This window comes from Anolis sagrei, chromosome 3 (genome assembly GCF_037176765.1).
Source record: "Anolis sagrei isolate rAnoSag1 chromosome 3, rAnoSag1.mat, whole genome shotgun sequence".
Taxonomy (NCBI): Eukaryota; Metazoa; Chordata; class Lepidosauria; order Squamata; family Dactyloidae; genus Anolis; species Anolis sagrei.
The window spans coordinates 274,689,810-274,747,725 of NC_090023.1; the positions used below are offsets into that span (position 1 = coordinate 274,689,810).

General features: G+C 46.3%; 1 protein-coding gene across 2 annotated transcripts; it reads left to right on the top strand.

The window, feature by feature from the left end:
• The first annotated feature begins 369 nt into the window (after positions 1-369).
• SEMA7A (semaphorin 7A (JohnMiltonHagen blood group)) lies at positions 370-42,767 on the top strand. Of its 2 annotated transcripts, XR_010909535.1 has the most exons (15): positions 370-532; positions 24,820-24,953; positions 25,885-25,926; positions 28,073-28,168; positions 29,770-29,854; positions 30,224-30,334; positions 30,904-31,049; positions 31,840-32,018; positions 32,844-32,952; positions 34,416-34,599; positions 36,123-36,238; positions 36,405-36,571; positions 39,307-39,380; positions 40,022-42,261; positions 42,392-42,767. XR_010909535.1 is itself a non-coding variant. In XM_067466198.1 (14 exons), the coding sequence occupies exons 1-14, from the start codon at positions 397-399 to the stop codon at positions 40,393-40,395; spliced, it is 1,953 nt and encodes a 650-aa protein (XP_067322299.1). In that variant the 5' UTR covers positions 370-396; the 3' UTR covers positions 40,396-42,342. The 2 variants fall into 2 exon arrangements, 1 of the variants encoding a protein (XP_067322299.1); XM_067466198.1 differs by lacking the exon at positions 42,392-42,767 and having other exon boundaries at positions 40,022-42,342.
• Positions 42,768-57,916: the final 15,149 nt, after the last annotated feature.

Sequence of the window (57,916 nt, forward strand, 5' to 3'; positions counted from 1 at the left end):
ACGACCAGAGAAACTCTGACCTCCACCAATGATGGCCCTGGGCCAAACTGGGCACACACAGAGCCCCCATGACTAACTCAACCTACGGGAGGGTTTTCAGGGGACTGACTCACCATAGTGGGAGTTGTAGTTTACCCTGCAGCCAGGGTGCATATTGAACCCCATCGATGTTGCATCTAGGGCAAACTTGCCCAACATAACAAACGTTAACTACTGATGGAGCTTCCTCACTCACCTGGTGATGCGGAGGTGGCTGCTGCTGCTGCTGCCGCCGCTGAGGGCGCCTGTTTCCGGGCCACGCCCCTCGCTCCCCATTGGCCGGCGCCGCCCCTATTTCTTCTCCTGCGAGCATGAAGCAGCGGCGGCGGCGTGAGTTTGGCCGAGGCGAGATTGGCCATGGCTGGCGCGTGGACGCGGAGGTCTGGCGGGCTGCTGGGCTGCTGCTGCTTCTTGGCGGGGCTGTGCCTGCCTTCCCTGCCGGCAGCCTCCTCCTCCTCTTCGGCGAGCCCCAGGATCCTCACTCCCCCGAGAGGTAAGGCCGGACCCAGGAGCCCGACCAAGGGTGTCTTCCTTCCTTCCTTCCCCGCCCGCCTGCCTGATGGGGTAGCCCTGTGGCCGGGGGGGGGGGGGGGGGCTCACCACAGCCACATAGATCTCTCCCTCCCTCTCCGTCTCTGCACGCAAAAAGAAGTTGGGTCTGAGCTGGGGGCTAAGCAGGGCCAGCCCCGGTTGGCCCTTGGGTGGGAGACGGAATCCCAAGTCAGGCAGTGGACGGTCTCCCGGGGGGCTAGCCCTTGTCCCTTGGCCCTTGTGGGCTCGCTGGGGATACTCCCAGTTCCCTTGCCCGAGCCTTCAGTGGCGTTGACCGTGCCTGGGCTTCTAATGGACAAGAGCGGGTTCCTGTCCTCTCTTGAAGGCGGTGGTTCTCAGCCTTCCTCGTGCCGCGATCCCTATATACCGCTCCTTATGTAGGGGCATACTTACCTCTCCCAACGCATCTCCTCCCATGAACCGACTGGGACACTCAGATCGTCTGGGGAGGCCCCGCTCTCTGTCCCGCCTGCATCACAGGCACGCTTGGCGGGGACGAGAGACAGGGCCTTCTCGGTGGTGGCCCCTCGGCTGTGGAACACCTTTGGACACTAAGATCGTCTGGGGAGGCCCCGCTCTCGGTCCCACCTGCATCACAGGCACGCTTGGCGGGGACGAGAGACAGGGCCTTCTCAGTGGTGGCCCCTCGGCTGTGGAACGCCCTGCCTGCAGGTATCAGACAGGCACCTTCGTTGCTGGTGTTTCGGAGAAAGGTCAAGACCTGGCTGTTCGAACAAGCATTTGATTAAACAGTGTAATTGAACATAGGAATACGGAATAATGAATGACGAGACTGGACTCTGATTTTAGTGCTGAGGCGCTCATGATTGTTATTCGGATGTTAATGATTTATGTTACAATTGCTTTTAATTGCCGTATACTTGTTTTGTGATATATTTGTGCTGATGTTGTTCACCGCTCTGAGTCGCCTGAGGGCTGAGAAAAGCGGTATAGAAATAAAGTAAATAAATAAAATAAATAATGATGATGTGGTGACCCCCAACCGTAACATTATTTTTGTTACTACTTTCATAACTGTAAATTTTCTACTGTTAAAAATCATAATGTAAATATCTGAGATGCAGGATGTATTTTAATTCACTGGACCAAATTTGGCACAAATACCCAATATGCCCACATTTGAATACTGGTGAGGTCTTTTTTGTGGGGGGGGGGGGGGGGGATTGAGTTTGTGTTTGGGAGTGGTAGCTGCTGGGATGTATAGCTCACCTACAATCAAAGAGCATTTTGAACTCCACCAGTGATGGAATTGAACCAAACTTGGCCCACAGAAAATACTGGAAGTGCTTGGTGGGCACTGACCTTGAGTTTGGGAGTTGTAGCTCACCTACATCCAGAGAGTCAAGCTAGGATGGATCTGGACCAAACTTGGCACAACGACTCAATATGCCCAAATGTGGACACTGGTGGAGTTTGGGGGAAATGGACCTTGGGAGTTGTAGTTGCTGGGATTTATAGTTCACCTACAATCAAAGAGCATTCTGAACCCCACCAACTATAGAATTGGGCCAAACCTCCCACACAGAACCCCATAACCAACAGAAAATACTGTGTTTTTCTGATGGTCTTTGGTGACCCCTTTGATACCCCCTCGTGACCCCCCTAGAGGTCCTGACCCTCAGGTTGAGAAACGCTGCTTTAAGGCGTCCTGGTTTGGTATTTTATGATTGGGTCTCTCGGTACCTATTGGTTCTGGAAGTACAACACCTGCGGTCTAAGCATTCAGTCAAACTGATTGATTTAATAGTATTACATAGTAGTAGTAGTACTTTGGAGTAGTAGCAGGAGGTGTGGTTGTTTGTCTGTTAAAAAATTGCAATACTACCGTTTGGTTTCCTCCTGATACAATAAATAAATAAAATATTGGAGTAGGAGTAGGAGTAGTATGGAGTAGAAGTAGGTAGATAATGTTGTATAGAGAGGAGATTCCACCTGAACATGAGGAAGAACTTCCTGACTGTGAGAGCCGTTCAGCAGTGGAACTCTCTGCCCCGGAGGGAGTGTGGTGGAGGCTCCTTCTTTGGAAGCTTTGAAACAGAGGCTGGATGGCCATCTGTCAGGGGTGATTTGAATGCAATATTCCTGCTTCTTGGCAGAATGGGGTTGGACTGGATGATGGCCCAGGAGGTCTCTTCCCACTCTAGGATTCTATGATTCTATGATTCTATGTAGTACGTAGTAGTTAATATTAAGAGTACATTCTGAGTCCCTCCATGGAGGTCAAGAAGGGTGGGGTAGAAGTGTTTTAAATAAATAAATAAATAAATAGCACATAGTAGTTAATATTAATAGTACATAATAGCATGATGTAGTAGTACTTAGTAGTATGTAGTAGCTATACTAGTACTGCTTAGTAGTATGTAGTAGCAGTAGTACTACATATATTGCTAGGAGGAGCAGTAGTGCGTAGTGGTGGTAGGGCGTAGTAGTATGTAGTGGTAAATATTAATATTACATAATAGTACATGCTAGTTAATAATAGTAGCACACAATAGTTACTAATAATACATTGAAAATAAATAAATAAATAAGTGCCCCCCCCCCCCCCTTGAATGGCCATGACTCCTTTTCCCCTCCTCCACTTAAGCTTAAACGGCGGGGGTGCGGGGGTGGAAGGAAAGGGCCCGAGGTTGTTAGGAATTGTGGGAGTTGAAGTCCACAACACCTGGAGGGAGGGAGGGAGGGAGGGAGGGCCAAGCTTTGCCCAGGTCTGATATAAATACACCCACAATTAGGGAGATGTATTCCTTCCACACCTTTCCACACCTTGGGCTGCACCCAACTCTTAAGCAGTTTAACGTTGTTGCACTTCAACTCCCATCGACCTGACAATGGTGTAGGCAATTTGTGAAGCTGTGAGCAGGTTGCTTTCCTGCTTGGCTCACCTGGGATGGCCATCTCAACGCTTTGCCAAATCCAGCGTCTTCGCTCACCCCAAATAGTAGGGTTGGTGCTCTGGAGGCAGGTTGGACTCTTTTTCCGTCCACAGAGACGCCTTATGTAGGTGTGTGGCTTTTACGCAGTGGTAATTGCATAGTGAGGCCAGACCCAAATTGAAGGGAGGATCAGTTTGAGATTGGCAGGGCGGCACTTTGTATTTCTTTTGCTGCGTTCTTGAGATCCAGTGGCCAGATTCTGGTTCCTTAAGTGGGGGCGGGGGGGGGGGGGGCATCTGCACTGGAGAACAGGCAGGGGCAAACTCTCTCACTTGGGGGAGAGACGGAAGGAAGGGTGGGAGGGAAGGATGGAAGGAGAAAGAGGGCAAGGAAAGGAGGGAAGAAATAGGGAAGGAATGAAGGATGAAAGATGGAAGGAGAAAGAGATGGAAGGAGGGAAGAGATGGAAGGAGGGAGGAGAGAGGAAGGAAGGAAGGAAGGAAGGAAGGAAGGAAGGAAGGAAGGAGGAGAGGGTGGGAGGGAGGGAGGAAGGAAAGAAGGAGGGATGGAAGGAGAAAGAGGGCAAGGAAAGGAGGGAAGAAATAGGGAAGGAATGAAGGGTGAAAGATGAAAGAGGAAGGGATGGAAGGAGAAAGAGATGGAAGGAGGGAGGAGAGAGGAAGGAAGGAAGGAAGGAAGGAAGGAAGGAAGGAAGAGAGGGTGGGAGGGAGGGAGGAAGGAAAGAAGGAGGGATGGAAGGAGAAAGAGGGCAAGGAAAGGAGGGAAGAAATAGGGAAGGAATGAAGGGTGAAAGATGAAAGAGGAAGGGATGGAAGGAGAAAGAGATGGAAGGAGGGAGGAGAGAGGAAGGAAGGAAGGAAGGAAGGAAGGAAGGAAGGAAGGAAGGAAGGAAGAGAGGGTGGGAGGGAGGAAGGAAAGAAGGAAGGATGGAAGGAGAAAGAGGGCAAGGAAAGGAGGGAAGAAATAGGGAAGGAATGAAGGGTGAAAGATGAAAGAGGAAGGGATGGAAGGAGAAAGAGATGGAAGGAGGGAGGAGAGAGGAAGGAAGGAAGGAAGGATGGAAGGAGAAAGAGGGCAAGGAAAGGAGGGAAGAAATAGGGAAGGAATGAAGGGTGAAAGATGAAAGAGGAAGGGATGGAAGGAGAAAGAGATGGAAGGAGGGAGGAGAGAGGAAGGAAGGAAGGAAGGAAGGAAGGAAGGAAGGAAGGAAGGAAGGAAGGAGGAGAGGGTGGGAGGGAGGAAGGAAAGAAGGAAGGATGGAAGGAGAAAGAGGGCAAGGAAAGGAGGGAAGAAATAGGGAAGGAATGAAGGATGAAAGATGAAAGAGGAAGGGATGGAAGGAGAAAGAGATGGAAGGAGGGAGGAGAGAGGAAGGAAGGAAGGAAGGAAGGAAGGAAGGAAGGAAGGAAGGAAGGAAGGAAGGAAGGAAGGAGGAGAGGGTGAGAGGGAGGAAGGAAAGAAGGAAGGATGGAAGGAGGGAGAGGGAAGGAGGGAGAAAAGAAGGAAATTTATTGTTGTTATTTACCGTATTTACACCCTGTGTTTCTCACCCCGGAAGGGACTCAAGGCGGCCTTACAACAAGCAGCAATTTGTTGCCGTACATCCATGTCTCAAATACACAATAACAATTAAAACATGAATGATTGAAACCTCAATTCAAATCACACCATCCAAAACGTAATCCAGAGCCGTTCCATTTGTCAACCACAATGACGAAAGGGAGGGAAGGAAGGGTGAAAGGGTGAAGTATGGAAGGAGGAAGGAAAAAGAGAAGAAAGGAAGAGAAGGATGGAAGGATAAAGGAAAAAGAGAAGGAAGGGAAGACAAAAGGGAAGAAAAGGAAAGAGGGAGAGAGAGATGAAAGAGGGAAGGACAAAAGGGTGGAAGGGGATGGAGCCAAGGAGGAAAGAGGGAAGGAAAAAGAGGACGAGGGAAGGAGAAGGAAAGAGGAAGAGAGGAAGGATAGGATGGTGTGAGAGAGGAGGGACTCAGAAAAAAGCCCAAGGGGCCACATCTGGGTTTTCCTATACCTGCCGTAGGATTAATCTAGTTTGGCACTACTTTGCCATGACTCAGTGGTATGGCATCCTGGGAGTTATAGTTCGGAGATGCATGTAACCCTCTTTGGTAGAGAAGGCCCAAGACCTTGTAAAACTACAACTCCCATTTGCAGTTCACTGCTCACTGGAGCCCCGGTGGCGCAATGGGTTCAACCCCTGTGCCAGCAGGACTGAAGACCGACAGGTCGCAGGTTTGAATCCGGGGAGAGGCGGATGAGCTCCCTCTATCAGCTCCAGCTCCTCATGCGAAGGGGACATGAGAGAAGCCTCCCACAAGGATGATAAAAAAACATCAATTCATCTGGGCATCCCCTGGGCAACGTCTTTGCAGACAGCCAATTCTCTCACACCGGAAGGGACTTGCAGTTTATCAAGTTGCTCCTGACACGACCAAAAAAAAAGTTCACTCAGTTCTTGTGGGTTTTTTCGGGCTATATGGCCATGTTCTAGAGGCATTTCTCCTGACGTTTCGCCTGCATCTATGGCAGGCATCCTCAGAGGGTGAGGTCTGGAGCTGGGAAAAAAAGGGGGTTTATATATCTGTGGAAAGACCAGTTCACTCTTTCTCGCTATCAAAATCCATTCTTACCCGAAATGTTTTTGTTTTCCCACTAAGTTTAGATATTTTGGTGTGTATGGGGAAAGAGCCTTGATCCGGTTGCCAGATGGAATCCCAGAGCCATCCGTTCAGGATCAGCCGGGATCAGCAGTCGTAAATCCACATCTAGTGCCTGCCTTTCCTCTAATAGACGGATCTGGCACAAATAAAAAGGTTCTGGCCCTACTTTCCCAATTAAACTAGCCGTCAGCCTTCATTTCATCCAAGAAGCAACTGGAAGATCCAGTGGCAGGCCTTCTGAATAACAAGCCGACCGGCTAGAAAGGCTGTCACCAAACAGGACTTGGCATCACGTTTTCATATTGCAAAATCGGATCCTGAGATTGGCATCTAAATTATAGCTGGGATGCCACGTTTCAAGTAGGATCATTCCTTTGACGAACCCTTCCAGTATTTTCTGTTGGTCGTGGGAGTTCTGTGTGCCAAGTTTGGTTCGGTTCCATCATTGATGAAGTTCAGGATGCTCTTTGATTGTAGGTGAACTATAAATCCCAGCAACTACAACTCCCAAATGACGAAATCAATCCTCCCCTCAACCCCACCAGTATTCAAATTTGGGCATATCGGTTATTTGTGCCAAATTTGGTCCAGTGAATGAAAATACACCCTGCATATCCAAAATGGCAGTTGTGAAGCAGCAACGAAAATAATGTGATGGTTGGGGGTCACCACCCCATGAGGAACTGCATTAAGGGGTCACCGCATTAGGACGGTTGAGAGTCCCTGCCTTCGACCCACCTGCAGAAGGGTTTTGGTGCCCTTTCAGAGCCCTCAACGACACCTCCTGAGAAGAATCCCAAGGCCCTCAGCGCACTACGTAAGCCAAACTTCTGTAGAATTACGTGGCCGTTTCAGAGGTGTGGACTGCAGCTCCTGGGAAGGACAACGCCCTCACCACACTATGCATCCCGCCCTTCTGTAGAATGAAGCCGTGGCTTTTGGGGTGCTAGGAAATGACCTGAATTGTGGATGACGGACACTTATCTGATCTAAAACCTTTCTGTGGCTTGGCCAGTTTCCTGCGCCACCGAGAGGTGATTACTCAGTTTGGTGCTCTGTAGTTTTTAAGAAAAGAGAAGTGTAGAGGCCGAAGGACTTCTGTGTAGGATGGAGGTGAAAGGTCTGAAACTCGGAGCTTCATTCCTTATTTGTCTTGAACGGCATCGCTTTCATCTTCCCGAACTGGGTTCCCGCTTTTGCTTTCCGTTCCCTCTGCGCCTTCCTTTGAAAGCAAGGTGGGCGGGAGGAGGATCTGTAGGAGTTGGGTTTAAGGAGGTTGCTTTGGCCAAAGCGGATTGTCCTCTCCTTCTGGATTCTTAGAGTTCTTGAGTGATGAGAAAACGGGGTAATGGGGTGATAATGGGGACACTCCTTAAGCGAGAAGCCCATTTGCTCCTTGGGAACCAGGCAGATCAGGATTCTCTCCCTCAGCCTTGGATGAGCTTAGATTCACCTACACAGCTGAATGAACACAGCTTGACACCACTTGAGTTGCTATGGCTCAATGCTATGGCATTATAGGTTGTAGTTTACTAAAGTCTATAGTAATGTTCCTCAACCTTCCTAATGCCGCGACCCCTTAGTACAGGTCCTCATGTTGTGGTGACCCCCAACCATAAAATTATTTTCTTTGCTACTTCAGAACTGTAATTTTGCTGCTGTTATGGATTGTAATGTAAATATCTGATATGCAGGATGTATTTTCATTCACTGGACCACATTTGGCACAAATACCCAATACGCCCAAATTTGAATACTAGGGGGATTGATTTAGTCATTTGGGAGTTGTAGTTGCTGGGATTTATAGTTCACCTACAATCAAAGAGCAGTCTGAACTCCACCAACAAGGGAATTGAACCAAACTTGGCACACACAACTCCCATGACACCAAAAAATACTGAAAGGGTTTGGAGGGCATTGACCTTGAGTTTTGGAGTTGTAGTTCACGGACATCCATAGAGCACTGTGGACTCAAACAATTATAGATCTGGACTAAACTTGGCATGAATACTCAATGTGCCCAAGTGTGAGCAATGGTGGAGTTTGGGGGAAATAGACCTTGACATTTGGGAGTTGTCTTTTCTGGGATTTATAGCTCACCTGCAATCAAAGAGCACTCTGAACCCCACTAAGGATAGAATTGGGCCAAACTTCCCACACAGAACCTTCAGCCTTCTCTGGCAAAGGGGTTCCAAAGACCATTAAAATATATGGTTTCTGATGGTCTTTGGTGACCCCTCTGAAACCCCCCTCTTGACCCCCCCCCCCAGGAGTCCAGACCCCCAGGCTGAGAAATGCTGGTCTCTAGCCTTCTCTGCCAGACAGTGTAAGCTATTTGACTTTGCTAACTTTGGAGCTCACCAAGGGAAGAGGAGTCCTAGCACAGGTCTAAATGCAGAAGTTCAGCCGACCGTCGCATGCCCCGTCTGCACAGTTGCTCATTGTGTTCTAGTTCCAGATCGGCCAAAGAGGAAGTCATGCCAGAAATGCTCAATTGCCAGGTATTCATTTGCATAAAATTCTATTTTGGCCAACAGTTCTTCAAAGGAGGTCATAATGCCTCCTGTTTCAACACGATGGAGTCTCAGAAGGCAAGTCTCTCAATACAAACTGATACGGAACATGAGCAGGAACACGCTGTTGTGGGCTTCACAGATGTATCTGGCTGGACATTCCAGTGGACAGGATACCATATTGGCAGATTTCAGTTCCATAGATATGCTTATAGGGATCTAGACCAGTGTTTCTCAACCTGGGGGTTGGGAGCCCAGCCCGGGGGGGGGGGGGTCTCCAAAGACCACCAGAAAACATATTTCTGATAGTCATAGGAAGGTTGAGAAACACTGGCTTATAGAAAAGTGGTGACTATTTCTGACATCACATGGTTATGTATATAGAGCCTGAAGACATAGCAAACCAAATCATATCCCTCACATCTCCGATCTTAGGCAACAAATGTACTTGCTTTAGGGTACAAACCATGAAAAGTGAGGCATTCATGTAAATGCGTAACCATTTTTTGCAGAAATACCCCTGAGACCATCCAGCCTTTCTTCTCCAAGACGGACGTCATGCTTTGACGTTTTCCCAGAATTTGGACAGATTTTCCCCATTTAGTAGTAGAGAAAGCCACCTCCCCAGTGAGGCTGGATCCACTTCCCTATATCCCAGGATCTGTTGCCTGATTATCTGCCTTGAACTGGATTATCTAACACTGCCAGATAATCTGGGATAAGGAGATAATCTGGGATCAGATCCTGGGATACAGGGCATTGTAGATCGAGTCTGTCTAGCTGTTGCCATGAGTCAAAAAGGGATTGAAGGCAGGCAAGGAAGTGAGCAAACCCAGCCTTTTAATTCTCCGTGGGAGTTCTGAAAGTGTGGTTTGGAACGGCCACGATTTGCAACTACCCTGGAAGTCTTAAGAAACATTACAAGTTTGGGTTTTGCAAGAGGAAAACGGCAAATACTCTACCACAGGGAAGAGATGGAGAGATGTGATCATCTGCAAATTTCCAAAACAGAACTTCTTTTGCTTGAGCCAGAAAGAGACGTTGGATTGCATAAACATCCCTCCACTTTCACAGCTTGGACTTTGATTATTCAGGGATGGGATTTGAAATGTCTCCCTAAATCCTCCAGTTCGTGTCTGTGGTCCCCTTCTTCCAGTCATCTTGGAGAACCTAGAGGTTTCTGGAGAGGACACACACGATTTCCAACTGCACTTTTGAAAGGTGTTTAGATGCTTAGGATTGCCGAGCCAGAAGAGAAGGGTTTTGGCCCCGCTTCTAATCTTGAAGCATCTGCAAATCCTCAGAAGTGAGACAATACCATCTCCCAAGCAGTGTGCTGCAAGCCTTGCGAGTTGAGCTGTTGTTAAGCCCGCTGTCTGATAAATTCTCCAAGGCTTGCGTCACCTGGAGGAACAAAGAGTGGATCGTGCTGGTGGGATTAAGAGCTCTCCAAGGGTTTCTGTGCCAGAATTAAATAGCTCAGTGGTTCTCAACCTTCCTCATGCCGTGACCCCTAAATACAGTTCCTCCTGTTGTGGTGACCCCCAAACATAACATTATTTTTGTTGCTACTTCATAACTGTAATTTTGCTACTGTTATGAATCGTAATGCAAATATCTGATAGGCAGGATCTGATAGGCAGGATACTCAATATGGGCACAAATACTCAATATGCCCACATTTGTATATTGGTGGGGGTGGGGGAGATTGATTTTGTCATTTGGGAGTTCTAGTTGCTGGAATTTATAGTTCACCTACAATCAAAGAGCTTTCGGAACCCCACCAGCAATGGAATTGAACCAAACTTGGCACATTGAAGTCCCACGACCAACAGAAAATACTGGAAGGGTTTGGTGGGCATTGACCTTTGAATGATGCACACAGTCAGCAAAATATGCATAATTCCAAGTGAAGGTCTCTTTTGCATTATATGATTGCAACATCTGGAGGATCGTGCCCTTTGAGAAAGCAGCGACATCTGGGTTTTTTTGTGTGTGCAACAACGTCTTGGTAAACAAGGTCTGAAGGGACTGAAATCAGTCTGTCTTGGTCACATTTGGCCAGCAGTTGGGTTCAACCAGTAGACTAGAAGCTGCTGACCCAGCTTGTTGACAACTGAGGGTGTCCTGAACGTTTCTAAAATGGTATTTCTGCCACCAAATAAACACACCAATGGACAGACACTGAGTCATCTTCACCCTGTGTGTGTGTGTAGCAATTCCTATTTTTCCCCCAGAGTAATGTATATCTGCCCGCTCTTCTTTCTCTGGGCTTCCTCTTTATGGTCATGGCTTTTGCATGCTTTATCATGTTGTGGTCGTTGGTCATGATGTCACAAGAAAGCCACCAACTTGTTAGACTTAGAGCGGAATGAACATTTTTGGAGGAACGTGCATTGTTCCTGTGTGTGTGTGTGTGTGTGTGTATGTTTGCAGTATTTATGTGGCGAGCCCTAGAGTCCTGCTGGAAGACCATGACATTCTTAAGGGCCTTCATAAGGATCCTGTGCTCTAACCCCAGTGAATAAGAGGTGTCTCTATCTGTGGCCAGTAAGTCCAAGCGAGAGAAACGAAAGCATTCCAGCAAAATCCAGTTCTGTTGATTGTTCCCATGAAGACAATGCCGTTCCTTGTTGGCCTTTGCTTTCCAGCTCCCTGTTCTTGAAAGGTTACTCTCTTGCATTGTAACTCCCACTTCCACAAATTAATACAAAATGGTTATCTTTGCTTCCTTCCTAAGGAGCCTGGAAATCTAGATATTTGGAGACCTTGGCCAGTGGCACTTTCTATTCTGAAGTTTTATGCCAAGGGAGTGGAGCCTTTTTTTATATATAGAAATTAAGAAAAAAATTGCATTTGGCTGAGTTTTCCGGATGTTAGATAATATGCTTTTGAGTTGATCTAAATAAGAGTATTGTTTTGGATGTTTGTTGCCTGCTTTCCTGGGCCCATCCACAGTAATAGAATTGCAGTCGGCTCTCCACATTGGCTGGGAACAACAACAACAACAACAACAATAATATGAAACAGTAAAACACAGAACCCAATAAAACAAAACAAAAAAAATATTGTTTTAGTAAAGTGTTTGGATGGGTTGTTGAAGGCTTTTATGGTTGGAATCACTGGGTTGCTGTGAGTTTTCTGGGCTGTCTGGCCATTTCCAGAAGCATTCTCCCCTGACGTTTCACCCACATCTATAGCAGGCATCCTCAGAGGTTGTGAGGTCTGTTGGAAACTAGGGAAGTGAGGTTTATATATCTGTGGAATGATGTCCAGGGTGGGAGAAAGAACTCTTGGCTGTTTGAGTCAAGTGTGAATGTTGCAATTGGCCACCTTGATTAGCATTTTATGGCCTTACAGCTTCAAAGCCTGGCTGGTTGCTGCCTGGGGGAGTCCATTGTTGGGAGGTGTTAGCTGGCCCTAATTGATTTTTGTCTTTTCAATGGCTTCTCTGTGTAGTCTGACATGGTGGTTGTTAGTGTGGTCCAGCATTTCTGTGTTCTCAAAAAAATATGCTGTGTCCAGCAGCCATTGAAATCCACAGGCATGTCAACAATGGGTTGTTGTAGGTTTTTTTGGGCTATATGGCCATGTTCTAGAGGCTTTTCTCCGGACGTTTCTCCTGCATCCTCAGAGGATGCTTGCCGTAAATGCAGGCGAAACGTCAGGATGCAGGAGAAACGTCAGGAGAAAAGCCTCTAGAACATGGCCATCTAGCTCGAAAAAAACCTACAACAACCCAGTGATTCCGACCATGAAAGCTTTTGACAATACATGTGAACAATGTCAACAAAAAGGAGGAAACCATAAAAATGAACAAAATCTGGCTACCAGTATAAAAAAAAACCTCTAAAATCAGGACAGTAAAAAAAAGAGTAACACTAAAAAAACCCAGGTGAAAACCTCACAACAAAAAATTTCCCAGACAGCAACCAGCCAGGCTTTGAAGCTGCAAGGCCATTAAATGCTAAGGTGGCCAATTGCAACATTCACACTTGCCTCAAGTAGATGAGAATTCTTTCTCCCACCCTGGACCCTTCCCCAGATACATACACCTCACTTGCCTACTTTCCAACAGACCTCACAACCGTTGAGCATGCCTGCCAGAGATGTGGGCGAAACGTCCAGCCACAAAAGCCTTCGACCACACATCAATATCAAATACTATTGAAATGAAGGAGTTCTGGTCTTAGAATGCCAGAGTTGCTCTGAAGAACCTAGAAAGTATACATCTTGGATAATGAATCCGTGGATACTGGTTCTGCAGCTCATACTCCATTAGAACAATGGTTATGCATTTAGATTTTCTTCTAGGACTTCTGTGGGTCATCCAGAAGCAGTTTGGCTCTTCGGGCAGGTCGTTTCCCCCTACGACTGAACTTCTCCTCAGGAGATGTGGACATTTCCCAGGCCATGGATTCTCTGAGTCCTTTGCAAGCACAAAGGGGATCTGTTCATTTCTGTCCTCGGTCCGAAACCCTGGCTTCAAGCAAAGGGAGATTTCAGAGGGGAACCGAGTGGAGATCTAGATCGCTTTGTTTTCTGCTTCCTTGGAGACTAGGACGCAGAACAATGGCTTCAAACTACAGGAAAGGAGATTCCATCTGAAGATGAGGAAGAACTTCCTGACTGTGAGTGCCGTTCAGCAGTGGAACTCTCTGCCCCGGAGTGTGGTGGAGGCTCCTTCTTTGGAAGCTTTGAAACAGAGGCTGGATGGCCATCTGTCAGGGGTGATTTGAATGCAACATTCCTGCTTCTTGGCAGAATGGGGTTGGACTGGATGATGGCCCAGGAGATGTCTCCTCCAACTCTTTGATTCTATGATTCTATGAAAGGACTGAAACGTTCTTCAGCCGGAACACCTTCTCTTTCTCCTCGGCGGTACGTTTTGTCCCAGCTGTGTTTGGGAACCGCCGTTCCCCATTCTTCCCAATGCATATCTTGACTGACTTTATCTCCTCCTGAGAGCCAAGTGACTTGGCTTGAACTCTTGCTTCCCAATCTGATTTTGCGCCTCTTTCTCAAGGTCACTGGATTCAAAAGCAACGCAGGCAGCGCAGATAGCAAAGGTGCACATTCAAGCATGAAATCTTAACCTTTGGGAGCAAACTATTTATTTTCAAAAGCACGTTAATGGAAGCAAAAAAAAACTGTTGAAAGTTGAATGTGGTTTTGGCCGTTCTGCTCTTATCTTCCTTCTGGGCATGGCTGAACTTGGGAGTGAACCCTGTTTGGTTCATATTGAAACAAGACCACATTCCAAACTTTGCAAGGATCGCTTTGGCGCCTGAAGATTATTGTTTTCTTTGTGTCTAAAAGAGTCGGGAAAACATGTTTCTTTCTCCGCTGGATGGGAGAAGAAACGAAACCTTACTCCATTGCACAGGAACTTTTTTGTAAGGGTGGATCTACACGGAAGAATTAATGCAGTTTGACATCACTGAGCTCAATGGAGAGTCCTAACGTACGACTGCTCTTTTCCAGTGAATTTCAAGTCCCAGCATTCAGTGCCGTGTTTCTCAGTCTTTCTAATCCCACAGCCCACCCCCCACCCCTTAATCTAGTTCCTCATGTTGTGTTGACCCCCAAGCATAACATTATCTTCATTGCTACTTCATAGCTGTCCTTTTGCTACTGTTATGGATCGTGATGTAAATATCTGATATGCAGGATGTATTTTCATACACTGGGCCAAATTTGGCACAAATACCCGATATGCTTAAATTTGAATACTGGTGGAGTTGGGGGCTGGGGATTGATTTAGACATTTGGGAGTTGCAATTGCTGGGATTTATAGTTCACCTACAATCAAAGAGCATTCTGGACTCTACCAATGATGGAATTGAACCAAACTTGGCACACAAAACTCCCATGGACAACACAAAATACTGGAAGGTTTGGTGAGCATTGAACTTGAGTTTGGGAGTTGTAGTTCACCTACATCCAGAGAGCACTGTGGACTCAAACAATGATAGATCTGGACCAAACTTGGCATGAATACTCAATGTGCCCAAATATGAACACTGGTGGAGTTTGGGGGCAAAAGACATTGACATTTGGGAGTTGTAGTTTCTGGGATTTATAGTTCACCTACAATCAAAGCACATTCTGAACCCCACCAACAATAGAATTGGGCCAAACTTCCCACAGAGAACCCCCATACCAACAGAAAATACTGTGTTTTCAGATGGTCTTTGCTGACCCCTCTTTCACCCCCTTGCGACCCCCCCCCCCCCCAGGCGTCCCAATCCCAGGTTGAGAAACGCTGCACTACTGCATCTCCAGCACAATGATATTTATATCTACGTGCTTGCTCTTTTGCTTTACCCTGGCTTGGGCCACCATGTGTATGCATGTCTGGTTGTCTTCAAAAATAGTTGTGGTGTCCTCAACCGGGATCTGTAAGTCCCTCAGTAACTGCTTTATTACACAGATTGCCGCGTATTCCATGCTCAGAGCCCCGAACTCTGCCTCACTTGAGCCAAGTGCCGGCACATCCCCCTGTTTCTTGTACTTGCAGTCAATTACCGAGACCGCTTGGATCAATGGAGAGTCCTAACGTACGGCTGCCCTTTCCCGGTGAACTCCAAATCCCAGCGTTTAGAACAATGGAGCCCTGACAAGTGAAGAGCTGTCAAAGGCCTCCCATGGGTAGTTTATCAACTTTCCAAGAGTTGAATTCCTTTGAGTTTGGATATTGGACTGAGTCAACGGTAGTCGTTGAGTGTTTCCCATGATCTGGGTGGCTTTCTTCCCATACAGAACAGCGTTTCTTTCCCCAGCTTCATGGCTAGAAGGTAGATTACTCAACACTGTGGCGTTCACCACATTTTCTCCTTTCTTTGCCTCAGAGGCAGAGTTTCTTTTGTGGTTTAGGATGTGTCACTCTGGAAAAGAAATGCTAAAATGCATCGGGACCATTGTTCCTGCAATACTGATAGATTTACTCCTTTGCTCTGAGGTTGGGAAGTAGCATTGGGTGGGTCTACACTATAGAATCAATGCAGTTTGATACCTATTTAGCTGCCATGGCTCAATGCTATGCAATCTTGAGAGTTGTAGTTTTCTACGGTCTTTAGTCTCCTCTGGCCAAACTGCAACTCTTGATTCCATAGCATTGAGCTATGAAATCATGATACGAAACCACATTAATTCGACAGTGTAGATGCCCGCTAAAGCAAAGCCAGGCTACTGCAGCCTTTTTTCCCAATAACTCCGCCATTTTAGATTGGCTTTAAGTAACTATCCAACGTCTTGAAAGTCCAGCCCTCCCCGATGCCCTCTGAGCAACCTCTGCTTGGCAGCCTGATTGGAAAAGGAATTTATGCATATTTTTTCACATTCACCAATGTTCCCCGTATATTCACTTGCCCAGAGATTGGAAAAAAATGCTCTTGATTTTCCAGATGACTTTTCCGAGGCATGAATGGCTCTTAGTCAGATCTTTCCAGTTGGCAGCAAAGAGGCGCTTGACCTCAACAATTTGGATTTCTTTGTCAGAGTTCCTACCCTCTGAGTAACCCTTGTCCGCAAAATGGCTTGGAGACGTGCGCCAGGCAAGTGTTCTCCGGTGGCATTTCTGCGCATTTTCGTTGTCTGGAGAAGTCTCACGTTATGCAAATGAGGAAGGCGTTAACTTGTGCCTTGGAACTTTTTGAGTTTGAGGTCTTCCTCTTGAAATTTGGATCCTGATTGATCAAAGAATTCCAAAACCAACAAAATGAAGTTCAACAGTGACAAATGCAAGATACTCCACTTGGGCAGAAAAAATGAAATGCAAAGAGACAGAATGGGGGACAATGAGGCCTGGCTCGAGAGCAAGACAACGTGGGGGAAAAGGTCTTGGCGTCCTTGTGGAGAACAAGGGGAACATGAGCCAGGAATGTGATGCGGTGGCAAAAAAAGCCAATGGGATGTTGGCCTGCATCAAGAGGAGCCTAGTGTCTAGATCCAAGGAAGTAATGCTACCCACGCTCTATTCTTCCTTGGTTAGACCACTTTACCAGGAATACTGTGTCCTGCACAAGAAGACGAACGGGCACAAAGATGGTTTTGTAAATAGCACGGCCTCAAACCATTCACGGGACGTTTCAACATCCCTGGGAAAACTTGCAGATGACCCCAAATGGGAAGGGATAGCCAAGACTCCAGAGACGGGGATCCAGAATGGCCAGAGCGGAGTGATCAAGAGTAACCAAATGAACTCCAACAGGATGAAATATATGGCAGTACAAGTGAAATGCAAGGATATAGGATTGGTGGCATTTGGTTTGAGAACACTACGTGGGAAAGGGATCTAGGCGTCTTAGTGTAGGGCCACAAGCTGAACATGGGCAAAGAGTGTGATGTGGCACCTGAAAAGGCCAATGCCATTCTAGGTTGCATCCAAAGGAACGTCGTGTCTAGCTCTACAGACCGGGACACAACGGAGCAATGGATTCATCACGAGGAAGAGCATCCTGATGGAAAGAGTGTCCGACAAGGGAATCCCCTGGAGTCGTCTTCTCTGGATGTTTGTGACATGGAATTTAGACTTCAAGAAAATGAGAGGGAACTGCCTGGCGAGCGTTGTGCCAACCCAAATCAATAACCAAAGTTCCAGATGAAAGGCTCACCTGGAAGCAAAGGCGAAGGGCCGAGGGGGTTTCGCCTATGTATGCGTGTCCTGTAATCCACTCTTAAGTCTCCTCGGGGAGATGGAATATAAATAAAGTGGATTATTATTCGTGGATAAGTTAATGTTTTTGTCTAGACTTATACACGAGTATATACAATATATAGGAAGGGAACAGTGAAGAACAATGAAAGCGAATGAATAAACAAAACTAAAAATAGCTTCTAACCGCTCTGAGTTTTGCTGATGTGCACATGACCACTTGCTGACTCGAGCCGCTCTGTGGTTTAGTCCAGTCATCGTCAGAGATGGGATCGCAAGGCACTGAATTGTCTCCTTGTTGGGAGTAAATAAGGAAGACACTGTGGTGGTTGGAGGGTTGGAGTATGAGCAGGGCTCGAATCCCCTCTCGGGCATGGAAACCCACGAGGCTTCCCTGGGCAAGGCACACTCTCTCAGCCACAGAGAAAAGGAATGGCAAACCCCCCCCCCCCCATATGGACAAACCTGGCCAGGAGAACCCAGCGATAGGGTCATCGTAAGCCAGGAATGACGTGACAGCACACAACAGCAAGGTGATCGTACGATTTGTAAGCACAACTGAATGGTTCTGCCTGACTCCATCTTCTCTCTTCCTCGTCCCATATACGGATCCTCCTTCTTACAGTCAGCCATTTGTCTCTAGGAATTTGGTTTTGAGAGAGCGCGCCTCTTTACTATACCACACATTTTTGGAGCATTTACACAGGTCAAAGGCCAGGATGTCTGACACTGGACTGTTGGATCAGACTTGGAGGAAAGGGGCTTGATTCATAAGGCTAGCAACCAAGCTAGAGTTTCAGTTTGAACTTTAAGGGCATTCGATGCTTGGACCTTTGTGGCTTCTGGATGGGCAACTCCTATACAGTTCGGAATAAAGCCCAGAGTCGATAAGTACCATGTATTGACACCTGAACGGCCAACTACTTCTGAATGATGCCACAGAGAAGTGCATGTAAAAAGGCATTTCTCAACCTGAGGGTCAGGTCCCCTGGAAGGGGGGGGGGTCGCGAGGGGGTTTCAGAGGAGTCGCCAAAGACCACCAGAGAACATATATTTCTGAAGGCCGTAGGAACCCCTTTGGCAGAGGAGGCCGAAGATCTCCATGCCTGCCCTTCTCTTCCTTTTTGGAAACAGGCAGAGAATCCTCCCAAAAAAGCCCTCCTCTGCTTTGATTGGCCGGCCTCTCAGCCAAGGGGAGGGCTGTTTCTGAGTCTCCAAGTGGGGGGGGGGGAGGAGAGAGCAGGCGTGATCATCGCATGGCAGCGTGGTGTGCGCATGTGCGGGCAAGAAAGCGCGAGTGAGGCTGGAGGGAGGCTCACGCCAGCGAGTCACTTCAAGGCATGGGAAGTTTGGCCCAATCCTCTTGTTGGTGGGGTTCAGAATGCTCTTTGATTGTAGGTAAACTGTAAATCCCAGCAGTGCCCCCTCCCACATGTCAAGATCTATTTTCCCCAAACTCCACCAGTTTGTTCTTCTCTTTCTTCATCTAAGGCCAAGTTTGGTCCACATCCATCATTGTTTGAATCCACAGTGTTCTCTGGATGTAGGTGAACTACAACTCCAAAACTCAAGAACAATTCCCAGCAAACCCTTCCAGTATTTTCTGTTGGTTGTGGGAGTTCTGTGTGCCACGTTTGGTTCAATTCCACCGTTTGAATGCTCTTTGATTGTAGATGAACTATAAATCCCAGCAACTACAACTCCCAAATGACAAAATCTACTCCCCGTCCAACCCCAGCAGTATTGAAATTTAGGCATATTGGGTATTGGTGCCGAATTTGGTGATTGAAAATACATCCTGCATATCAGATATTTACATTGCGATTCATAACAGGAGCAGAATTGCAGTAATGAAGTAATGTGATGGTTGGGGGTCACCACAACAGGAGGGGCTGTATTAAGGGGTTGCGGCATTAAGAAGGTTGAGAAACCGTGCCTTAGAAGATCGGACCTATGTGGCTTCTGTGTGGACAACTCCAATAAAGTTTGGAATAAACCCAGAGTCGAGAGACGCCATGGATTGACGCCTGAACAGCCAGTTACTTCTGAATGTTGTCACAGAGAAGTTCACCTAAGAGCTTGATCCAGTTCCTTTTAAGTTCGAAGCAGGAAAAGTTTCTGTAGAAGCAGAAAAGCAACGAGATCGGGAAGCCCTCTTTCTGGAATAAGCTGTGACTCTCTCCAAAGAGATTCCTTTTTTCAAAGATGCCACGTGCTCCCTGCCCTTTAGCCTTGGCGCTGATAGAGAAGCTAGGCAATGTGTCACTCACTAGCAGTGTGGCAATGATTAATTTTGCACAGCGGGTTGATCCCATTTGAACCCCTTGCCCTTCTCTTCTGGTTAACTCAATAACAAAAGCTGCCATTTAGGGACTGGAAGCAGACCTTTGTTTTTCCTGGAGGCAGATGTAGATGGGAGAAAGTAGAGTCGTCACTCTATATTTGAGGTCTTGACTTGAATGGATTTGAATATTCATGGATGTGATTGGAAATGTGCTCTCTAGGCATCGCTGCATCCCCCATCACAACCTTGTGGTCAGTGTCTAACTGATGTATACCATAACATTGCCTGGAGGACCTAAAAATATTGACAAATCAGTCTCATCAACAGTAACAGATTATGGAAGCCAGTCTTTTGTTGGGGCACAAGTTGTGTATCCCCAAATGATAGGAAGGAGGCATGTGTCACGCTGAGAGGAATGCCTCAGAGATACTACTACTCAAGACAATTTTCATCAAGTTTCCTGACATGGAATATACAAAAGAGCAACTTGTGACACTCCGTGTGGACTCAGAGATCTAATGTATCTGACCCGGTGGTTAAGTTGCATGACCAAATGTGCCAAAATAGTGCTGTTGGTGTCTTCTTGAAGTTTCTCCTTGGACATTATGCTCTGTTCTGATACAAACAGGCCAATAGGTTGGCTTGAACGTTGCACGAATGGCACCAGAACCAAGCGTTGTTGCTGTTTATTTGTTCAGTCACTTCCGACTCTTCATGACCTCAAGGACCAGCCCACATCAGAGTCTTCTGTTGGCCATGGCCACCCCCAGCTCCTTCAAGGTCCAGCCTGTCACTTCAAGGATAACATCCACCCATCTTGCCCCTGGTCGGCCCCTCTTCCTTTTTCCTTCCACCTTCCCCAGCTTCATTCTCTTCTCCAAGCTTTCCTGTCTGCTCATGATGTGGCCAAAGGAGTTCATCTTTGCCTCTCATATCCATCCCTCGAATGAGCTTTAGTCGGGCTTTCTTTCCTGGAGGATGGACTGGCTGGATCTTCTTGCGGTCCAAGGCACTCTCAGGGTTTTCCTTCAGCTCCACGGTTCAAAAGCACCTCTCCTCCTTCGCTCAGCCTTCCTTATGGTCCAGCTCTCACATCTGTAGGTTACTGTGGGAAATACCGTTGCTTAAACTATGCGGATCTTTGTTGCCAGTGTGATATCTCTTCACTCTTTTATCTTCTGATTTCCTGGCTGCCGTCTGCATCTGCAGTAACCTTTGTGCCTAGAAATGCAAACCCTGTCCCTCCCTCCAGGTTTCCTCCCTTCGTTTGCCTGGCTGCCATGATCTTGGTTTTCTTGATGTTTAACGGCAACCCAGCTTTTGCCCTTTCTTCTTCCACCTTGTTTATCAGGCTCCTCAGCTCCTCCTTGCTTTCGGCCATCAAAGTGGTATCATCTGCATATCTAAGGTTGTTAATGTTGCTTCCAACAAATTTAACTCCAACCTTGGATCCGTCAAGCCCTTCACATCGCATGATGTGTTCTGCATACAAGTTGACTAGTTCGGGTGAGAGTAGACAACCCTGCCGTACTCCTTTCCCAATCTTGAACCAGCCTGTTGTTCCGTGGTCTGTTCTCACTGTTGCTACTTGGTCGTTATACAGATTCCTCAGGAGACAGAGAAGGGGATTTGGTCTCCCCATACATTCCACCAAGAGCTTGCAACAGTTTATTATGATCCACACGGTAAAAGTCTTCGTCAATATAACAGAACCAGATGTTTTTCTGAAACTCCACACTAAGGCACCTTGGCTACTCCTTGCTTTCAGTCATCAAAGTGGTATCATCTACATATCTAAGATTGCATACCAGGTGTTATCTTTTGGGTTTTCACCAGCAAGGCTTGATAACAAGTAGCTTTCCACAAGTTCAAAGATGAAGTCATGAAAAACTATTTAATGGCTATGAATGCTACCGAATAACATTGGTTTCTTTTGTTCTCCTTGGACTTGGTTTCCTTCTCCTCTGTGCAAACTTCCTGCTGTTTGGCCCATTTTGTTGGCTTCTGCATCTCTCCTGCCAGACTGGGCCCCTCTTATCACCATTGACCCAGGTCTGCCCCATTGAGTTACAAAGCACAACATTGCGTCACGCACTGAAGTCTTCTGCAAAAGTTCCAACTTGGCGGACAATAGCGACAGACTGGGATTGAGCCAGGTTCCTGTGCAGACTTATTAAAGGAAACCGTATTAGATGGAACGGTCTGGTTTTTCTGTCCCTTCCTGCAATGGAGGGGCCTATGAATACTTCTTCCATCTCAGTGGTCAGTTGGGTCAGTTTATTCTCCATGAAGAGGAAGCTGGGCTAGACCAGCAAGTCAACTTTTGGGGAGGTGGTTAATAGGATGATGATGCTAGGACGTGGAACAATGGCTTCAAATTAAGGAAAAGAGATTCCACCTGAACATGAGGAAGAACTTCCTCACTGTGAAAGCTGTTCAGCAGTGGAACTCCCTGCCCTGGAGTGTGGTGGAGGCTCCTTCTTTGGAGGCTTTTAAGCAGAGGCCGGGTGGCCATCTGTCTGGGGTGCTTTGAATGCAATTTTCCTGTTTCTTGGCAGAATGGGGCTGGACTTGATGACCCACGAGGACTCTTCCAACTCTGGGATTCTGGGATTCAAAGCGTGCCAATGAGGGATTTGGAAATTGAAAGTTTTGCAGCCCATTAGATGTATGTGGAAGACCAGAAGAACGTTTTTATGTTCTCGAACCTGCTATTTGGGCCCAAATAGAGTACAGATGCGGTATCCACGGGGGATGCATTTCAATACTTTTTACATTAACAGAAACCTGTGGGTAATATCGAAATGAATGACTTCAACTTGGTGTCAACAAGAGGTCCCTTGGTTCAGCCTAACTGCCTGTTGAAGTTTGTCTTATAAAATACGTTCCGTTGGTATCGATGGGAGTGTTTTGAACAACCCCGTTGCTGGGTGTTGAGGGTGGAGATGCCGGTTGCCTTTAGCTCCAGGGCTGTTCGTTCCCAGCCTCCTCCGAAGGGATTTCGTCACCTCCAAGTGGTTGCCTTGGAATACTGGCAAGCCTCGGGCAGAAGCGCTGGGAGGCCTACGAAGTCTCTCGCGGGTGTGAGTTTGGCCTGGAGCATCACCAGAAGGGCCAGGGATTCCCTCCCCAGAAAGTGAAGGGGTGACTCATGCAGCCTGGCAGCCCAGAAGGTCTTGGTGGGGCCTCTTGGCGCAATTATCTAATGCTCTCCGGAGAGCTGTGGTAAAGGCAAGGCAGGCTCAGGTAGGAGCGTGCAATGTTGCGTTGGAGCTGCAGTTTCCATAGGAGCCGTTTTGGGCTCTCCTGGCTCCTATGGGATTGGGCAGCGCAGCACGAACTGAGATCTTTTGTTTTGGGAGGAGGCAGAGTTAACAAACAAAGCAGGCTGCCAACCGAATACAAAAATAAACACTCCGGTATTTTCAGTTCAGTTTGCTTTATCCAAGTCAGGAAATGATGTTGATGTTTTCATAGCATAGTCCTTCTCTTTGTTCATCTAAGGCCGCATTTCCCAACCTGGAGGTGGGACCCGGGGGAGGTCACAAGGGGAGTGTCAGAGGGGTCGCCAAAGACCATCAGAAAACACAGTATCTCACCTCACTACCTCTGAGGATGCCTGCCATAGATGCAGGCGAAACGTCAGGAGAGAATGCCTCTACACCATGGCCATATAGCCCGAAAAAACCTACAACAACACAGTATCTTCTGTTGGTCATAGGGATTCTGTGTGGGAAGTTTGGCCCAATTCTATCATTGGTGGGGTTCAGAATGCTCTTTAAGTGTAGGTGAACTATAAATCCCAGCAACCACAACTCCTAAATATCAAGTCTATTTTCCCTAAACTCCACCAGTATTCTCATTTCGGCATATTGAGTATTCATGCCAAGTTTGGTCCAGATCAATGTATTGTCGAAGGCTTTCATGGCTGGAATCACTCGGTTCTTGTGGGTTTTTTCGGGCTATAGAGCCATGTTCTAGAGGCATTTCTCCTGACGTTTCGCCTGCATCTATGGCAAGCATCCTCAGAGGTAGTGAACTCAATCACTCAATCACCTCACTACCTCTGAGGATGCTTGCCATAGATGCAGGCGAAACGTCAGGAGAAATGCCTCTAGAACATGGCTCTATAGCCCGAAAAAACCCACAAGAACCGAGTTGGTCCAGATCTATTGGAGTTTGGGTTCACAATGCTCTCTGGATGTAGGTGAACTACAACTCCCCAAAACTAGGTGAATTTCCCTCAAAGACCTCCAGTATTTATTTATTTTTTTGCTGGTCATGGGAGCTCTGTGTTCCAAGATTGGTTCAATTTCATTGTTGGCGGAGTTCAGAATGCTCTTTGATTGTAGGTTAACTAGAAATCCCAGCAACTGCAACTCCCAAATGACAAAATCTATCCCCCCCCCCCCCCCCCCAGTATTCAAACTTGGGTGTATTGGGCATTTGCGCCAAATTTGATCCCGTGAATGAAAATACATCCGGCATATCAGATATTTACATTATTTATTTATTTATTTATTTAGAACATTTTTACCCCGCCCTTCTCAACCCCTGAGGGGACTCAGGGCGGCTTACAATTGGCAATAATTCAATGCCGCAAAATTAAATACAGAATAACAAATATCACAATTAAACATGAACATTAATAAATAAAGATTAAAACCGTATACTTACACTCTGATCAGCTATTGCCCGCCTGGTGGCTGTTTAGCTAGCCATCTACTAATGATTACTCCGCTTAACTTATCCAAATCCTCTTCCATGCCGTAGTCAAACATTATCAATGGTCCTTTAACCTGATTGCCGGAAGGCCTGGTCCCACAGACACGTTTTAACCTTTTTTCTAAAAGTGAGGAGAGATGACGACGACCTAATTTCCTCGGGGAGCAAATTCCACAGGTGGGGGGCCACCACTGAGAAGGCCCTGTCCCTCATCCCTGCCAAGCGTGTTTGAGACAAAGGTGGGGACGAGAGCAGGGCCTCCCCAGACGATCTTAAGCTCCGAGGTGGGGCGTAGAAGGAGATACGTTCGGACAGGTACCTTTCATTACCTTTCATAACAGTAGCAAAATTACAGGTACCCTAGACCAGTGCTTCTCAGGCTTTCTGGTGTGAAGGGCAGCAGGCTTTGGTGCTGCAAAGTATTCTGAATTTGTTTTGTTTTATTTTTGTAGGGAGCAAACAATTCCAATTTGAAACACCCGAGAACCACGTGATGCTTTACCACGAAGAAGGGGCGCCGTCTGTATTTGTGGGAGCAGAAAACAAACTGTTCGTCTACAACTTTGAGACCAACACCAGTCGCACGGTAAGGAGGTCTGGGCCGCCCAGCTCCCGGTTTCCGTCCTGAAGTTTCAAAAAGGCCCTTCGGGTATTTGGAGACCTGCCTCCTTTGGGAGAACGGCACGGTTTCACGTCAGTGAATATTCTCGTGTTTTAAAAAAGGGAGGATGAAGAAACCTCAAAGGGGAATAAGAGCTCCCGCCGGGGTTGGTCGGGGATAATGGCAAAATGCCAATGGCAAATGTCTCTTGATGGGTGCCAAGGGAGATGGCTCTGTTTACCAAGTTTTACGTTCTTACGCTTCTTGTACTGCAACTCTAAGATCCCTCCACAGCCATATTGACAGGCATCAGATGGAAACGGAATTGAAATGATTTATTATTTTATTTATTTATTTATTTAGTACACTTGTATACCGCTAATATCTCAGCCTAAATCGGCGACTCATTGCGGTTTACAACACTTAAAAACAACAATATTCAGATTAAAAGCATAAAACACATATACAATACACAGTATTGGGCCACCAATACAAACCAATGCATCTCTTAATTAAAATCATAATCCAATTTCGTTGTCTGTGATTGCCAGTCCTTGATCATGAACTTCATCGCACCGGATTAGCCGAATGCTTGTTCAAACATCCATGTCTTCAGTTTTTTTCGAAATACCATCAGCGAGGAGGCTGATCTTATCTCTATAGGGAGGGCATTCCAAAGCCGCGGGGCCACCACAGAAAAGGCCCTGTCTCTCGTTCCCGCCAGCCGCACCTGTGAAGCAGGTGGGATGGAGAGCAGGGCCTCTCCCGAAGATCTTAGGGTCCTGGTGGGCTGATAGGCCGAGATACGTTCGGATAGATATGTTGGGCCAGAACCGTTTAGAACCGTTTAGGGCTTTAAAGGCCAATGCCAGCACTTTGAATTTGATGACGCTTTCCCTTCTTGGCTTTCTTTCAGGAGCCCTTTGATGTCACGGCAAGTCCGCCAGACTGCAGACAGGTATGTTGGAAAGAATAGCTCTAGTTGCCTTCCAAAAAGCCACAGAACCATCTCAATCGCTCTTAGTTCTGTGCCTTATGAACAACATTGGCACCCCAACCGTCGTCTTAATACAACGCAGGAAGAGCTCTTGAACTCAATCACGTCCTTTCTTCTGTGCTTCCCGGTGTTCCTCCAAACTCTTCCTTTTCTCTGTGGCAGAGATCCTACATGGAGCATAGCTGTAGCATTCAAGCCCTAGAGTAGGTTGCTGGTGTTATTTGCCAGTGCGTAGAGAAGGAGGACCATTTGGACCTTGAACAACCAGTTTGACTCAACTGGGAGGAACTGGGTAATGAGGGTGTGCTCATGGATGGCACCCGCTTCCCATTAGAGTCTAGAGCAACCAGATCTTTTTGGCTTGAATTGTCTCCACTGTCTCTTCCCACCAGAAAGCTTCAGAGGTCCTTCTTGGGTTTGACCATCCACAATGCAAGATTAATGCCTTGTGGTACCGCTCCAACTTCCGTAGCTCAATGCTATGGAGTCCCGGGAGCTGCACTTTTACAACGTCTTTAACCTTCTCGGCGAAAGAGCGCTGGTGTCTCACCAATCTACAAGTCCCAGGATTCCATAGCATAGCATCATGGCAATCAAAGTGGTATCTAGCCGTATTAATTCTGCAGTATAGATGCACCCAGTGAAGAAATTTTGAGGACAGAAGGAGACAAGAATCTATCTTTCTTCACCCCATCCAAGAGTAGAATAAACACGTTGTTGTTGTTGTTGCTGTTAGCTCACATTTCTTCCTAAAAAGAGACTGAAAACACTTACAGTAAAACCAATGTAATACACGTGAAGCTGCGCTGACGGACATGCATATCACTAACACAGGAGTTCCTTCCAAAAGTTTTGGACTTTAACTCCCACATATCTCTGATGGAGGACCTCCTGGTGTCACAGTGGGTTAAACCACTGCACTCCTGAACTTACTTGATGACCAAAAGGTTGGTGGTTCTAATCCGGGGAGCAGGGTGAGCTCCTGCTGTCAGCCCCAGCTTTTGCCAACCTAGCAGTCAAAAACATGCAAATGTGAGTAGATCATAGAATCATAGAATCAAAGAGTTGGAAGAGACCTCATGGGCCATCCAGTCCAACCCCCTTCTGCCAAGAAGCAGGAATATTGCATTCAAATCACCCCTGACAAATGGCCATCCAGCCTCTGCTTAAAAGCTTCCAAAGAAGGAGCCTCCACCACACTCCCTCCGGGGCAGAGAGTTCCACTGCTGAACAGCTCTCACAGTCAGGAAGTTCTTCCTCATGTTCAGATGGAATCTCCTCTCTTGTAGTTTGAAGCCATTGTTCCGCGTCCTAGTCTCCAGGGAAGCAGAAAACAAGCTTGCTCCCTCCTCCTCCCTGTGGCTTCCTCTCACATATTTATACATGGCTATCATATCTCCTCTCAGCCTTCTCTTCTTCAGGCTAAACATGCCCAGTTCCCTAAGCCGCTCCTCATAGGGCTTGTTCTCCAGACCCTTGATCATTTTAGTCGCTCTCCTCTGGACACATTCCAGCTTGTCAATAGATCAATAGGTAACACTTCTGCTGGAAGATACCGGTGCTCCATGCAGTCATGCTGACCTTGGAGGTGTCTACGGACAACGTCGGCTCTTTGGCTTAGAAATGGAGGTGAGCACCACCCCCCAGAGTTGGACACGACTGGACTTCATGTCAGGGGAAAACCTTTACCTTTGCTATTGAAACCAGATTGGCTAATGTTCAGGGATTTTGGAAGCTAAAGTTCAAAACACTTGGTTGACCAAAGTTTGAAAACAGCTGCATTCAGAGGAAACCAGTGTGTTGAGTTTGGGGACAAGTCTGGGTTGTTTGTCTGATGGGTCTTCAAAAGCTCCAATCACCAATGGTTTTCATAGCTGCCTTGTGAAGACTTTAGAAACACATAGATTCCCTTTGAAGCCAATGTCCCTTTGAGTCTAGGAGCCTGAATAGGGCTCCACAGCCACCTACGAATCCACAAAAAAACCCATCATGGAAGACCAACTTACTTGTCCAACGAGAATTCACCTAAGTAAGTAAGGAGCTACAGTAGTTGGTGTTTGTTGTTGTCTTCTTCATCTCAACCAGCTTCTTCTTCTTTTCTCCCCAGGAGGACAGCAAGAACTATCTCACACTCTTGGAGAAGTATGAAGACAAGTTGTTGATTTGTGGAACCAATGCTTGTAACCCTACCTGCTGGAATTGGGTACGGAGTGGAGTTTTGCATGCATGATACCCCGTGTCTATCTGTTTGCTCTTGTGTCCCCATACATTCCAGCCAAATGTGATTTTTGTAGCCTTTGTTCTGCTGAAACTTGGCAGAACATGATTCCTCTTGAGAACAAGGCCTCCGGGTAGCATGCATCTTGATTTAGAAAACAGGTATCATCTTTAAAGGACACTGAGTTTTTGCTTTGCATGTAATAATAGTAGTAGTAGTAGTAGTAGTAGTAGTAGTAATAATAATAAATAATAGATCAAACTGCAAAGACTCTGGTACTAGCCAGTCAAGGTGGTCCCAGTGGTGATCGGCACACTGGATGCAGTGCCTAAAGACCTTGGCCTGCACTTAAACACAATCAGCGCTGACAAGATTACCACCTGCCAGCTGCAAAAGGCCACCTTCCTGGGATCTGCACGCATTATACGCTGATACATCACACAGTCCTAGACACTTGGGAAGTGTCCGACGTGTGATCCAATACAACAGTCAGCAGAGTGATCTTGTTTGATGTGGACTCATCTTGTTGTGTATCTAACAACAACAACAATAACAACAAGCACGGCAGATAAAGAACCAGTACAAGAAAACTGCACTCCAAACCAGAGCTGACAGCTGGCACAACAAAGCATTGCATGGGCAGTTCCTTGACAAAACTGAAGGAAAAGTTGAGAGGGAGAAGACCTGGTTCTGGCTCACGAAGTGAACCCTGAAGAAGGAGACGGGAGAAGGCCTGGTTCTTGCAGCCCAGGAGCAAGCCATCAGGACAAAGGCCATTAAGACCAGGATTGAAATGTCAGCGGATGACCCCAAATGCAGACTGTGCAAGGAAGACGATGAAACCATGGACCATATCCTCAGCTCTTGCAAGAAAATCGCACAAACGGACTACAAACAGAGGCACAACCCTGTGACCCAAATGATTCACTGGAACTTATGCCACAAGGACCACCTGCCAGGAGTCAAGAACTGGTAAAAGGATCATCAGCCTGCAAAGGGAGTGGAGCATGAACACGCAAAAATACTGTGGGGCTTTTGAATCCAGACTGACAAAGTTTTGGAACACAATACACCAGGCATCACAATTGTGGAAAAGGAAAAAGTTTGGATGATTGATGTCGCCATTCCAGGTGACAGTCGCATTGAGGAAAAACAGGAGGAAAAGCTCAGCCATGATCTGGGCCTCAAAATGGAACGACAAAGGCTCTGAAGGCATCAACCAGTCTTTGGCCTTTGCTTTTCCCTTTATGTCGCTCGGAATTGAGTATTGTCCATTTTGATTCTCATCACCGCGTTTTTATTGAATTGTATCTAATTTGGGCTGGGTTTAATTTTTTTGTAAGTGTTGTTTACATTTTGATATTGTGTTGTTCTAATGTTGACATGCTTTTCTTGCATGTGCTTTGTAGCACCAACGCGCACTGTTTTGCAAGCCCTTTCCCTTGTTCCAAGCATGCGCAGGCCGGGCCACGGCCGCCTTTCCTGGTTCCACACAACACCAGGAGAGAAGGTCACGGCAGCTGCCCCGAGTCCCTTCGGGAGATGGTGGCGGGATATTATTACTTATTATCACTCTTCTCCTTCAGGTGAATGACACGAAGCAAGCTCGGAAGGGTGCGCAAGGCCTGGCCCCATTTGGCCTGGACCCGAACGCTCTCGTCCTTATTGATGGTAAGTTTGAATGAGCACTCGTAATTCGGGCAAGCGAAATCATAGAATCATAGAATCCTAGAATCAAAGAGTTGGAAGAGACCTCCTGGGCCATCATCCAGTCCAACCCCATTCTGCCAAGAAGCAGGAATATTGCATTCAAATCACCCCTGACAAATGGCCATCCAGTCTCTGCTTAAAAGCTTCCAAAGAAGGAGCCTCCACCACACTCCGGGGCAGAGAGTTCCACTGCTGAACGGCTCTCACAGTCAGGAAGTTCTTCCTAATGTTCACTGGTGGAAAATGGAAAGCTGATGCAAACAGAACTGGATTAAAACTAGATGTGAAGTTTCCCTCCCTTAAAAGCTTTCTCTTCTACTTGTTTCCCAGGCAAAGACATCTACTCCACGATAAAGAAGCACCGGTATAATGGGCGGATTCCTCGTTTCCGGCGGATCAAGGGATCCACGGAGCTTTACACCAGTGACACGGTCATGAACAGTGAGTAATGAGGGCTTTCGTTGTATGAATGTGAACATCAGCAGGGGAGGGGATTGGGAAACCTATATGTCCCAGTGTGCATTTGGATGAGGATTAGTCCCTCCTGCTCATGAATGCCCAGCCCTCGTTGACTGATAAGGTTGTGTTCAGCACTTGACCCTTGGCCTGGCCCTATAGTCCGCTTTTCGCACGAGCCTATGCCCCACCCTCTCTAGACCGATCATGCCCACCATGTCACTGCTTGTTGAGGTTGGTTTGAGATGCTTTTACGATGTTTTTGTATTTTGCCGTTTTCAATTGTTTTGTGAGATTGCTTATGTTATATTATATGTTATTATGTTTTTAACTGTGCTTTAGGGTTCCCTTAGCCTAATCCTATCTCTAGGTTAGCTCCTCATTGAGGTCTGGAAACTTAGTGACACAAGAGACTTGTATAGTCCAGGGAGGAAAGCCAACACTTCATAACCATGTTTTTCAGCTCTGCAGAAAGATATGGTTGGAGGGAACGGAAGAGACCAGGTGCATTTTGAGTCAGATCAGCATGGTATTTCTTGTGTTCCCATTTTCAGACCCGCAGTTCGTGAAGGCCGCCATGATAAAGCAAGACACGCCAGACAATGAAAAAATCTATTACTTCTTCCGAGAGGACAACCCAGACTGGCCAAGGAACTCGGCTGCCCCCAAAATCATCTCTCGAGTGGCTCAGTTATGCAAGGTGAGGAGCTCCCACATCTGACTAATACTTTTTGGGAAGCAAGTAATTCTGGAAAAGGGAATCAGACTGGGGCAGCCGGCTTGCAGCTGTTTCCTTTCGCATTGCAGCTGTGTTCTGCATTGCAAGTTTTGGTTCCTACATCTGTTGTTGTTGTTGCTAGAAGCGCATGGGCCGAGGAGGGTCATTGACCTAAGCGTCCAACCACAGGAAGTCTCTGGTGACTTCCTACCTTGCTCCTAGTCCCGGCCCTTGGCAGAGAAAATGGCTAGGACAGCCATGGTCAGTAGACCCATTCGCACCTCTTGCTCTTGGGCACTGAGCTTTGGCCTTGTTGGATTGACGGGCATTTGGCTTGAGATCTGTTGCTTGGAGAGGCTTCAACAGCTTTCAACCTTCAACAGTTTTGTAGAAGAGGAAATGTCAGTTTGAGTTGTTTATCATGCAGTAAGCCACACCGACTGAAATTTCCATTAAAGGTTTGGTACAGGCAACCTTACCTGGATCAGCTAACTGCCAGCCAATAGAGCAGGCATGAGCAAACGTTGGCCCTCCGGGTGTTTTGGACAGTTGTGGGAGTTGAAGTCCAACGCACTCGGATGGCCGAAGTTTGCCGATGCCTGATTTAGACCATTGAGGTTGGTCCTCTAGTTGCTTTGAACTTCATCTTGCAGAAGCCTCAACCAGCTTGGCCAATATCCAGGTGTTCTGGGAGCTGAAGGCCAAAACATCTGAAGGACCACAGTTTAGGAAGCCCTGCTCTCGACTGACTTCTTTTCTTCTTTCTCCGCAGGGAGACAAAGGAGGCAGTGGCTCCCTGTCTTCTTCCAAGTGGACAACCTTCCTGAAGGCCACCTTGTTTTGCGTGGATGAGGCCACCGACCGGCATTTCAACCACTTGCAGGATATTGTAATAGTTGAGTCTCCCGTTTGGTCTGAGACGGCAGTGTATGGGCTCTTCTCAAATGAATGGTGAGCACCTTGTGACTTCCAAAATGCCCATAGACATGGAGACATTGCCTGGGAGGGACTTCCTTTATGTCAGTGGAATTGTCTCCAAGACTTGAAGTGCACCAGGTTCAAAAGAGTGGCCCACCTCAACTTCCAATGTTGCATCCTACGGAAACCTGGGATTGGCCCTTTTTGGGGATTCTTGGAGACTACAAACCCCAGCATTGCAAAGAATGGGCTTATGGCAGTTAAAGGGGAACAGCGGTGCTGCAGTCTGGATGGGCTTGAAGCAATGGTTTGAAGAAAACAACCACTTTGCTAAAGCTAAACAGTTTCCAAGATGGTTGGTGCTTGCAAATGCTGTGTACACTTTCTCAAGTTTAATAATAATAATAATATATTATATTATCATTATCATTACCATTATAATACACCATGGAGGGGGAACCCTTGGCACTACAACACCCATGTTACTTGGTGGTTTCTTGGCAGTGATGTTCAAAACATCTAATGGGCCAACGATTACTCGGACGCTATAACAAAAGGGAGAAATGTAAATATATGTCTGCGCTTTGGCCCTTTGGCTCATCATTAGAAAAGTGCTTGGAAAAGTTACTTTTGTTGGGTCCATCAATCCGAATACCTCAGCCCATGTAGAGAAAAAATAAGCACATATTTCTGGTGGAGCTTGAATCCAAGTGAGTGGAGTTTCAATAGGGCAAGATAACATATCTTTGGTTGGGTGCCACTCCATCTCTCTTTCTGTCCCTATATGAAATTATGGTGTCTAGCCTTGGGTTAACATACTTCAACAGGGTGATAACTGTTCATGGTTCTTGTCCACAGGGACTATTCAGCGGTCTGTGTCTTCTCCGTTGGTGGAATTAGTGAGGTCTTCCGAAAATCACACCTCAAAGGCTACAATGGGAAACTCCCTGCTATCAGGCCTGGGCAGGTAAGGAATCTTAGCCAATATTACTGAGGTCTCCTTGGCATCATCTTTCCTCCATGGCTAGGGGTGTACCCATACGGAAGGAGTCATGGGTTGAATGGAAAGGTGTAAGATGCGGCTGTATGGACAGGACATTCGTAGGTCATTGGGAGTAGAAGACTGTATTGCTTCTGCCCCACTTTGCCCATACCTGAAACAGATAGGATCATAGAGTTGGAAGAGACCTCCTGGTCCATCCAATCCAACCCCATTCTGCCAAGAAGCAGGAATATTGCATTCAAAGCACCCCTGACAGATGGCCATCCAGCCTCTGTTTAAAACTTCCAAAGAAGGAGCCTCCACCACACTCCCTCCGGGGCAGAGAGTTCCACTGCTGAACGGCTCTCACAGTCCGGAAGTTCTTCCTCATGTTCAGATGGAATCTCCTTTCTTGTAGTTTGAAGCCATTGTTCCATTGCGTCCTGGCTCCAGGGAAGCAGAAAGGAAGCTTGCTCCTTCTTCCCTGTGGCTTCCTCTAAAACTTAGGAAAATGATGTTGTTGTTGTGTGTATTACACAACGACTACCAGGAGCATGAAGACAAAACTTGATGGTAGTCCCTCTACGTTCATGAGGGTTAGGAGCATTGGACTGCTGTGGAAGTAAGAGGAAAAGTGGCTTTCAAGTACTATTTTTTAACGTGAGAGAATAAACACCTGCCTAGAAATGTTTGTGGACTCTATAGTCAACTTCTAGCAGACGTTGTATTGGAGGCCCTAGAGATTCCCAGAGAAGTGTTCCTTTAAGAATATTTAGATCCTCTAATGCAACTCCAATGATACTCAGGGGTCATCTAGTCCACCCCTTTACTGTTATAGGAATAATATGGAAATATACAGTTGGAAGGGATGCTAAGAGGTCATCTAGTCCACCCCTTTACTGTTATAGGAATAATATGGAAATATACATTTGGAAGGGATACTTATTTATTTATTTCCGATATTTCTATCCCGTTCCTTCTCAAGCCTCGAAGGGGGACTCAGCATGGCTTACGTTTGGCAGCAATTCGATGCTACAACATATAACAGAGCAATACAGTATAATAACAATTAAAACAATAAGTAAAATATTCATTATAACAGTAAAAACCAGTATCAATAGCCGGATACTCAGAGGTCATCTAGTCCACCCCTTTACTGTTATAGGAATAATATGGCGCTCAAAGCCAGAGTTCTCCCTTTGATCACCGACTCTGTTGAGGCAGCAGAGCATTTGACCACTGTATGGATCTGAAGTAGGAACATTGGATCCTCCAGATGTTTTGGATTACAACTCTGGTCGATCCTATTCAGCATTGCCATTGGAAGGGTTGTGAGAGTTGATGTCGCAAACCTCTGGAGAGCCAACGACACCCCCACCCCACCCCACATAGAGGCCCTTGCTTATCCAAATAATTTGCCATGAACCGTGTGCTTTTCTGTGCCATAGTGCCCGGGAAGAGATGAGATGACTCCCCAAGAAACCTTCAGAGTGGCAGACAGCCATCCCGAAGTGTTGGACAAAGTGAAAACGCAAGCTGTGTTTTATGGCAAGCATCACTACCAGCAAATGGGGGTCCATCAAGTCCAGGCGGCCGATGAAGCCTCCTACAAAGTCCTCTACTTGACCACAGGTAATGGCTATCATCATCATTAACATCCATATTATCATTCATGTTTCTTCTTTTCTTTTTTCATGTCAGGAGTGACTTGAGAAACTGCAAGTTGCCTCTGGTGTGAGAGAATTGACCGCCTGCAAGGACTTTGCCCAGGGGACACCCAGATGTTTGATGTATTCCTGTGGGAGGCTTCTCTCATGTCCCCATATGGAGAGCTGGAGCTGACACACGGGAGCTCACCCCGCTCCCCGGATTTGAACCACCGACCTTTTGGTCAGCCAGCATAAGGGTTTAACCCATTGCACAACGGGGGGGGGGGGGTTCACATCATCCATATTATCATCATCTGTATTATCAACAACATTATCAACGACATTACATGCCTTTCCCAGTCTTGAACCCGTCTGTGGTTCCGTGGTCTGTTCTTCCTGTGACTACTTGGTCATTATGCAGATTCCTCAGGAGACAGGCGAGCGGGCTGGGTCTCCCCATACAGACCACCAAGAAATTGCCACAATTTATGATGATCCACACAGTCAAAGGCTTTAGAATAGTCAATCAAACAGAAGTAGATGTTTTTCTGGAACTCCCGGCCTTCCTCCATTCTCCAGCATCCGGATACTGGCCATTGGGTCTCCGCTTCCTCTGCCTTTTCTGAACCCAGCTTGCCCACCTGGCCACTCTCTTCTCTCCATGTCTGGCTGGAGTCTTCTTCCTGGCAGGATCTTGAGCATTCCCTTCCTGGCATGATGAGAAATAAGGGCCACGGTACGGAAGTTGGAGCAGTCTTTAGCATTTCCCTCTATTTTGGTATTGGGGTATGTGGACTTTTTCCAGTTTGATGGCCATCCTTGTGTCCTCCATATTGGCTGGTCTGTGGCATGCATCACCCCCTTGACAGCATCCTCTTTCAAAATTTGAGCAGTTCAGCTGGGATCCCGTCGTCTCCTGCTGCCTTGTTGTTAGCAATGCCTCTTGAGGCCCATTCAGCCTCACTCCTCGGGATGTCTGCTTATCAAACATATTTCCTCCTCCTCCTTCTGTGTTACTACTACTTTGATACACGTTAAGGTACTCACACCGACCCATGAATAAGTCACCCTAAGTTCATTTGGGTGGGTTTTTTCACTAAAACGTCTAGACTTGTACATGAATATACACGGTAACTGCACATTAGAAGAACACGCGCTGTATTGTTACAGCACGTAACATAGATCCTTTAAACAGATATGGTTTGTGCCAAAGAGTAAGCATCAGCTGACATTTCCATAAAAAGCTTCAAAGGGCCAGGAGAGAGGAAAACAGGAAGAGCGGGAGAGGAACGCGTGGGCGGAGGGAGGAGAAGCCAAGCGTGGTGGAGCAACTCGTGCTAATGGGTTCTACTCCTTTGAAATGGAAAAACCTTGAGGCCACGCCAGACTCCCACCTGCCGGTCTATTTTCAGCCTGGTTGTCTTGTTGTCCAGCCACTTATCACACCTTCCTTCCAGATTCCCTTTGTTCCCTTCCTTGATTCATTCTTTTCCCTCTTTTATGCAGACAGAGGAACCATCCATAAGGTGGTCCTCTTACCAACGGGTGCCATGAATGTTCTGGAGATCCAGCTGTTCCCGTCGTCTGCTCCCATCCGATCTATGACTGTGGACAACAGGAGGGTAAGGAAGGGGAGTCAGCGTGGTTTGGGGGCTGGACGCCGAACCCCTGCTTGGCTATGGAAACCCACTGGAGATTCTGAGTTTTGCCTTAGGGTGGCCAGAAGGTGGGAACAGCTTGCAGGCGCAAAGCAAAGGCCTCAGAGAAGGGCGTCCTTTCCTTTCCCAGAATGAGCTGTTTGTGGTTTCCACAAGCGCGGTGGTGCAACTCCCCCTGGCCATGTGCAAAGCGTATAAGGACAGCTGCGAGAGCTGCGTCTTGGCGAGAGACCCCCACTGCGGATGGGCTGGGGACACGTGTGCTTCCATCTATGACCGAGGCCAACACGGGAATAGGTGAGCCTTTCTAATACAAGCCATTCCTTGCGCCCCTTCACCCCCATTACTGCTTCCTTCTTTGTTACCCCAATTGCTTGCCATGCGCGCAATGCACGTGGAAGAATGAGATGGTGAAGATGGAGCCATAGAGCAGATGGCGCCACTTTGAATCGTAGAATCCTAGAATCCAAGAGTTGGAAGAGACCTCCTGGGCCATCCAGTCCAACCCCATTCTGCCAAGAAGCAGGAGTATTGCATTCAAATCACCCCTGACAGATGGCCATCCAGCCTCTGCTTAAAAGCTTCCAAAGAAGGAGCCTCCACCACACTCCCTCCGGGGCAGAGAGTTCCACTGCTGAACGGCTCTCCTTACAGTCAGGAAGTTCTTCCTCATGTTCAGGTGGAATCTCCTCTCTTGTAGTTTGAAGCCATGGCTCCATTGCGTCCTAGTCTCTAGGGAAGCAGAAAACAAGCTTGCTCCCTCCTCCTCCTCCCTGTGGCTAGGGGAGATCTAGCTTTGAAATGCTCTCTTTAGATGAAAACTCCCTGCAAGCAGAAAGCTATTACTTCAAGAAGAAGAGGTTTGTTTTTTTTGCTAGGCTCATTTTCTACATTTACAGATTATTGTTATTATTACTACTATTATTATTTGATACATAACAAGATTAGTACCCAGCAAACAAGATCACTATGTTGGCTCTTGTATTGGATCACACGGCGGACACTTCTCAGGAGCCTAGGACAGTGTGATGTATTGCTGAATAGTGTGTGCAGATCCAAGGAGGGTAGCCTTTTGCAGCTGACAGATAGTAATTTTGTCAGCGCCAATTGTTTTTAAGTGCAGGCCAAGGTTCTTAGGCACTCCACCCTGTACGCCAATCACCACTGGGACTACGTTTATGACTTGTGCCAGTTGTTGTTGTTGTTGTTGCTGTTGTTATTATTATTATTATTATTATTATCATTATTATTATTATTATTATTATTATTATTATTATTATTATTATTATTTTACAGAGCACACTATACATAAATCTAACTCTAAATGCCCCCCAAACGTAGCCTGAAATGCTACGTTCTGCTTTTCCCATGGCAGAGTGCTGCTGTTCCATTCCTATAGTATAATGCCCTTCCATGTGTGTGAATCCACCTTTCCTTTTAGGATCAATTCAATACATCGTTTTTACAGCATGGCCAGCCCTCCATATCCACAGGTTCTGCACTCATTGATTCAGCGGTCCATGGCTTGAATATGGTTTTTTATTTTGCCATTTTTACACAGGACACTGTTTTATTATACTAGTACATATGACATGAACACCTGTGAATTTTGGCATCTACAGGGGTCCTGGAATCAAACTCGGTGGATACTGAGGGCTTGCGGTATACATTTTGGAGCAGAAATTGGAGTGGCATGCATCTCTTGCATAACATCCCTAGCCAGAAGTCATGCGTATCATGAAGAAATCATAGGAATTTGTCACAATGCCATTGTTGTACCAAAGTATAGAGCAATAGCTCCCAACCTGTGGTCTCTGGACCACCAGTGATCCGCAAGAACGAAAATATGGCCAACATTACTACACTGTTGCCTCAAAACCACACGGCAACCAGAGTGGCTGGTCTCACGAAACTCTCTTAAAGTGCCGAGGAAACAGGGCTGTCGGGAGGGAGAGGCTGAGTACCCACGAAGGAATTACTACTACCACATCAGCTCGAGAGGATTAAATAAGGTTTTCTGTGGGTGAGCAGGTGGCGACTAATGTATGGCATATGTTCTGTATCAGAAACGAGAGCTGATGTGGTCTCTCTAATGCAGTTTTATGAATCAGGACCCCAGATAACCAAAACACATCTAAAGTTGACCAAAAACGGATTTGTAACCCTTTTGGTACTAATGTTGGAGAGTGGTCCCTGGTCAAGTGATCCCTGGTCAAAAAAAGGTTGAGAATCACTGCCATCAACCCATTTTCTTACTAGTCAGTGTCCCAGTCGAGGTCACCAATCCTAAACCATAGAATCATAGAATCAAAGAGTTGGAAGAGACCTCCTGGGACATCCAGTCCAACCCCATTCTGCCAAGAAGCAGGAATATTGCATTCAAATCACCCCTGACAGATGGCCATCCAGCCTCTGCTTAAAAGCTTCCAAGGAAGGAGCCTCCACCACACTCCGGGGCAGAGAGTTCCACTGCTGAACGGCTCTCACAGTCAGGAAGTTCTTCCTCATGTTCGGATGGAATCTCCTCTCTTGTAGTTTGAAGCCATTGTTCCATTGCGTCCTAGTCTCCAGGGAAGCAGAAAGGAAGCTTGCTCCCTCCTCCTCCCTGTGGCTTCCTCTCACATATTTATACATGGCTATCATATCTCCTCTCAGCCTTCTCTTCTTCAGGCTAAACATGCCCAGCTCCTTAAGCCGCTCCTCATAGGGCTTGTTCTCCAGACCCTTGATCATTTTAGTCGCCCTCCTCTGGACACATTCCAGCTTGTCAATATCTCTCTTGAATTGTGGTGCCCAGCATTGGACACAATATTCCAGGTGTGTTCTAACCAGTTGGGTCCCAGCTTTCATTTCACAGACACATTTATTATCTGTTTTAGGCCGCCAACATCTTTTTGGGTTGGCTCTTCTGTCTGTTTTAGATGCGACAATCAAATGCACACAGGCGCTCCGTGAATACAACTCAGCTTGTCTTGTTTAAGTCTTGCACATGTGTGTGTGTCTATCTGATGGTTTGTATCCTCTCCTCTTAGGACGCTGTTGCAGGCTCTAACTCATGAAGTCTCTCCGGATATTTGCGCATCTTCAAACCACAGCAACACAAAAGGTAGCCTTCCAAAATAAACCCTCCCTGTCCATTCCAAAAGTGTGTGTGTGTGTGTGTGTGTATGTATGTACGTACGTATGTATGTATCTGTGTATATATGTGTGTGTGTGTGTGTTGGTTTGAGTGTTGAATTAGGAGTCTGGGAGTTCAGGCAAGGTGACACCTTGTTCAAATTCTGTGCAAACTCTTATATATATGATAGTTATATATATTGAGAGGCGGCACTAAGGTAGGTAGGTAGAACTTCTGCATTCAGTGATCTTCAGATTTGGTTTGTTGATGTCTGAGTACTTATGCTTAGAAGCAACACCGAATTAGATTTTTTGATGGATTGACTTCTGAAACTTCTTAGGTCCAACCTAAAGGTATCAATCTGAAATGTTGATCTTCCAGATATATTGGAAGTCCAGATCTATTGTGAAGTCCCAGCCAGGAAGGCAAATGTTGAGGAATCCCGAGAGTTTAGGGTCAAAGCTTGACACCATTGGAGTATCGCAGCTGTATATTTTGAGTTAACCTTGCTCTTCTGCATGGTTCAAACCATGCTACTTCCCTCACGGTTGATGGATGTTCCCATTCAGAACGTCCACCAAGGGCATCAATTTTCTCTGACCATTGACTCTTCTCTTCTTCCCACCCAGAAGATGACACCATTCGCCATGAGAACATACCTGTGCCACTCCATGCCCGCTATTATCTGAATTGCTCTGTTGAGTCCCACCATGCCAATTACACGTGGATCCACAACGGTCAGAGCATTGCACATTGCAGTGCAGGCCACCATCATTGTATCCACTTCATTGACAACATGACAGATGACCTCTATGGGACCTATTCCTGCATTTCCCAAGAGGATTGGTTCAACGAAACGCTTGTGACTGAGGATTTGGTCAGTTCATCTCCCACGACAAGCAAGAGTAAGAGCTTGCCACCAGGAAATTTGGCCATCAAGTCATCTTTATCCTTCTGGCTGGGCTTGCTGAACATGGTTGCCATTGCTACGATCATCCAATAATGGACCTTCTGGTTTCTTACCATCGGTGATCACACAGTGCCTGACGTATCTCGCTTTCTCTTCATTTTTGTGCTGCAGAAGCTATTTTCCACCTGAGTAGCAAGCTGGGGGCTGCCTGTAGGAAGACAGGTATCCATAGCTGATTTTCTAGGAAGAGAAAGTGTGTTGTAACCCAGTAGAAGCATCTTAGAAGCCTCCAGGTCAGGATGCATCATGGGGTGCATCATCAGAATCAAATACTGGTGAAGGTAGAAAAGAATCTTAGGTCGATTTTACAGATACTGCACTTCAATTCACATCATACGTGTGGTTGGAGTCAGGTGTGAATTGGAGTCCAAGAGTATCTGGACGGTCACAGTGTATCCACCATCTGAAACATCTAGAGACTCCAGTAGGATGGAGAGAATGACTGAGGTGGTGTGGAAGGATCTGGGGAAGGTCCATTTTGGTTGGTCATTGGCAAGGGTCACATTCTGGATGGTTGGGGTTTGGAACCCAAAGGGCTGAATGACTTCATGATCATGGAATGGTTCAGAAGAAGCAGAAGGTTAAGGCCAAGGCCATGGGGCAAATACCATCCATGGTCAAATCCTGGAAGAGCTCAAAATTAATTTGTTAGGCTTAAACTTGGTGGCCAGAGCAGAGGAGATGAAGGTAATCATGCATGGTCTCCGCCAAGCATGGAGAACATGTGTTTCCATCTCAATTACTTCACCACAATTCCCATAATCCTTAGGCAGTGAAATCAAGGAGGGCAAATAATGGAAACTGCAATCCAGCAAACATCTCGCCCCTATTTTACTAGAATCTTCTACCATCTACTGGCACCTTACATTTGTAAAGCCATTGAGTATATACCAGTGGTTCCCAGTCTTTGGGCTTCGAGGTGTTTTGGACCAACTCCCAGAAATCCCAGCCATCTTGCCATCTGAAGTCCAAAGCACCTGGAGGCCCAAAGGTTGGGAATCACTGGTATATACCCAGGATCTTTGAACATAAGTAAGCCATATTTAATTCCCAGGATATATCTTAATGTGTTGATACATTCTGCCAGGTTAAGCTGTTGGAAAGCATTACACCACCCACTGCAAAGTGATCAGTGGGGAGCGTGGGGGGGAGTTCCTTCTTTGACCTACAGTTTCCCAAATCTCCCAGTGACCATATTGTGCCTGGGGATTCTGGGAGTTGTATTATCAAAAAAGGCCCTTCCCCTTACTAGCTATGATCCAGAATCCATCCTCTGCTTACTGATGCCCTATATTGTCCATATTGCAAATATCTACTGTGGTGGGTTGGGGGGTTTCCAGCCCTCCTCCTTGTGTGTTGGAACAGGCTCAAAGGAAGCGTTCCACACCGACAGATAGGTCACAGATGTTTGGAAACCCTTTGTCTTTTTTTCCGATGGGGAGAAGGATATTTATTTATTTATTGTATATTGTATTATATACATTCTGGACCAATGCTCTGGGGCGAAGATGGAAAGCTCAGGGTAATGTTACTGATGGTGGAAATGGGCCAAAACAAACATTCATGAAAAGGGCAGATGGCCCCAAACGCACTTGCCAACCAACTCAACCCCCTCGGCTGCAAACGACTGCCTGCGTTGCATGTTGAACGTGATTCCAAACCTTTGCAAAGTGATGTCAGTACAAGCGAGACATAAAAGGGAAGATCAAAACCTCCCCTTTATATTTTGGCTTTCCAGCAAATGTATTACTTTTGGTATCTTTTGGGAAAGGGACCAATTCGGAGTTGTTTCCATGCAGTAGCTGGCATGCATGGCAACCTTTGGTTGTCCATATCCTGTTATGTTACATCTCAATCCAAGAAGGTATAAACCAGGAATGGGCAAACTCTGTCCCTCCGGTTGTTTTGGATATCAACTCCCACCATTCCCAGCAGCCTCGGGCCCTTCCCTTTCCCCCCTCAGCCACTTAAGCAGAGCCTGACACTGGTTACGGGCCCAGCACTGAGGGGGGAAAGGAAAGGGCCCGAGGCTGTTGGGAATGGTGGGAGTCGGAGTCCAAAACACCTGGAGGGCCAAAGTTTGCTCATGCCTGGTGTAAACTGTGAAATGTGTGTGCTCTCCTTTTGGGTGGCCAGTGAGAAGATACTCTTCCCAACCTTTTCCGTATGCCAAGGAGACGCTCGTGTTGCACTACAATGCTTAACCTGTCGTTTTGGACATTCCTTTGAGTTCCTTGTCCTTTGTTGTTTTATTCCCTCCAAGCACTTTAACTGTATGTATATATTAATACTGCCGTGTGGGGAAATGCAGGGCCACTTGTTTGTATTTGCCTCGTGGTGTTGTTGCAAGAGAAATATTTCTAGAAATGCTTTTTATACCAGAAATAAAACTTTTGTCAAACTTAGTTGCAGCACAGATTGATTTTTTCCCCATGTTTGTACATGGCTATCGGGTGGAAAATTCACCAAGAGGACTGGAAATGTATTGGTGTTTGACATTACAACAACAACAACAACAACACTTTATTTACAGGATGCTCTATCTCCACAGGAAACTCAGGGCAAACATCCAATGCCTTGGTGATAGACATACACACAAATCAATAACAGTGCAAAATAACATCATTATGAAACTCATAAATTACTAAACTAACACAAACACTCATAAAACAACAATATCAGAGTACATACTATGAATAACATGATTTTAAATTATTTATAACCGTCTGCAGGTCAAGATGAAATGGCCAACGTCCAAGACAGTTGTCCTTACAGTGTCCTGTTCCTCTTCCTTTCCATAGGCTAAACTGCACAAGTGTGTTTCCAGCAGTTTGTTAAAGGAGAGGAAGGAGGGGGTTGTTTTCATTTCTTGGGAGGGGGTTCCGGGGTGGGGGTGGGGGGGGCGATCATGGAGAAGGCCCCTCTCTCATTCCCACCAGCCATGCTTGAGATGGGGGTGGGGCTGAGAGGAGGGCCTCCTCCATCGAGCACAGTGTAGGGAGATGCAGTGTGTCAAATAGCCTGGACCCAAACTGTTTGGAACAGTAGTTCTGAACCTATGGGTCCCCAGATGTTTTGTCCTTCAACTCCCAGAAACCCTAACAGGTGGTAAACTCATTGGGATTTCTGGGAGTTGTAGGCCAAAACACCTGCGGACTCACAGGTTGAGAAGCACTGGTGTTGTGCTCGCCTCACCACCTCAATAGATATTTTGAGCAATAATCAATCTATTTGCCCCAAGGAACTGGGGAATTGTTGTTTCTGTCTTATGTTTGTTATAACAGGCTGTGTTTTTTATTTAACTTTAGTTGTTTATGTCATAATTTGTGTTTATGTGTTAGGTTATTAAATTTAGTTAGTGTGGATGTATTGTTGTTGTATTCGGGCATTGAATGTTTACCTTTTATCTTTGGAATCTGCCCTTTGTCCTTCCAGGGAGTTAGAGCGGAATATAAATAAAGAGGTATTACTACTACTACTACTACTACAAGCTTTATAGATAACAACCAGGACTTTCTATTTAGCCCAGAAGCAGACCGGTAGCCAATGGAGCTGCTGTAACATGGGAGTGGTTCTCTCCCTGTGTGGAGCCCCAGTTGGTAACTTGGCTGCAGATCTCTGAACTAGGTGAAGCTTCCAAACTATCTTCAAAGGCAGCCCCGTGTAGAGAGCATTGCAGTAGTCCAGATGGAATATGACTAAGGTGTGGACTACCATGGCCAGATCTGGTGTCTCAAGGGACGGGCACAGCTGACGCACAAATTTCAATTGTGCCAAGGGTCTCCTGGCCGCCACCAACATCTGAGGTCCTGGGGTCATCGATGAATCCAGGATCAGCCCCGGATTGTCTTCAGAGGGCGTGTAACCCCCTCCAACACAGGCTGTAACCCTATACCCTGTTCTGCCTTCTGATTGACCAGGAGTACCTCTGTCTTGTTTGGATTTAATTTCAACTTATTAGCGCTCATCCAGTCCATTACTGATGACAAGCACTGGTTCAGGACCAGAAAGGCATCCTTGGCTTTTGGTGGAAAGGAGTAGTAGAGTTGGGTGTCATCTGCATACATTTGACACCAAACTCCAGAACTCTGGATGATCTCTCCCTGTGGTTTCATGTAAATATTAAACAGCATGGGAAACAGACTTTAACTCTGAGGGACCCCACAGGCCACCGGCCAGGGAGTCAAACAGGAGACCCCCAGCTCCACCATTTGGGTCCGGCCTTCCATTAAGGACTGGAGCCAGTGCGGGCATGTAGCTGGGGGGAGGGGGGGCTTTGGGGGCTTCAGCCCCCCCCCCCCTCCAAAATTCTCATGGTGGTTTGTGAAAAGGCCTTACTGGTACATTATTTAAACTGTTATGTTTATCTGACCACGGTGGTCCACACTCTTGTTACATCCTGATTAGATTACTGCAACGCGCTCTACGTGGGGTTGCCTTTGAACACTGTTCAGAAACTCCAACTAGTCCAGCGGGAGGCAGCCAGATTGCTCACCGGAACGTCATACAGGGAGCATACCACCCCCCTGTTGTGTCAGCTCCACTGGCTGCTGATCCAGTTCCGAGCACAATTCAAAGTGCTGGTTTTGACCTACAAAACCCTATACGGCTCCGGCCCAGCGTATCTGTCTGAATGCATCTCCCTCTATGTCCCACCTCAGAGTTTGAGATCATCTGGGGAGGCTCTGCTCTTGACCCCGCCTCTATCACAAGTGAGGTTGGCGGGGACGAGGAGCAGGGCCTTCTCGGTGGTGGCCCCCCACCTGTGGAATTCGCTCCCCGGGGAAATTAGGTCAGCGACATCACTCCTTTCCTTCAGGAAAAAACTGTAAACATGGATTTGGGACCAGGCATTCGGACAATCGTGCAGATAAAGAAAGGACTTTGAGAATGGCCAGGAAATGACTAATGGAATGGAATTTGGAACTCTGAAAGACGAACGCTGAGCGTGTGAATAGTTTTTATATGATGTGATGCATATTGATTGTTATGATTGTTTTAACTGTGATAATTGTTTTAACTATGGTTTTGTACACTATGTATAATTTTTGTATAGCCATCGAATTGTGCCTTTTGTAAGCCGCCCTGAGTCCCTCCTCGGGGGTTGAGAAGGGCGGGGTAAAAGTACCCGAAATAAATAAATAAATAAATAAATAAATAAATAAATAAATTCATATCATGATCTGATTACCATGCTCAATATATCTCATATGCATGGGGGTATTGGGGTAACGAAACAAAAGGTTTGCTAGGGTAGACCCTCTTTCACTCAGACTCAGCCCCCCCCCAATCAAACTCAGCCCCCCCCCCCCAAATCAAGATCCTGGCTACGGGCCTGAGCCACTGCAAAACAGTGCCCCCAAGATCCATCCCCGAGAGACAGCCCAGAAGGATCCAATAGTCAATGGTATTGAAAGCTGCTGAGAAGTCCAGGCAGGGGAACCAACAGTAACACCCTCCCCCTGAGTGTCTAGCTCTCTTCGTAGATCATCCAGCAAGGCGCCAATGCCGCTTCAGTTCCATAACCAGGTCTGAAACCAGATTGAGATGGATCCAGATAATCAGTTTCATCCAAAAAACTTCAAAGTTGTGAGGGATTTAGGGGTGAAGAGATGGGATTGGGGAGTTTGTTTGTTTTTAAAAAGGGAGAGTTATTGCAGTTTGACACTATTTGAACTGCCGTGGTTCATTGTTATAGGATTCTGGGAATTGCTATTTGGCAGAAAAAGTTAGCATAGTTGTTTATGTATTGGGCTAAGACTCTGGAGACCCAAGCTTGAATCATGGAGACATAGGCAAGTCACACACTCTCAGCTCCAGAAAGTCCTACAATAGATACATAAACCGGAACAACAAATGCAAAGGACGTGCAACGACACATCCATTGGCCCGGGTCTTTCTACCAATGGCTGCCATTGGTTTCCAAGTTAGTAAGGAGATGAGCTATCCAAGGTGCTGAATCTCTTTGCAACATGAAATACGGCTGCTTGAATCCTTCCTTTCAAATTCAGACTAAACGTCACAGCATATTTGCTGCCCTGTGGGCAAGGGAGCCATCTGTTCTTCCCATTTCGTGGAAATGCCGCTCTTTGAGTATTGTTGGAAGAGAGAGCAATCAATCACTGGGAGTTTCTGTTTGTAGGAAGTCAAGGGACTTTTCCCTCAGCCTTGTATAGTCCTGTTGATAAAGAGAGAGAGGGAATTTTCCCTTCATTTATCGCAGTGGTTCTCAACCTTCTTAATGCTGCGACCCCTTAACACAGTTCCTCGTGTGGTGGTGACCTCCAACCATAACATTATTTTCATTGCTGCTTCGTAACTGTATTTTTGCAACTGTTATGGGTCGTAATGTAAATATTTGAAATGCAGGCTGTATTTTCATTCACTCGACCAAATTTGGCACAAATACCCAATGTGCCGACATTTGAATACTTGTGGGGTAGGGGGGATTGATTTTGTCATTTGGGAGTTGTAGTTGCCGAGATTTGCAGTTCACCTACAATCAAAGAGCATTCTGAACTCCACCAACAATGGAATTGAACCAAACTTGGCAGACAGAACTCGCATGACCAACAGAAAATACTGGAAGGGTTTGGTGGGCAGTGTCCTTTGGTTTTGGAGTTGTAGTTCACCTGCATCCAGAGATCACTGTAGACTCAAACAATGATGGATCTGGACCAAACTCTACATGAATACTCAATATGCCCAAATGTGAGCACTGGTGGAGTTTGGGGAAAATAGAACTTGACAATTGGGAGTTGTAGTTGCTGTGATTTATAGTTCACCTACAATCAAAGAGCATTCTGAACCCCACCAATGATTGAATTGGGTCAAACTTTCCACACAGAACCTCCATGACCAAGAGAAAATACTGTGTTTTCCGATGGTCTTTGGTGACCTCTCTGACACCTCCTTCTAACCTCCCCAAGTTGAGAAACACTAATCTATCGCATGACCGATAGGACAGGGTTGCACAGTCCCATTCATAAGAGATAGAGGGACTTTTCCTTCATATCTGACTTGAGGTGAGAGGTGGCACACTACAAGCGCCCTTCCCAAGGTGGTTCTCATGAGCTGGTCTCAGCCCAAACAGGTGAGAATGAGCTTGCATGACTTCTCCTTAACGGTGACTGTAATTGGCTCACCCAGCCTTGACTTCAGTGGACGTGGGCAATCCTTTCCGGCTTTATCTTGAGCACCAAATCTCCCGGTCTCTGACTCACCCAAAGCTGGATGCAAGAAATCACAAAGAAAACTTTGGGCATAAAATGATAAACATTGGGTCCTTTCCAAAGTGCCGACAGGAAACCCAGTCATGCGGGAGTGCCAGCGTGGTGGGCAGGAGGTCAAGCGGAGTCACCAATGACTCCTTACCACAGGGCACCTGTTTTCATGGCGTGTACCATTCCAGACTCGAGACTTCCTGCATTTGTGCCTGACAGCTGCCTCATGGGGATGGGAGGGGCACAGGAAGCAGCTCTGGCATGCATGAGTGCTGCGCTCCTTCCTTTCAAGCTTTCTTCCCACTGGGTTTTTGCAGCCAAAGGGCACCAGAAGGCTTGTCCTGTTCATAAAGCATGCCAGAGACATGCCAAAAGCGCCCTCCATAGAACATTTGGGGGAGGGGGGGGTGGAGAATTGAGGTTGCCAGTAACATGGCACCCCAAATCACCCATCCCTCCATTTACTGCATTTGCATGCCACCTTAGCAACCAAAATTGGGGCTGCCAGCAACAAGGCACACATGATTATTCATTCATTTATCCACACATCCATTTATTGCACTTTAGAGACCAACATTGGGTTGCCAGCAACAGGGTGCACAGGGTCATCTCTCTATCTCTCTATCTCTCTATCTCTCTATCTCTCTATCTATCTATCTATCTATCTATCTATCTATTTCTCCATCCATCCATCCATCCATCCATCCATCCATCTATTACATTTGTATGTTATCTTAGAAACCAAAATTGGAGCGCCAGCAACAGGACACACAAAAATCATTAATTAGTTGTGTTTTCGAAGCCTTTATTGGCAGGCATAACTGGGCTGTTGTGAATTTTTTGGGCCATGTTCCAGCAGCATTCTCTCCTGATGTTTTGCTTGCATCTGTGGCCGCCATCTTCAGAAGTTCTGTTGCTGTGAAGCAAGTGGAGTGTATACATATATATCTGTGGAATGATGTCCAGGATGGGAGAAAGAACCCTTGTCTGATTAAAGCAAGTGTGAATGTTGCAATTAGCAAGCTTAAATGAGCATTTGAGTTGCCATACTATTTGCGAAGTGAATCAGTGGGGGTGCCTGGCCTCTTTTGCCTGGAGGCATCCTCTGTTTGGGAGGTTTCAACACCACTCAGAAACAGAACTCCAGACAGCTAACAATCAAATCCCAGTTAACACTTCCCAAACAGAGGACACTTCGAAGCAACAACAGCCAGGCTACCTCTATGCAACTATCCTCACTGATTGAATTTGCAGCTCCATGGCCACTCAAATGCGAATTCAAGCATGCTAATTGCAACAATCATACTTGCTTTAAACATACAAGGGTTCCTTCTCCCACCCTAGACATTCTAAGGAAAAGGCAAAGATTTCCCCTGACATTATGTCTAGTTGTGTCTGACTCTGTGGTGTGGTGTTCATCTCCATTTCTAAGCCTAGGATCCGGCATTTTCCATAGACACTTCCAAGGTCATGTGGCCAGCATGACTGCCTGGAGTGCCTTTACCTTCTCGCAGGAGCAGTACCTATTGATCTATTCACATTTGCATGTTTTCGGACTGCTAGGTTGGCAGAAGCTGGGCCTAACAGCAGGAGCTCATCCCACTCCCTGGATTTGAACTGCCAACCTTTCAGTCAGCAAGTTCAACAGCTCAGTGGTTTAACCCACTGTGCCACCAGGCATTCTACAGATATATATACACTCCGCATTTCCAACAGAATCTCTGAAGATACTGGTCACAGATACAGGTGAAATGTCAGGAGAGAATGCTGCTGGAAGATGGTCATAAGGGCTAAAACGTCACAGCAACTCAGTGATTCTGACCATGAAAGCCTTTGACATCCATTTATTTTATGCCACCTTAGAGACCAAAATTGGAGTTGCCAGCAACAGGACACACAAAAATCATTCATTAGTTGTATGCTTCCTTTGAGGTCAACAATTTGGGGTGCACAAAATCATGTGTGTATGTTTGTATGTATTTCATTTGTAGGCCACCTTTCCCCCCAGAGTGGGACCAAAAGTGACTTCTCAAGCTATTAAGCATACTCCCAATAACAATTAAATGCACTTCAAACAGTTTAATTTTTTAAAAAACATACACAAGTTTAGCAATATCCACAAGGAAGGATCCTCCGGTGCGATGAGCTCAAGCGAGCCACAGAATGGGAGCCAGCCACACATTTGCATTCTCTTTCGCAAGGCTGAACAGGAACCAATTCCGCTTTCTTCATAACCGTAATGATGGTTTGGCTTCCCAAGGGACAACTAGGCCAGGCTCATGACCACATGGGAATCCTAGTGATGCGCCTTTCAACATGTCACCGTGGAAGAATGAAGCACCGTTGGCCAATGAGGGACGCTCACTCTTGTTGTCTTGGCTCCATTTGCTGGCTAAACCTGAAGGTCAAACCTGTGTTTTACCTGCTTTTCCTCCTTGGATTCCTCTGCCTGGACTGAGTAATTTCCTGCTTGCAGTAAAACTCCCCAAGACATTGTTTCGTTTGTTTATTGTGTTTTCAGAGTTCCTGTTAATATTGTATGCAACGCAAACAAGGAGAGGCTGAAATAGCATCGGCATTGTTGGAAGGAGGGCGAGTCAAGGTTTGTGATGTTATTCTTCCATCCAATAACCAGCCAAATTTGTCTCTATAATTTCAATGGCCTTGCTCACCAGAAGCAGTTTGTTCCATTTTGGAAACTCTTGGGCCTCCAAAATATCCGGAAGGCCAGTGTCCTAGTTCCTGTCTTTTGTTCGTCTTGAATCCACGGCTTCCTTATAGGGCCAGGTCTTGAGACTTTGACCCTCGTCTCCCGTTTTCAGGGTGACGAGTACATGAAGTATTCAAATCAAAGGGAGTCCCCGGTGGCACAGTGGGTTAAACCCTTGTGCCGTAATACTGCTGACCGACATGTCAGCGGTTTGAATCTGGGGAGAGCAGGTTAAGCTTCGTCGGTCAGCAATAGCTACGCATGCGGGGACATGAGAGAAGCCTCCCACAAGGAGGGAAAAAATCAAAACATACGGGCGTCCCCTGGGCAACGTCCTTGCCAATTCTCTCACACCAAAAGCAACTTGCAGTTTCTCAAGTTGCTCCTGACATGCAAAAAACATTCAAATCAAAACCTGGAGCAGGTTCCTGTACCTTTAACAGCTGAAGAGGGCATTTCAGCAGGTTATACAACCAGTAGCAACCATCACCTGCCGAAATTCCCTCTTCTTCCACACCACTGAAGGTACTGGAGACCTTAAGATGAACCGATGGTTGCATTTTTGAAATGTGTGATGCAACCCAATCCACCCAATGAGCTTCCATGGCCAAATGGGGATTTCTGCTTTGTTTGCTGGAGTTGTCAGCCTCATCTACACTGCCATATAATGTCATTTTAATTGCATTATATGGTCTGTGTAGACAGCATTATAATTGGACAGATGGCAAGCTGTTTAACCTCAGCAGACTGAAAGCCAAAACCAAGATTACAACAACATCTGTTATAGAACTCTAGTATGCTGATGACAACATTGTCTATGCGCATTCAGAAGAAGACCTACAAGCCACTCAAAACACCTTCGCAAAAGCATACGAGAAGCTCGGCCTGTCATTGAACATTGAGAAAACCAAAGTGCTCTTCCAGCATTCACCAGCCAATCCCTCTCCAATGCCAGAGATACAGCTTAATGGTGTAACATTAGAAAATGTGGACCATTTCCGCTCCCTTGGCAGCCACCTCTCCACCAAAGTCAACATTGACACCGAAATACAACACCGCCTGAGCTCTGCGAGTGCAGCATTTTTCCGAATGAAGCAAGAGAGTGTTTGAGGACGGGGACCTCACAACCTCTGAGGATGTATGCCATAGATGCAGGTGAAATGTCAGGGGAGAATGCTTCTGGAATATGGCCATACAGTCTGGAAAACACTCAACAACCCAGTGATTCTGGCCATGAAAGCCTTTGACAATACATATAGATCGTACTTTAAATATGTTCGTTCTTCCAAAATGTGCTTGTGACCATGCCCTAAAGAACTTCCTGACTGTGAGAGCCGTTCAGCAGTGGAACTCTCTGCCCCGGAGTGTGGTGGAGGCTCCTTCTTTGAAAGCTTTTAAGCAGAGGCTGGATGGCCATTTGCCAGGGGTGATTTGAATGTAATATTCCTGCTTCTTGGCAGGGGGTTGGACTGGATGGCCCATGAGGTCTCTTCCAACTCTTTGATTCTATGATTCTATGGTTCCTGAAGTTAGGGCTGAACTCGAATACATCACTCTCCTTGAATCAGCTTTCCACACGACTGGATGCCCTGGAATTTGACTTCGATCTATTGCTCCAAACAGGGACACATGATTCCCTGAGTGATTCCTGAGACCAAAGGTAGTGATGAGAAACATTGACTCACTCACGGGGTTTGGATGAATCAAGAAAGAGAACTGGCTCCCATTATCAATAACTCCCTTGTCCTTCCCCAGAGAAGCATGGCTTGTTCCCCGAAACTTGGGGGTGTATAATGAGAGGACTAATAACCGGTGCGGAAACACTCCCTCCTTGCCCGCCTCCTCTTCACTCAGAGCCCTTTGTGGGAATTCTTTGGTGTTAAGCAAGAAACCGTTGCCTCTCCTTTATTCCTCTTCTTGCCTTGAAGGGAAACTTGCACAAACTTCCCATCAAGTGCAGAGCTTTCCAAACTTTTCGTGTTGCTGCCATGCTTGTGAGAAATGCATCCTTTCGTGACAGAGTGATTCAGTTTCACTAGCAAGTTGGAAGTTAACATAACCCCTTATATAGGAGTTCCACACGAGGGGCGTTCATTAAGATTTCCCCTGACCCACTTCTTTTGGACTGAGAGCCATGAAACCTGGCCCAGTTCCAAGTCCTAATCTCCACGAGCACCACAATCGAGGGACACACACTTCTCCCACCTTTTTAAGCAACTGGAAACACCTCGCTTGTAGAAGTTGACAGGTTGCTCCAAAAGCCACGTGGTGACTTCGGAAATCAGAGTCTCATCATCTGACAAATGCTTGCCCTTCAAAAATAACTTCATTGGTGGGAAGAGGTGGAAGCCCGATGGTATGAGATCGGGTGACTAAGGGTTTGCAAGCCACAGTAGAATTTGAAAGCCACGGGAGCATGCGTCTTCCATTTGGGCAACAGGTGAGTTGTGAACTGGTGCATTGTCTTGCAGAAGGCGGGCACCGTTGGTGAGCATACCACATTGTCTCTTGGGTTTGGTGGCCTCCTGCTATTTCTGGAGCAGTGAAGCCTAGTCTGCCCAATGGTCCTGGTCCCCTTTGCTAGGAAATCCATCCATCCTACTCTGTGCTGGTCCAATAACACTGTGAGCCTGACCTTGCCCACTGAGAGTTGGGCACGTGCCTTATTTGGAGGCGGGCATCAGGATGCTTCCATTGCATCGACTGGACTTGAGTCTCAGGATCAGAGTTATGGACCCAGCTTTCATCCTGTGTGAGAAAAAGTCCTCCTGGTTTCCATGGCACATCACTGTCAAGAGAGCCTGGGAGCATTCAACTCGTTCCTGCTTCTGGAAATGTGTGAGCAGCCGGGGGACCCAGTGAGCGGACACCTTATGCAGGTGAAGGCGGTCTTGGGTGATTTTTTTCCATGGACCCCACACTCATCTTGACATTTTGGGCTAGGTGGCCAATGGTTATGTGGCGATTTTCCAAAATGGTGACCTCATTTTGCTGGATGGTGTGTTCATCAATAACAGAGTGGGGTTGCACTGGAATTTGCACCAAAGTCTGATCACATTGGCACTGACGATACCAATTCATGAGTCCATCATATGATGGAGAATCCTCACCATCAACCTCTTTCATCTCATTGAACGTCTCCTTTGGCGTGAGCCCTTTCAAGGAAATGAACTGGAGGACTGCTCTGTATTCCACTGGGCCCATTCTCAAACTCCACGCCACTTCAGCACCTGTCAAACCAAGACCATTCTTCATTCCGAGTTGTACATTGGCACATAACCTGTAGAGACTTATAATGTTACGCATGCGCAGTTTCAGCATCCTGTGAGAAATAGAATGCCCCTCAATCCATGTTGTCTTCCGCCTGATCTGCCGTAGTCGAGGTCTTCGGGTTTTCAGAGCGTGCTTGGCCTGGGACCTCCCTCGCAGCCCCTCCTGGGAGAACATGACTCTGACGGTTTACACAGGTTCATTGGGACACACAATCCCCCTTATCACAACAAGGTGACAATCCATCAAGGGGGTCTAAATGGGCATCACTATTTGGAACTATAACCTCCAGAATCCCACATCTGGAGATCTTAATAGTGGGAAGTCATAACAATACAAGTCTTTAAAAACTTCTGTAATTAGAAAACACGAAGCCTTCTACTGAATCATATTGTTGGTTGCAGTAATAGTAGGTATACCGAAGCAATGGAGAGTCTGTATGTGTTGACTCACTTTTTAACAATTCATTGATGGGGTTTACTTATAAAATTTAGAGGAAATTCTTAGACAGGTGTGCTATCAAATTACACATAGAGTGCTTTTGTATCGATGGTTTCTTCACTTTCATAGGAACCCAGCAAACGCAGAGGGCTGACTGTAAGTAAATCAATAATGCAGAGGCTCAGACCGTATCTGCGGTTAACTTTGGAAAACTCTTAAGTTATGCTTGAAAGGTTGAAACATCCCAGCCTGATTTCAATGCCATCACCATGCTGTGGAAAACGGATTCCTTTCCTGGAATTGGAATAGTCAGGCGGAGCCACATCATTGTGAAAGGGAAACTGGGGGTACCTGGGTTTGGCTGACTTCCTGGTATCAGAGTGGGACCAGAATCAAAGCCGCCTTCTCTTTTGCCATGACGCGGGAGAGAGTCAACCGGGAGGCAAACAACGAAGGGATTTTATTTTGAGAAGCCCTAAATGAATCCTTTGTTTCCTCTATTTCTGGAGAACGCCTCGACGCACAGGAACATGACCCTTTCATTATTGCAGAAAGGGCTTTCTATTTTGGGTCTGAGGAGGCAAGCGTGCCCCGCCTTCTTTCTGTCAACAGGAAGAGAACTAAATAACCCCTGTCTGGAATTACACGGGGTTTCTGAAGGCGTGGAGATGGATAAATGGGAGTAAATCAATCATCTTGCCAATTCAGATTTTGCTTATGTATCACACAAACACACAGGTGCCTTCCCCGCCCACACCTCTCGCTCTGCAAGGTGAGGCTATGTGTCAGTCACTTACAAACGCTGGTGTATTTATAGAACGTATTTCAAAACTCCGCGTTGTGTCCCGGCTTTGCACGTGCCCAGCTGATCTTGGTTGATGATTTAGTCATTTATTTTTATTTGTCGTGTCAGGGCAACCAGTCAATTGACTGATTTAGTCATCAAACCTATCCTATATATTCAAGTATAAGCCGACCTGAATATAAGCCAAGGCGTCTAATACTGCAAAAAACTGGGAAAACCTATTGACTTGAGTATAAGCTGAGTATAAGCGCAAAAGCCGGGTTGCAGCTAAACATAAAAAAAACCCAAGATTATGGCAGCAAGAATGATTGACAACTGGGAAATAGAGGGAGAAACCGTGGAGGCCGTGACAGGGTTTGTATTTCTAGGCTCAAAGATGAGTGCAGATGCAGACTGTGGCCAGGAAATCAGAAGACGCTTCCTTCTTGGGAGGAGAGCAATGTCCAGTCTCGATAAAATCGTAAAGAGTAGAGACATCAGACTGGCAACCAAGATCCATTGCCTAGTCCAAGCCATGGTCTTCCCTGTAGTCACCTACGGATGTGAGAGCTGGACCTGAGGGAAGGCTGAGCCAAGGAAGATCTATGCTTTTGAGCTGTGGTGTTGGAGGAAAGTTCTGAGAGTGCCTTGGACTGCGAGAAGATCCAACCAGTCCATCCTCCAGGAAAGAAAGCCCGACTGCTCATTGGAGGGAAGGAGACTAGAGGGAAAGTTGAAGTACTTTGGCCACATCATGAGGAGACAGGAAAGCCTAGAGAAGGGAATGATGCTGGGGAAAGTGGAAGGTAAAAGGAAGAGGGGCCGACCAAGGGCAAGATGGATGGATGGCATCCTTGAAGTGACTGGACTGACCTTGAGGGAGACCCTGGGGGTGGTGACGGCCGACAGGGAGCTCTGGCGTAGGCTGGTCCATGAGGTCACAAAGAGTCGGAGACGACTGAACGAATGAACAACAACAACAACAACAACATAAGCTGAGGGCGGGAAATGCAGCAGCTACTGGTCAGTTCCAAAATAAAAATAGGTACCAATAAAATTATATTAATTGAGGCATCCGTAGGTTAAATGTCTTTGAATATTTAGCCAAAACCGTAATTTAAGATAAGACTATCCAACTCTGATTAAACCATTATTCTAACCCTCTTCAATGTAAATGTGTTTACGTATCCTTCCAATAATAATAAATAGAGTAAAATAATAAATGTAACAACAACAACAACAACAATAATAGAGTAAAATAATAAATATAATAATAAGTCGAGTAAAACAATAAATGTAATAACAACAGTAGACTAAAATAATAAATATAATAATAATACGTCAAGTAAAATAATACATGCAATAACAACAATAATAGAGTAAAGTAATAAATGTAATAATAATAGAGTAAAATAATAAATGTAATCATAATAATAGAGTAAATAATAAATGTAATAATAACTAGAGTAAAATAATAAATGTAATAAAAATAAAAGAGTAAAATAATGTAAATGTAATAATAATAATAATAATAATAATAATAACAACAGAGTACAATAATAACTAATCTTGATTCGAGTATAAGCAGATAGTGGTTTTTCCAGCCTAAAAATGGCTGAAAGACTCGGCCTATACTCGAATATATATGGTATATACTCAGATAGAAAGTTTGCTCAAAAAAATCAAACTCCAAAACCTGAGTCAACAGGTAGACTGTTAGGAATTGTGGGAATTGTAGTCCAAAACACCTGGAGGGCCAGAGTTTGCACATGCATGGTCTGTCCCATCACTAAATGTAGAGATTCCTTGGCTAATCTGATTGGCTTCCAAGTGACATAATGGAAGGTTAATATTTTGCTTCGATTTGCACTCATAACTTTTGGTAAGGTGCTCATTTTCTTCCATCCTGTTTTATCAGTTCCCCTTTTTACCCTTTTCTCAAAACCATTCAAAACCAAGTCTCTCCTTTTGGCTGACGTCACCGGCTGGACAACAAACAGATATCTCCCCAAATATCCCTCTGATACAATGACACATTCTTCCTATTGCTTCCTGTTCCTCTTAGAGAGACGAAGGTCACTTCCCATTCACGGAAACACCTGGAAGATCAGGATCCTGTATTCGAAAATATAAAGCACAGTAACAAAAGACGTCAGCTCTAGATTATGATGGTGACACTACTGTAGGGTTTTCTTATAAGGCTCGTTCAGTGCAGATTTGATAGTAACATAGTTAAGAACTAGCTCAACCATAAAGTCATTAGAATTAAAATAAAAAAACAATTTAAACAATACAGTCATTACGACTATGAAGCAATAAACAACAGAATACCCAGAACCTCAAGGAATGGCTAAGACCCAATGAGAAACTCCCTTCTGGGCACACAGAAGACTGGGCAACTTGGAATGCACTGAACAGATTGTGCTCTGGCATCACGAGATGAGGAGCCAACCTTAAGAAATGGGGCCACAAAGTGGAGTCCATGACATGCAAGTGCAGAGGAGAGCAAACCACAGACCCCCTAGTACAATGCAACCTGAGCCCTGCCACATGCACCAGGGAGGACCTTCTCACAACGATACCAGAGGCACTCCAAGTGGCCAGATTCTGGTCAAATTGAAGTCAATACGGACTCTAGGAGGGTCTCCCCAGTAAGAGAGACCCCTAGGACCGCACCAAAGAGGGTCTATGACCTTGGCGAGCCGTCAGAGAAACCTGATTCCAGCAATTTTATTAATATTAATAATTGAAATGAGACTCTTGCCAAGGCGAAGAAGAGGCCTCGAGGTTTAATGAGCGATTCAGCTGAGTCGGATGCAAATGCGGGGATAGCTCACCCACAAGCATACCAATACATTGATCAGAGGCATATTTATAGCAAATTCAAAGTTGCAGAGTTCAAACTCCCCACCCCGGCTTCCCTGTTGTTCCCTGCCCCCGGTGCCTCTGGACCAGTCAGGAAGCTCCAGTGGTCCATAGGAATCAATGGGGAGACCTCTGCCACCTGGTGGCGACAGCCAATCAGGAGAGATGGAGGCGGGATGAGGGAGCACAAAGGAATCTGGGAAAGGAGTGAACAAAGGAAATGCCATGTGGCGAGACAAAGGGGAAATCTCAAGCCAGCCC

Excerpts from the sequence above, each read along its gene's own strand:
- SEMA7A (XM_067466198.1), top strand. The coding sequence starts at position 397 with ATGGCTGGCGCGTGGACGCGGAGGTCTGGCGGGCTGCTGGGCTGCTGC. Across the intron at positions 25,927-28,072 it reads GTCCGCCAGACTGCAGACAG|GAGGACAGCAAGAACTATCT; the intron begins GTATGTTGGAAA and ends TTTTCTCCCCAG. Across the intron at positions 32,953-34,415 it reads CTGCTATCAGGCCTGGGCAG|TGCCCGGGAAGAGATGAGAT; the intron begins GTAAGGAATCTT and ends TCTGTGCCATAG.